We start from the raw sequence: 71,782 nt of genomic DNA, 5'->3' as shown, positions 1-71,782 counted from the left end.
TAGAGAGAGAGATAGGTAGAGAAAGAGGTAGATAGAGAGGGAGTTAGCAAGGTAGAGCGGGAGGGTGGAGGAAGAGAGGTATAGAGAGAGGGGGTGGAAAGAGAGGGTGGAGGAAACTGCAGCCTGCTTGCTACAGTCGCAATTGTTCCTCAGCCAAAGAAATGCAAACAGCAGATTATTGCAGCCTAAATTGTAGCCTGGCCGTCTGCGGGATTTTTCATTTTTTTTTGAAAAACCTTTATTGCAGCATTCTTAAAGTACAAGTATGGGCCTACAACCGCAGGGGCCGGCCACTAAACAGAAGTAAAACTCGATTTATCATGATACTACACAGCTCTTCAGCCGACAACCCTGAGGTCCGGCAGCGATTCAGGATGGATCTTGTATTAGAACGCATTGATAGATCACAGGATATAATAAAGGTCTTCTTTTTCATATTATTTAAAGGAGCGGATCAGGTGGAATACAATCTAACAATAGGATACGGGGGACAGGCCAAGAAAACAGGATATGCATGTAGAAACAGCCATTCGTGGAACTCTGGCGTTAATGCTTATAAATCAGAATAAAAAACAAGACAATATACATTTTCGTGAACGCCAGTTCTCAGGGCCCGCCCACCCAGAAGTTCGACTAACGTAAAAAACATGGGCACTAATTTCAGATCACAATGAAATCAAAATAAAGCACAGACCATACTGATCCTAAAGGAATATAGGGAAGGGAGAAAAAGGCCATAGAAAACAAAAAAGGCAAAAAAAAAAACCTCCAACCCCCCACCCTGCACCCCTGCTGATGGCTATAGCCTAACCCCACTAGCAGCGTGCCTGTCGCCCCATTAACCTACACCCTAAAGGAAGGAAGAAGAAGAAGAATGGAGGAGGGCATAGTCATACGAGGAGGGCATAGTCATACGATGTTCCCGGACCCTTGGCTCCCCCACCAAAAACAGACACCCTCTGCCGCAAAAGACGGATGTAAAGCTACTCTTTCAAAAGACAATAGGGGGCACCGTGATACACCGCCCAGCCTCTATAATTAAACAGTTACAGTTCAAGCGTCCATAACAATTGTTCCAAACCATCCCAATTCAATTGACTCAACCCTGACCCTTTCGAATCAGCACACGAACCCTCCCTAGCGAAATCCATGAGCACACAAACAAGTCATAGATGAGAGGGAAAGCATCAAAAGTCAATCCATTACCCCATGTAGCTAGTAACTCCACGAGAACTTCAAGCGCGGAAAGTTTCGCTCTCCTAGCTGGACTGTTTCCAGCTGGTGTTTCTTGCCCCGGGATCGTAAAATGTCCAGAAAAGGGGGATAAAACCACAAGATGAGAAACGAGTTTACAACAAAGGTTTCTGGGGGGGAACGCCATTCGATACCTCCAAAGTCAATGGTGATGAAAGGTACGGTGATACACTCATGGTCTCGGGGACATCATCTTCCAGGGCGCCATCCGTTGGTTTCGATATTAGCATCTATACTCGTTCCCCCACGGGGTCCTCGCACGAAGTCAAAATGGGCGCGGCTTGAGTGGCTATTGTTTGCTGGTTCAACCGTGGGGCAGTGTCCGGTACTCCGAACAGAATCCCAGTCAGACTTGCATCCATTTTAGTCATTAACACATCCACTTGCGAGTGAAACGCCCAAAGTTCTGCCAATATTGATCTCAGCATTATCCCAGACGCCGTTCGATCCATGGTATCAAGTTCGGTAGCAGTCATAATCAACTCCCCGGGTGAATTTTCGGGGAGAACGAACAGGATAATGAGAGGGCAAGTGTGGACGGCAACCCGTCGTTATCCACAGCCGGGAGAGCCCGGCACAGGACGGCAGTCCGGGGTCCCGACCCGCCGGACCTCGGCAGAAATCTATACCAGGTCCGCAGGACGGGGATCCCCACCCACAATCAGCAGCAGCAGGTCACCTCTCTCTCAACGCTGGGCAAGGAAAACAATCGCCACCAAATTCAGGCATAGCAAAGTCTCCACTACGATTGACCGGACCCTGCCAGGGTCTCTCAGCCGATGTTGTTGCACTGCAACCTGGACGTGCAGTTACTTGAGGCCCCGGCTTCACCGCTGGAAGAGGCCACGATCTTTAACACGGTGTAAGTTTGTGAAATCAACCGATAAAAATTTGGGGATTTCACCATCGGAATTAGGAACACTTCATCCAAGCAGAGGCTGGGCGTAAGATCAGGATATCGTGCAGGATCTTGTGGCGGAATATGGAGGTCAGCTGAGCCGGGAACCTAAGCAGCCATCTTGTTTGCCGTCGTAGCTCCTCCTCCCGTATGCGGGATTTGATGATGAAATGCAGAGAGGCGATCTGGCTGATGTGTTATTTCAGAGAGGGTTCAACTTTAATACTATTCAATTTCTGGAAGGCGTGTCACTCAAACCAACCCGCCATTTGCAAACAGAAACAATTGCCATGGTATTCCGGTCACGCTGCTATTCAGGGTTAAGTGGTACTGCGTCGTGGCCACAGATGATAGGTGCATAGCCTGTATATGTAGCAGCACAGAAATAACAGCATAGAAAGTCCAGGCAGGCTCTTCAACTCCCTCTAAATTTAAGGACAGGCAAAAAAAAGTAGGTCTGGGGAAAAGAACTTTGCTATAGGCAGAGTAGAATGAAGTGGATATTTGGCTAATTGCTTTGCCATATCTTATTGTACAAACATCATGCGAAAGAACTTAGAATGCCTAGTGATAGACTGGAGACGTCAGTGCGCAGACGTGAACAGCAATAGCATGGTAGTTGCAGCATCCTACACACAATCTATGATGAACGATACCATCTTGGGACTTTGAAGCTGCTGTCTACAATCAGGGTCGGTGTTACAGCCATGGCATAAAGCAGTAGTGACTATCATCGCCTTCTAACCTTCCTCTCTCGCCCCGCCCCCTCCCCGGCCTCTCACTTTTAGCTTGGTGTCAGTGAGGGTAATGCTTAGGTGATGTAGGCAAGGACGAATTATGATGTTCTCTAGAGGGGGTGAGCTGCTGAAAGCTTGAGCCAGGCTGGAGCCTGAAGCCAGGCTCTAACTGAGCTCAAAGTCCTGTTGGAACCGTGGCCAGCAAGATATGTTAACATTTTAATGTACATGTTCTCATTGTTGTAACCATCAGTGAGTCGTGGGACACCGTTGCTAAAACATACAGTAAAACTGATTAGATATTACACTGTCTGTACGTGCATATTTAAACACATCAGTTTATTGTTCTTGCCATGTTTTACCAGCCGTGGTGCGTAGCCCCACTAAGCCTGGTGGACGCACCTGCGGCTGCAGAGAGAGCACCTAATAAAAATGAAGCGCAGAGCTTCAATCGGAGGTTCCGTCAGGGAAAGACCCGAAGGAATAGGGAGTGCGCAGGGAGTGGGGCTGGGTTAGGTTTAGGTTACAAATAACATCAGTGTTTGCTCTGCTGCGCATGAGGAATTTCGGGCAGAAACTAGCCCGCGCATGCGCGTTCGCCGTCAAGTTGACGGAGACGGACCGAAGGGGCCAGTGTGTGCATCTTTAGCAGGGCCCCATCGTTTGAGAAGGTGCCAGGGCGAGTAGACTGTGTGCCCCTCAAGCCAATCCTGGCGCTTATGCAGCGCCAGGATTGGCTGGTCCACCACGCTGAAGATCACAGGCAATCCTATTGGATGCCGCGCGTGGGTGGGTGGCACACTGGGCTCAGGCTCAGCAGCACTTTCAGTCATGGCCAATCACTGTGACTTCAGCATGTGAAGTCATTCAGTGATTGGCCATGATTCGGGGATGTGCGCGCCGTGACGTTTCCTGAGGCAGCAGACCGTCACTTGACTTTCCTGCACTTGACTCACTCTGACTGCATGGGGGCTGCCCACCTTGGAGTTCAGCGATTCGTACTTGGACAGCCCGGACTTTCGGGACCGCCTGAAGTGTCACGAGAACGAGCTGGACCGAACCAACAAGTTCATCAAGGAGCTGATCAAGGACGGCAGCATGCTGATCGGGGCTCTGAGAAGTAAGGCGACCGGGCAGGGAGGGTGCTGGGGGAGGGGAGAGGAGAGGACGCCTGGACTCTCCAATGGGGGCTTGCTTGTGTGTTGGCTGGGGGCCTCTGCTCCATGAAATATGCAGCTTTGTTTGTTGCAGATTTTTTTAAACGCCGATATTGTGGAAACGTGTAATAATTGAAATATTGCTTGCAATAATTCAGCATGACTTTGTGGTTTTGGTATCTGGGTACACTGGACCGGTACATTGACTTCCCTGGTATCGACAGGGTAGCATTTAGCGAGGCCTGTTTTTTAAAATTCTTTATTAAGTACTGACTACTGAGGAACAAGTTGGCCATACCCACAATAGATCAAGTTAAACCTACAGTTACCCTCATGTTTGGTACTATTAGCTGAAAAAGTGACTTTATGGACTCGACTCTGGGGGTCATTTCCTGCCATGGAATAGTCGAGAGCCGTACCAAAGTTTTGAAGACATCACTGACTTCCCAAGCAGTAAAGACTTAGCTTGGAATTGTCAAAAGCACGTGCAATTAAACTGGGGCGATGGGGTTTTTGCTGGCTGCTTGTGGGGTGCACTAATTGCAAATATTGGCCACAGACACATGCCAATTTTTAGGGGTGGATGTGCCATGCAGGCCCCGCACAAAGTCCTACTTTGATGTGATGAGATCATGAAACAGCCCATAAATACACATGTAGGATCAGGCTTGGACGGGTCCCTGGGGTGAAAGTGAAAAGCAAAAAGGTTTAGAAAAAAAAGTGGAGAAATACCTCGAAAGGCAGATTAGCCGGCCCTTTGAGCAATGTAACCGGTTCCAGTTATTACAGCGTTGATCTCGGCCTTGCCTTGGTACTTTTTAGACAGTAGTGTGGGCGGCCTTCCTTTCAAGTGACAAGGCGATCATTTAAAAGGGGTCACCCTTCTTTACGCGTAATCTACTGCTGTTTGAAGCCCACATTGGTTTATTTAAGAAGCGCAATGAGTGTAAAATGATGCCGGAGGCTGTTTGCTTGGAATTTGATTTACTCGATCATGGTCTCAAAATTCCTGAATATTTCAAGCTCCTTCCCTGTTCGATCAATCATTAGCTCAGCCATAAGCTATTCATTCAATCACCCGCCAAAAGCATTCTTTCCCTTTTATTCCTATGGATGAATAAATGAATGAATATGTGTGTATTGCATGCTTCTGCGGACAGAGCTGCTTCCAGCATTGCCCAGAAATAAAGGATGGTCCTTTGTTTGGGATAATCTCACCAGTTGGCAACACAAGTCCAAGTGCATGCTTTATTTTTAATTTTCAAGCACTTTTTACATTCATATTTTATTATCCTCTTTCAAATTCTTACAGTGTTTTAATATTGAGTGCTACATATAAACAACTTATAAATCCAACGTGAGTGTGTAATGCTCTTTCCATTGTGCACAAATAGCTTTAGACCAGGGTTGTTTTAACATTGGTCTAAGAGGGCCTGATCCATGGCCGATTTGTAAGAGAATCACTAAATATGCAAATAATGGGATTTTAGAATTTTACAATGTTTACAGAAGTCAAGTACTGCAATTTTGCACATTCGTAGTTTCAAGTGGAACAATACAAATGAGTCAGTGGTAGAAAATTGGAGTTTATTTGTTGTAGAAAACCAGTGTTTGCTTTTAACATTCATGCCATGGTCCAGACTGACCAGTGCTGTGCAGAATTCCACATGCAGACGCATATTCCACAAGAAGGCCCTTCTACTCAATTCCTTTTGGCTGTACAATTACTGACAAGTGTTCAATAAATCCTATAAACCTATTGCATATTAGAGCTGGATAAGATGTTAAATGTGTTGTGAAGTACATTTTTACACCTTTGATTTTCAAATGATCTTTGCGCAAACATAGATAAGTGTATATAATCTCATTTTGGTGCCATTTCTCAGCAAACAACCTCAACCTTGGAGGACCCCAACCTCCTTTGCTGCTCTTTCACACCGGCTGAATAAGCAGCTACTTACGTTATGCCATCTATTAATGTAATAACTGCACTTTCACAATTGCTTTATTAACCTTCCTGCTTTCTCAAATTTGCTTGAAAATGCACGATTTTTCTTTTTTTCCCAAAATTTTCTTGGGGGTGGGGGGGCGGTAACCCCCCAAACACCCCCTTTGGGGTTCGGGCTCGCTCGCTACGGTGCTGAATGCAAATCACTTTGCGCCTCACCACTTTAAAGTCTCACCACCGCCCCTGTGTTTTACCAAACAATATAACACGAGGCGACATTTACTATCGGCCGACATTACTTTTTTATATATTCAGATGTGTCTATTTAGACTTGCATGTACACTCATGTATGAGAAGAAAAGGTTATTGTGTCTCTGTTTCAAGGATGGAGCTAACAATAACCAAACGCTCGCTGAATTGTATAGCAAAGATAACAGGAAAGAAAGATGCTAGATTTATGGTTACATACGGCACCATAAAGATGACCCTGGCTAACAAGGTTTTAAACGCCAGCGGGGAGATTGTGCAAATAGCTCAGAGCGATATTCAAATAAACAAGCAAGAAGTAAAAGTCAGATGTAACTTTTTATACATGATTTTAACTGTCTGGTACTGGGAGCGTTGCTATGCACACTAACCCTTCCCTGCCGGCAGGGGGGCAGCGTAAACAATTGTACGTTCCCATCTGAGATCCATTTACAACCATTCACTTGACACTTGAGGACATGCTGATGACCTAGGTGTGAAGATGCCCGTGTCACCTTAATTGCATGTGTATTTGAATGATGCAGGCTGTCCAACATAGATTCAGAAGAACCAGCTACATGCAGAGATTCCAGGATAACCAATGGCTGGAATTAGTAAAATGCGTAAATAAATTCAGTTTCGATTCTTTCCATGTACATGAAGCCCGTATCCTAAAACTAGGAAGGAGACATCCCTCTTGGGTAGGGCACTCCTGGACTAATGTAACCTGGCCAGATTCTACTTTGTTGCAAGCTTGTCAGCCCATATTTTGTAGCCCACTTCATAATTCTGTTCAGCATGGCTAAATTAGGGGAGACAAGCCTATGATGTGACCAGCCACATCATTTGTAGGTGAATGCACCATGCATTTGCAAGTATTTTATGTCCCTGTCCAACCCTGCTGTTCAGTATTGGCAGCTGCCTTCGCTCTAGACCTCTTTTTGGATCTTTTAACGTGTGTTTTCACCCCGTGAAGTCAGCCATGTGGGTGTAGTGTCCGATGTGACTAAATGATGAAAGGGTTTTAACGTGTGCTCTCACCTCGTGAAGTCAGCCATGTCAGTGTAGTGGCCGATGCGACTAAAGGATGAAAGGGTAGGGTAACGGCGATGCCCTCCTGACACTGAATTTCTTTACAAAGCAAACTGGACACGCGTGAAAGTAGCGCGGTGCAGCGGGGGGCGTTAAGGAAGCAATGAAGTGGATACGAAAAGTCTCTTGAAACAAGCATTTGCAATGCAATAGGTCTCGCATTAATTAAGTTTGAGCTATTGGCATTGCTAAAAATTGCAACACCAATTACAACAAAAGTCTAAATTGTAGGCCAAAAAAGAGAATCTATTTTTGTAGCAATGATGGCATGCTGCGCTTTAGATGAATATGTTTAAAAGTAAAGTGCGCCATACTGCGATTGCTACAATAGTTAATTGTGGATGTGTTAACAATTGATGTGTGCACTGATGGCTGGTGGTGTGTGTGCCTGTAGAAATTATGCACTGATGGATGGTGGTGTGTGTGCCTGGTGGAAGTGTGCACTGCCGGCTGGTGGTGTGTGTGCCTGGTGGAAGCATGCACCGACAGCTGGTGGTGTGTACCTGGAGAAAGCGTGCACTGATGGCTGGTGGTGCTTGCCTGGTGGAAGCGTGCACTGACTGCTGGTGGTGTTTGTGCCCTGTGAAAGCGTGTGCTGACTGATGGTGTCTGTGTCTGGTGAAAGTATGCACAGACAGTGTGGGTGTGTGTGGTTGTGTGGTTCCGTAGTTTGAGGGTCCGTGGTTAGTAGATTCTGAACCCGTTCAATAAAGGTCGTCGGATATAGACGATTTTGGTATCAGCAGACCGCAAATCACGAGTGCGGTGTGTACCAGTGTTTTTGTCATAATCGATCAATGAGAACACTATGTATTCAGGGATTTCGTTTGAACCCTCTGGTTCCATTTTGTGTGCGGCAGCCATTTTGTGTGGTTGCCCTCACATAGGCCGATGACTATGGCCGAACGAGTCCTTGGGACACGTACACCTTAGCTAACTCTTGTGTGACCTGGCCGAACTGACTCCCTTGCCCGAGGCTGACCTCGCTGACCCAGTTCCTTGTTAAGCAGCTGGTCAGATAAAGATCAAAGAGCAGGACATTGCTGAGTTTATGGTACACGCACCCACCCTTCTATCTTGCTTTTCATCTGTTTCTGTTCCTTCATTTATGGCTTAATCACTGATTTGGGTTGAGGTTTTATGATTTGTTAGTCCGGCCTGATCGAACAGGATATTGGAATGTGCTTGGTCATTTCTGGTGGGCTGGACAACGGAAAGTGGGATTGTCGTCATGCGCTATTTTTGAAATGTCATGTTTCCATTGGTCAGTTTGTACGTAATTGATGTTAGCCTGGAATGTGATTTTTGGCATAAAAGACCATGCTCCGCTCATTGAATTTGTGCAGTCTCTAGCGAACCACCCGTGTTGTGCTTCGTAGACCTCTGTTCCTGGTTGCAGCCAATAAACTTGGTCTTTGACGTCATCAAGAAGTGTCCAGTGTCTCTTTGCCGAGGCAGGGGAATCCGAAGACATCGGGCGTTATCCCTGGCGCCGCTGGGTTCTAAAACCTGGTTCTTCAGTTGTGTGGTTGTGTGCGGTTGTTTAAAGACTGATTTGCCCTTAGGGAGACCAGGCCAAACATCAGAGCCCCTACAGTCAAAGCATGGTTGCCCTGTGCTAGTCAAATAGCAAGTTTTTAAAGGGTTGCCATTCTCATTAAAGTTTAGTTCAGGTTTTGGACACACAAATGGATGGCTGTAATTACTTGCACAGAGAATTTGCACAAAAAAACAAGCACTTGCGTTGCCAATAGGTTTCGCAGTAGGAAAGTTGGAGCGATTACAATTGCAAATAACAATGCCTTTTATTTTTGTTTTCATTTTAAAAACATAAAGGGCTTTGTCATTTACAAAACAAATAGCTCCAACTTTCCTACTGCGAGACCTATTGGCAACGCGAGTGCTTGTCTGCATGTTCACTTTTTTTTATCTTTTCTAAAGGTTTTTATTTTCCATACAACAAAATACAATACCATTCTCCAACCAGCAATGACATTTCATCTTCCCTAATATGATTAATCAACCACTGAATTTTTTTTAACTCGAAGCTATCCTGTAATTTCTAACCTATCCATTACAAAAAATGATTAATTTCAATAACAAATCGTAAATGAAATGCATGACGTAGAAACTTTTTGAGTGCGCAAGACCTTCAACAGCAAGAGTCTTAGACTAAGGTAGGATTTGGATTATATCTGAAGAGTACAAACCAAAAGCTCATTAATCTTGAACTAGCCTCTAAATCTTGGTTGCTATAGATGCCTGCTACTCGTCAAAAAGCAATTCAATGCCTTGTGAGCGTTACTAAGTGCTAAATAAAACAATGGAAAACTGAACTAAATTTCAGACATCTCAGACAATATTGTTTACATGATTTGGCCTATACTCCTGAACATTTCTGTTTTGTTCTCATTCCTGGATTCATGTGTTTTTCACAACGAAGAAGACTTTTTGTCTTTGTGCAAACGCTACTGAAGAGCAACTGGTTCATGCAGTGCTGACATCAACTGTCTTCCACACAAAAGCTCTGCTTATAGCTTGCCAAGTTGGAAAACAAAGGAAACATTTTTATTGTTACCCAACTCAGTGATACTCATTTTACTGACTTTGGAAAGACTGACAGCCACCTGGATTTTATCCTGTGACCTGTAGGTAGAATGCAGATTCTTGAAGTATATGGATTAATCTACTTGGGTACCTGATTGGGAACAAGAAAGAGTGAGTGAAAATCTACTGTGAATTCATGTGTTTGTCTTACAGGTTACATGCAGCTGTTTTCAACAGGCACATAGGGATCTCTGAAACAAATACATTAGCACACAGGTCTAACTTACACAGACCTGTGGCCTGCAGGTTACACGCAATTTTCTATAACAGGCAAGTTAACCCACTGAGCTATTTCAGCATCGTGCAAACCTATGCCCTGAAATTACAGATATTTGTGGCAACTATATTACCCATGTGATACTATATGCAGACACGCGGTTATTTTGAGTAGATTAAAATGTGTTCTTAAATTCATAAAATGTGTCCCTAAATCCAGCTCCGACCGTCTTCTCTACATAGCAATTCACGTCTATCGTTCCATATTTGTGGGTCACATGAGCACGGAATTCTTTTTCAATTGCATGCACTATAAATCCCTGTTGGGTTGTTCCTCCTGGGTTCAAAGGAAACAACAGAGCTGTAGGCCTGTCTACTCGGCCCTCCGAGTCGCTGCCTGCAGTATTCCTGCGGTCAGTATGCAGCAGATAAAAGCAAGGTACTGGGAAAGCGATCGCGCATTGTAAAGCTTCAAGCAGGCGCTTCCGCACGAGCCACCTGGGGCCGGGAGATGAGGGGCGTTTTGCAAGCAGTTAATTTGACACTGTAGCTCGAAAGCTTCGGGGGAGGTTATCGGCGGCGTTTAATGTAAATAGGACTGCCATCGGTCACCCATTTACAAGGCTTCATCTGAAAACTGTTTCATACAAGTTACCTTAAAACCTAGAGCGTCACACTGCCACATTGGTGTTACCGCTCATTCAGCTCCCAGGAAATAATGTATAGAAACTCTGACCCAACTCAAACTTCTGCCCTTATATAGGAGAACCTTGTATAACACACATTAACTTGAGTTTATACTTTTAATTCTCCTCATAGGAATAACAGAATGAAAGCACTTCATAAAAGCATTCTGGGATTGAGATACTAAGAAGGCTACTGGAATTATGCGATTTCACAACGGCGTTTTTCCGTATAATTAAACATTCACCACTTAATCCATCATCTCCTGCATGATTTGCAGATCTCAACAAAAAATGTGTAACTCAAACGGATCAGAAGTTATTAAAAACAAGTCGAATAAGAGGTGTGCAGAGGCAAACACTTGACAAAGGAGGCAATCGATTTATTCTGGTGCTAAACTGGTACTAATTGTGTGAAACTTTTTCACAGACAGTAAAAATGTGTTAAAATGATGAAATAGTGAAATATTGCTGTCACAGAATGTGGCGCAGAATTTGCATTTTCTGGATGCACCATTTAGATAACCCTGCGACATAATTTGTTACCTAATAACTGCATAATCCCAGCACATCTGAATGTTGCCAGTACCATGGAGCACTATTAACTGCAAAGGGAAGAACCACATAATGGCTGATACGCTTCCAGATCCACCAGTTGAAGTCAATTGTTCTCCCTTTAAAGTTACCGGGTGCCACGCGCCTAAAGGTCATTTGGTTCTGGGTATGAGTGGCATACATCAACCAATCAAACAAGTTTCTGAATTTGGACTGTGTAAAGGGGCAACTACTGCAAGTCTCCCCAATGCACTTCACCGGCCCAGGGAGCCAGAATTGCATGACACCCCTCCACCACCCGCACTAATATATATAAGCAAACTGGGTCTTTTACGTTGATTGCCATTACCGCCCCCTCATCAACCTGTCCTACAGGTATCAAAAAGCCCAACAGTTCTGAAAAGGCAGCCACAGGGGCTTGAAAGCTTAAGGACTGCACATTTTATCCAGGAGTCCAACGTAATAAGTCAAAACCTGTATTTTTTCCAATCCTAAAAAGTGGAAAAGCCCAGAGAACTGAGGTTCCCACAAGTAGGATTCACTTTTTTTTTTTTAGTCAAAGCAACACACGCTCTTGGGTAAATGCAGGCACACCACCCAAGAGCATCTGACATCTGAGAAAATATGTAAGTACATTCATATTCTGTTCACAGTATGTTATGGTCAGGCATGTCTGAGGACATCTTAGGACCAGGCATATGAAAGAACATGCATATGTTAAGGTCATGCATACATCTGAGAGGGTTCAGAATAAAAGACAACCTGTCTTCACGATCTTGGGCCATCTACTGGGCACGTGACCTTCCTCATCGCCTCAACCCTCTGCATAGGGGCTAAATACAAACATCAGAATTAAGCAAGTTCATGTCATGTTCATATGGCGCATAAAAGGGATGTCACATGGAGTGGGGCCTTTAGGCTGTGGAGTAACTGCTCTCATAGAACCAACATGTGTGCACATATAATAATGGGCGTTTTCAGGGTGTGTCACAGAGGGGTCCCTCGAGGGCATGGTTCTAGGACCTCATACTTTCCACTATTTAATTAAAAAATGTAGGATCTCGAATTCACATGCACACAAATCGACACATTCCGCTTGCAGGGTGTTGAATTTGTGATAAATTAGGGGTCCCCCGCCCACTCACAAAGAAAGTGTCAAAAGCCTGGGAGTATGGCTAGATGATAAACTTTCCTTTTCCACCCAGCCAAAAAACTGTCCGCCACCTGCTTTGGCCTTCTCAGAATTTTGAGGAAAGTGCTCCCGTTACTTCCCCTAGAGGCAAAAAAGGTGGCAGTCCAAGGTCTGATTCAATCTCGCCTGGACTCTAATAATGCTTTATACCTAGGGGCCCCGGAGATGACCCTCAGGAAACTGCAAATTGTTCAGAACTGTGCAGCACGCACCTTGCTGAAAATTCCACGGACCCAGTCGGCCAGACCTGCTTTGAAGAGTATCCACTGGCTGCCAGTGAAGCAGAGAGTGTCCTTCAAGGCGCTATGCCTGGCACATCGCACCTTTTGGAAGACGGGACCTGCCATAAACACGGGCCTGGTCACCCCTTACCACCCTAAAAGGAACCTTTGGTCTTCAGAGGCTTTCCTGGCCGTTGTGCCTAGGGTGAAGCGAGCTAGATCTGGAGGCAGGATGTTTTCCTTGAACACCGCTAGGCTATGGAATGCTCTGCCCATCACACTTCGCTCCAACCCTGACCTACTTGCATTCCGGAAAAACTTAAAAACACTGTTGTTTGCCCAATCCTATATACCTTAAGCTCCCTCAGTCACTTCCCTCTATCCAGCGCTTGGACGCCTGCGGGCAGCAATCGCGCTCAATAAAAAAAAACTGCTACAATTGTGAGCGCATCCTGAGATGTATGACTTCTGCTTGAAATAAGATTACACACTGTCCTATTTTCACACAATGGTAGGCACTGGTTTTGGTTTGCTTCACTTTGATGAATGCCGACTTGAACGCAGTGATACCGAGCTAGTTGCCCAGGATCACACAACTGAGGCAGTTCCTCAGAAGACTGCCTCTGCAGCAAACCCCCTGACCGACACAGCGTAGATCTTGTTGCAGTGACAAACAGAGCTCTACAGACACGTCCCTGTATATCTGGCGCAGCGCAGTGCTGTGAATTAGATTACACAAAACGGAGGGGTGTACGCGTGATTGGGACAGTAAAAAATACAAGTGCTTTTAAATGACATTTACATGAAACATAAAATGAGTATCACTGCGGCGGGTAACAGTAAACCTCTGTTATTCAGCACCAAGAAGCTCCAGAGGTGAACGTGCACTTAGCAAACATGCATGTTACATTCACGTTTACATGCACAAGCAAATGAGGCGATCTGCCAAAAATGTAAAGATTTTTGTTGAACCTCGGTAGGCAGGAGTAAAACCCGCATCATCTCCCAGTCCCGCCACGTTCCTGCCCCTCAAGCAAACCTCTTGCTGTAGCAGTAGCGCCACTCCAAGAGACCTAAGAGCAATGCAGGCAGAATGACAGAAGACTGCCACATATCGGAAATGTAAGATTATAAAGGGACCGCGGAGCCGAATGGGAGATTTGACATGGCGTGCAAGCCATCTATTTCACTAGACAGCATTGTAAGCGCCTCTCTGTCATCTACAAACACCCCGCCCCCCAACAATCCCCTTTACAATCAAAGAAACCTAACCGTCTCTGTGAAGTCTGAGAGTGAGTCAGGGACGCATCACAGCATCACGGGCCATGAGAGACGGAACGCAGGGGTAAGATCTGCACGGAGCCGAGGCAGGGGTGACAGGGCAGCATGTGACGGATGAGGGGCCCGCTAGCAGGGTAAGGCAGATGGAAAAGGAGAGAGGGGTGGAATAAAAAGGAAAAGAAAAAATGAGAAAGAAAGAAGCAGAGATGAATAACAATTGAGAACTAAAATAGAAAGAAACAAAAAAGAAAAATAAAGGAATGTGAAGAAAGGAACAAAGAAGGAAGAAAATCGGTGATGTGGGGAGGAGAGGAAAGAAAAAATAATGAAAGGATAAAAGTGATAAGACGGAGGGAAGGCAAAGAAGGGGAGGGGGAGGAGAAATGCGACACCGTGTGAAGCAGCAGGGGCCTTTGAAGTGAAGCTAAGCTTCACTTCAAAGGTGTGGGAGGAGTGCTGCTACGGCCTGGGGGAAGCTGGCTGGGGAGGGGGAGGAGAAATGCAAGTTTATGGCCCAAAAGCGCGTGCCTGTGGCCACGTGAACTTAATGAAAACCGCAGCAAAAAGCCCGTGGTTTCACGAGGATTTTGAGCACTTGAATTCTCGCTCCCTCAATGCGCTTGCGCGCATTGTAGGTCACGAGACCTAAAAAATAGGTTCACCTTTGGGACCTTATAAGTGTTTAGCCATGAAACAGTTGATGTTGCACGAAGGATATTGTGAACACCTATAATGTCCCAAAGGCGAGACCTATTGGCTATGCCAATACTTGTTATTCAAAGTACGGATGCCGGCATCTGAACGCTTACCAAGCGAATCGAGGAATGTATTTGCTACGTATTGTATGTACTGGCAGGCGAGTCTCACAGATCACGTTCCCAGCTCCAGTGAGGTTGGCAACTGAAGCAGGTGTGCAGTTTGTGCCACGAGGTACTCTGCGCCAGTCTTTTGAGCACTGGCTGCATGAGGGAGTGTTGCGAGGCTGGGCTGCTCAGCCCCTCCCCTTCCTACACAGTACCACCCCGCATTCTGAAAGGGAAACAAGTTTTTGGAGCCAGCCGGCGGGGTGGGGTATGTTAATTAGAGGCTGTAAGTCGGGCTGCTTCTCCATGTGTGTTGTTGTCTTGTAGGTGGCAAATTGACATGCAATGTAACTATGGCAACCGGCAGCTCTCCCGGCCTGTGCTTTAAGCCCTGGACAAGAAAGGGCAGTTGTTGAAAAAGAGGTTTTCCCTGAGTGTTCGTGTTAAGATACCACTTTATATTGGTGGTGCATTCTCATTAAAAGAACAATTATACCAACATGCTTTAACACTGTCCAAGGGTATACAAGTCCAAATATACATTTATGAAGGTACCGGAAATGAAGACAAAAACCATGTCAGTGCACTGTACCAAGGACTATGAAAAATGCGTCCGCGCGTGTCCTACGCCGCCAAAAGGATGTGATTGAGTAGGCCCGAAAGAATACATTTGCGCAGTCATAGATACATTGATACTCCCCTAAGAGAAACTTATTCTGCTTCCTGCCTGTAGGTGTCAGTGTTGGGCTGTGTATGATAGAGGATCTCACAAAGCTTGGGAAATTCAGCTCTTGGTAGGTAATTCACACCCCCTTGCTAATAGGTGCCAACTTGCTCAGAGCTGGACTGTAAAATAATAAACTGCACGGGAAGGAGTCTGGACCGAATGTGTACGCCTTTTCATATGCATGTACACCAGTTTGTGTTTCTGAAATGGCATTGGCACGTGAATGTGCGCCCTTGTTTCTGCGAGTGTCTTGGTGTTTAGTTTGACAATGTTTCTAACTTGTTTAAGACTGTGGTCAGTTCATAAATAGCCCGTTATTGTAGATTTACAAAGTTTTTCCAATGTGGAACACTATCCAGTAAACCAAGCTCCGAAAAGCAAAAAACACTAAATATAAGTGTGTTCACAGCATCACAAGCTGTGTGTCAGAGTCCACTGCAGCTTTGCTAGTATGTGCGCCACAAACAAGCTGGATAGCCTTGAAGGACACAACAAATATAAAAGTGGAGAAAAAGGAGCAAAAGAGGAAAAACGCAAAAGGGGGTAAAAAAACAAAATGTCAAATGATGAAATTAAAGTGGAAAAGGCATGGGGTTCGGTAAAAAGTAATTAAGGAGACCGAATTTGTTTAACTCTGGAGGAAAAATAAGCCAGGCTAAAATAAATGCTAAACATTTCAGAAAAATACTAGACACTCAAGCCAACTGAGGTTGTGAGGAAGCACAATCTAGGTTTCAAGGTGATACTTTCAAAGTCACATCAGCCTCGGAGAAGGTAAAAAGTGATTACTGGACCAGAATGGGCATGTCATACATTATATCGGACAGCTAACGAATCCGTTGGGTGCAAATAAATAAAGTGACAGTGAGACCACGCTACAGAGAAGCATCAGTGATCCGATGCAGGATCTGCCATAATTTGCACGTGATTTCAGTGTCTATATGTGGACTGGTGACTCCTCTCACAGCTGAATCTCAGACCCCCATAGAAGTCTGCTCATGAAACAAATCAAGTATAGTGGTACCCACCTTAACACACATTGGCCACAAAGGTCAGACAATATTCAGCAATTTGTACAGCATCTTGAGATGGGTTATTCAAGTCCCCGTAAGATATCGGCATTTCTTGTAAATAACTTTATTGTTCCTTATTAAGGCAATATAAGGAACAGTGAGCAAGAACAGCACAAGCAAGGACAAACCATAAGTAAAAAAAAAGCGGCCGGGAAATGCTCTCGGCATTGCGTGTGGCTCACTGGTTAGAGCAGGCAGACCCTGAAGCAGAGGTCAGACCCGGGACCAGGGTTCAATTCCCGACGCGGCAGGGTCTTGAGCGCAAATGTCCACGGACTCGATAATTCTCGCTTCGGTGCCTGACCTAATCATGGGTTCACACTCTGCAACTCTGGGCATTAAGCTTGCTTAATCTCCACAACGGCCCCCTGCGGCGGGAGGCCTGTCTTTCACCTTGGGGATGCCCGTTAGGGGCCCTCTCACAGGGAAAAGCCAGGACGGGTTCCCATGGCAAGCGCCGAGATGCCTCCGGGTAGTCGAGCGCTATATAAGAACATACAAAAAAAAAAAACATTGCGGGGGAGCGGATCCCTTTGAAGTGAAGCTATCGGCATTGCTGTGGCGAGTCTGATGCAATGATGCGAGGCAGGCGGCTCGGAGAGCAAATGGAAAGCGTGTGCACGGGCACATGCACTCTGCTCAATTCGCCTGGTTTAGCTTCCGTGGATCCAACTCTATAAGTCTCGACATCTGCAATGCGCAAGCGCATTGGCAGAGGTCGAGAACTAAAAAGTGATGGCGGCTTCTGCGCAGGAAATATGCTACCGCCTTCCACAGCTTGCAGTGCATGTGCGTGAGCAGCAGTAATCGCGCCATTTGGCGCCTTTGCTCAAGCGCGCGCCCACGCCATGCACTGCAAACTGTAGCCGGCGGTAGCATTTTTTTAAGCCCTTCTTAAGGTCTGGCCACACCAGCACAAGGTCAGACGAGAGCTAAAAAGCCCACTACAACATTTTGTCAGCATAGACCGCGCATGCGCCAACAAAATGACATGGCCATTTTTCCCCCGTTTGCCAGTCTAACTCAGATAGCCAAATAAAAGGTAAAACTTGTGAAAATAACAAGCAGCGCAAGCAGCACAGGGGGACGGGAGCAAACAGTGAAGAGGGACAGCAATGTGGAGGACGGGGGAGAAAAGCAAGCTAGCAAGAAAACACAACGTGGAGCTTAGGGGGGGGGGGGAAGAGGCACACAGGAGAGAAAGCATTGTGGGCGGGGGAAGTACATGAGGGCAAGATCATGGAGGGACGGGGAGAACCACAGCAGAGGGGAAGATAAAACCACTAGGGAGAAATCTGGAAAACATGCACTCTTGTGGAGCACTTAAACAAAACAAAAAGTAGAGCCTGAAAATGAAGTGTAATAACACAGTAACATGCCTACCCCCTGGGAAGGAACAAACAAGAGGAGGAAAGTCTTGAGCGTGACAAAGAAGTCAACCAACGAGTGTTAAAAATCCATCTGTAAGCCGGTACGTCTCGCAAAAGACAGTAGTGCATTCTGCAGTCTAGTAGGCAAGACAGAATAACGGCGCAACAGTTAAGAGTAAATTATGAACAGAACTTAAGTACGAACAAGAAAGGAAGGACTGCAAAGAGTTCTCAAAAGATTTGATATCAAAGCAACCTCATCCCCATTACTTGAATGCCAGCTTACCCATACTGCTGAACTATGTTAATTAAGTCCCTGTTGCTTTGTTCTTTTAAAGAAGCAGTCATAATTGTCAGTAGGCATACCAATCCTTCTGATATTAAATAGTTTAACTTTTTTCGTTAACCACAGACTGTTGATTCACATTTTTTATGACTCAAGGTAAAATAAAGTGTTACTTTCCGCATTCCAAACAACATTTTGAAATTGTGACTGATGCTCTCCCTTCACATTCTTAAGGCAGTGCCTACCTCCCAAATTTCACACTAGGAAAAACAAAAACACAAAAGACACTCAAAAGTATATTAAAGAACTCTTTAATGAACAAATCAATTTACTCTGGCTTTTTGGAAGCTTCCTTTTGGAGTTTCTTTACTTCAGCCTTGATGATTTTGTTCCTCTGCAAAACAAATGGTTTGTCAAGTTATAATGTATCAGTGAACAATAAGACCACAAATAAAAACCAAATTTTGCAAGAAATATAACAATTAGTAAAGCCTTTTTTACCAACTAAAATACAACCGAGTGTATTATGGAATGTTAATAGAGAAACTTGTGGTATATAATCACTGCACACTTATTTCCTCGAGTATTAATATATGCTCACTCTTTAGGTCAACCATTAAGAAAAAACCTGGACAAATAAAATTCAAACTACAAGAGCAGAAGAGCAGTTTTTTTTTTTTAGAGTATGCGGTTCTGCAGAACATTGTCTCATATCTCCAATTAAGTTGAAAACAAAAAAATGTCATGTTGAATCTGTATTTTCTTTCTTTTTAGCTGTATTTGACAATCTTCTTCACATAACATGTTAAAAGATACAGCCTACGCGTTTCGTCCCACACAGGGGACTTCAGGGCAAAACAGATGTAAATTATTCAAATTTGATGAGAAATCGTGTCACTATCTCAAATCTGATTTACCCATTCTTGTTCAGCTCACATTCAAAACCACGCCGAGAAGATAATGTATATTTCTTAATGTGCTGTTATCGTTTACAATCTTAAACGTTCAACAAAATTGTTTTTCCGATTACAGTGGTCCTGAATACTGACAATTTACGAGAGCGGTCAGTCCATACGTATCTTCCAGTCTTTATTTAATTACTTGTGCGCCAATCAAATTATCCAGAATGGCTGAATTTCAGTCCATCCTAGCAGTAATCGTCATATGTAATGAACAGGGACATCCTGCACTTCAAATGGTCAGAGTATTTGGGACAACTTTAACCAGAAAAACAAATTTTGTTGAACATTTAAGATTGTAAACAAGAACAGCATATCAATATACATTATCTTCTCAGCGCGATTTTGAATGAGAGCTGAACAATAATGGATACAACTGTTTTGAGATAGTGACATTGTTCTCTCTGTGTTCTGGGAGATGAGACATTAAGGTTCTATGTAACTGAATACTGTGCTCCTCTACCCTTATAGTCTGAGTAATATGGGAACATGCCGCCAAACTAAAATCCTGTTGCATTTAATCCAACCCCGGGCGGCGAACACCGCTCCGCCAGTGGAGTTTTGCCAATCCCATGCTTTGTTGGGAACGCAAGTTCAGGTAAAACTAGCTGCTCTTTGGTGTCTCTGGGCTGTCCTCGATGTAATCCCCTACGCTTTACGTCTTGCATGGACTGCAAATGCGCAGGCCACGCAAGACGTAAAGTTTTGCGACTGGTGGCAAGGAGCGCAGAGATGCCGAGCAGGCAAGTATTTTCTCTTTTTTTTAAAGTGGGAGTGGAGCAGAGCTCCACTGAGTTTTTTATTTTATTTAACTCCACCCGCCCACCCTTAATTTAAACACAATGTTATGATGGTATGCCAAGTTAAAAAACCTCTGGTACCACGTGTCCGCGAATGCTGAATCCAGTAAAAAAACATGGCTGAAGTCAAGTGATTGTATGTCCTTGGATACAACCAGGCGCATGATGTACAAATTGATACCCCCACTATATGTGAGGGAGAGGGGAGGGGGGGGGGGGGTAGTATTGGTTTAAGAGGAAAGTGAATTTGCAAACTAATAAAGCGTTGCTGCTCTGAAGAGTATGTATTTTGTACCGACTAACATTGCACAGTGGCGGAAATGATAATTAGTGATTGTATAGCAGCACAATCTGCTTTAATTAAGCTTTGCAGTATCTTGGGTAATGGAGGTAGGACGGTAAACATTTTACTGCAAGTCTGATGCGTAGTCAGTAGGGTGATGTCAGTTTTACTGACCTGTGGTTAGATCATAGAACATTGCTTGCATATTTCCTCCGTTACTATGGATACTCAAGGTTTTGCAAACGTGTAGGTGTAGTGAGTAACTGATGGTAGGGAGTGCTGTAGGATGCACAATAGCCATTTACTTGCATAACTGGGCTGTGTTGGTTATATGCACAGATCACCTGGTTTATGGGTTACGCCTACTAAGAGAGACACTAGCCTGCTCATTCCCCAACTCTCCTACTTGTGGCTACAAGACAGGTGTGTTCACCTGGATTTCCAAAGGTTGGTCTCCTAGTGACAGACAATTCAACTCTCAGTAAGAATATACTATAATATTAAATAAACGGTCTCTGGCCATTAATAACATTAATTTAAAGAAACTACACTATAACAGTATTAGTGAAAGTGCAGGTTTGAATTTAAGTTTAGCAACATAAAGTTACTTACCATCCTCTTGGCCTTCATGACGCGATAGCGGTCAAAATCCGTCATCTTGGCTTTCTGATAAGAGAAAATTACACCTTTTACAAAAACTGGTAACCATTATCTGCATGTTGCCCCTAACATTTGGGAAAGGGCTTTTACAGCATATAATCCGATTTGGAGCAAAGCAAAATACCTCATATTTGGAAGTTAATACTCAACATCGAGGAGTCTTAAGCAGAAAAGTAATCTCAATCATGTTTCAAATCGGTTAACATATATAGATTCAATTAAAAGCAGGGGTCTTCTAATTTGAGAATATATATATTCTATACACACACAAACTGACCGATCTTCTGGCTCAAGCTTCAACCCACTGAAATTCACTTATAGTTAGCAACGCACACAATAACTTGTGTTACATGCCATGGCGCCGTGCTGTTCCAGACTTAGAATTTGTCTCTGTACATATGGCAATTGTGCATGCAGTGTGGCGCGAATGAGGTGCTAACCTTAACTGGTGAATTTCAGTGGTTTGACAAGTTTACTAGTCTTCTTACCCTCGCTCCCCACGGATTTGGTTTTGGTGATTTACTTTTTTTTCAACATGTGCCTTTGGTGGGGTACAACACGCCAGCCACCATGGTGCAGCAATGTCTTTCTCCCAACCTGTGGTTGCCGCCCACCCCATGTATGCCCTGCAGGGTGTTGGTTGCAGGACGGGGCCAGGCTTAGTGTTTAAACCACCATGGCCACAACCTGCCATGTATATATTCTGCGCAGTGTCTTCAGCCAGCCCTTGGTCTCAATCGTCTCTGGCTGTGAGCAGTGCAGGAGGAGGTTAGTTACAGGGCTTTCCTAGTCTTGTATGGTCTTATTTTGCTCGCTCCCACCCCTTAACGATCTATTCAAAACTTTGACATAACAGTAAGTTCCCCATCCCCATTTATGGATTGGAACATAACTGGACATACCAATTTAAGAACAAACTTTTTAAGTTTCTAACACATTTTGTGCAAATTTGAAAATGGCTTCTCTGCTGACAAGATATACAAAACAAATCCAGCCCTGCACTTTTTTTTTTAATGGGAAGACCTCTAAAACTACTAAACAAATATGCACCAAATCAAATAAAGCACCGTTTACACTAAAGAATGGTCAACTTAAATGCCAAGTTTGATATAACTGTATTCAGGGGGTTTTCACTCTTTCAAGTAAATCTGCTGTGTACTAAAATTATACACCCCCTGCCACACACACCTCCTCAACCGTTTCTTCTGGTGGACTGATCTTTACGAAACTTGGCATGTTGAAATTTCGCCTGAGCAGAAAAGTTCAGTGCAAATTCCAGCATGTGGTCAAAAGTGTACAACATTAAGAGGTCTTTTCAATAAAAAGCGTGGCTGAAGGAAAATAACTCCTAATATATATATATATATATATATATTATATATATATATATATATATATATATATATATATATATACACACACATACATATAAATACACACATGCAAGTATACATTTACCCAGGCATAAACATAGCTATATAAACTCACATGTGGCCTAATAAAGCGTTATCTGAAACTGGACTTCTTCAGCCGCCAATTGGACCAAGCAAAAAACAGGCCAAGAAAACTCTTCGAACTAATCAAAACCCAAACAAAGGCACAACCCCTACAATCAAGTAGCACAACAAGCGACACTCCACAATGTGAAGACTTCTCTGCTTTCTTTAAGCTAAAGACTGACAACATAAGAAATGACCTCATCATGGATGTAAGCCGATTCCCCAACCACACAAGAATGGCTAACACTCAACCTAAAAACATGGCTTCCTGGCAGTACTTCGATACCTACTCGGAAGAAACAATACACAAACTGCTCTGCACCTTGAAGCCCTCTAACCACCACACAGACCCTCTACCTGCTAATGCTGTAAAAGACTTCATCCCCTTGCTCCTCCCTCTCTGGACCAAAATCATCAACTGCTCCCTGCAACAAGGCCTCATTCCGGACTCCCTCAAGGTGAGGCAAGTCACTCCTATACTCAAGAAACCTACAGCTGATCAGACTGACCTAAACAATTACCGACCCATCACCAATATCCCCACCCTGGCCAAACTGCTGGAGAAATGTGTCCAACTCCAACTAACAAGACACATTGACCAATTTGACCTCCTCAACTCTCATCAATCAGGATTCCGAGCGAAACATAGCACGGAAACAGCTATGACACACATAATTGATGACGCCCTCCAAATTCTTGATCGCAATGAGTCCTGTCTCCTCATCCTTCTTGACCTCTCGTCAGCATTTGACACGGTCAAACATGAGAACCTGCTGGAACTGCTAAGCACTAGAATGGGTCTATCGGGAACGGTTCTCAAATGGTTTTCATCCTTCCTACACAACCGATCTCAGAAGTTCAAGATCGATAATGTGCTATCTTCACCTGTGCCTGCGGATCTAGGTGTTCCACAAGGATCCTCCCTCTCCCCCACTTTGTTCAACCTCGTCATGGAACCGCTCGCCACCTTGCTCCAAGCTTCTAATGTCCAATTCCATATGTACGCCGACGACACACAACTGTACCTAAAGCTTCAATCTTCGGAAGCTATCAAACATCTGAACTCCACGCTTATTAACACTCAATCTTGGCTAGCCGATAATCACCTCAAACTAAATGCTCTGAAAACTGAGTTCCTTCTCATCTCACCCCCGGCGAAAATTTCCACCACCCAAACATGGCTCAACAACCTAACAGCACTCAATGTCCAACCCACCATCGTGGACTCAGCGAAATCACTAGGCATCACACTGGACGCCAAGCTCAACATGCAGCAACACATCAGCAAAGCCACAAAAGCAGCTAATTTCCAAATAAACACACTGAGGAAAATCAAACCCTTCCTTCCGACTGAAGACTTCCGAACTGCTGTACAAGCGCTAGTCATCCCTCGAATCGACTACGGAATTGTGACCCTCAGTGGACTCCCGCTATCCACAACAGCACCCTTGAGAGCCTCCCTGAACGCTGCCGCAAGACTCATTACTGGCTCAAGAAAACATTCGCATATTTCCCCAGATTTAAAGTCCCTAAAATGGCTGCCGTTTGAAGCCAGAATACAACTAAAAATTGCAGTTATGACACACGCGGCTGTGCACCACAATGCACCCAACTACCTCGCTCAAAAATTGTCCATATCAGGGGGTTCGAGGTCCAATAGAAGCTCAAAAAATCTACTCCTGAAACCCCGTAGATTCAGGAAAGAGAAAACCTACAAGCGCTCCTCAGGAATGGCACCCAGGATCTGGAATGCGCTCCCACCTGAAACTAGGCGTATCTCCTCCGCTGCACTCTTCAAGAAAGAGGTGAAAACCATCCTTCTGGCCAAGATCTCCTGAACCATATAGGTAGTGGTTCAGAGACTCTACATTGCCTTGTATCAATGCTCAACTTGTCCTTTGGCATTATACCTCTACCTGATGGCGACACTACTACGCTTCTTTCTTCCTACCGACCAATATATGAGACACATTGGGTCACTGATTCACCCTCCCGATGCCCTCACTCAGTGCGCTCTCTATACTAAAACACTGTTATAAGCCTGCCACACACCCAAGGTGTACCTGAACACCTATGTAATGGGATCCATGACTTGTGCCGTTTTATTACCTGTTCACCTGACTGTATATTGATATGTTTTATGTATTTTGTTTTATTATTATCCTTTCATGTTAGTGACTACTACATTGCTCCCATTACCTCTGTTCTTTCCTACTGCCCCTACCCAGCCATTGTGAAGCGCTCTGATATCTGTAAGGATCTTGTTCGCGCTATATAAAACTTTGAATAAATAAATAAGTACAGTGCAACAGTATAAAAGAAGTAGGGTGTATCCAAATTGAGAAAACACCAATGCCTCAGATTTCATTTTACTACTGGTGAAATGCTCAAATCCTTCTTGCTACACAAAGACATGATGGACGGAATGCTGAATAAATCATACATTCACCCCCAGTCAAGAGATTGGGTTAAATCCACTGTTCTGCTCACCACGCCACCCCAGTTTAGACCGAGCCATATGCAAATCAGTTTTGACCCTGTGCCTCATGGAAACAGTCCAGACCCAACTGCCATGCCAGGTCCTCCCTGGACCAGAAACAAGCACCCTGTGACCGGTTTCAGAGGCAACACCCATTATCAGCCAGACTACCTTGAATCCAGTGGCAAAGTGAGCAAGCGACCACATCCGGGCATACCCTGCCAACTTAGGGCGAACAAAGCAATGATGGACGGAGCACTGAAACTTTTCAAACACTCACCCCCAGTCACAGTTCTGGGTTGAATCCATCACTCTTTAGCTCACTTTGCCACCCCAGTTCAGAGACAGCTATATGCAAATCAGTCTTGACCCTGTGCCTTTTTGCATTTGTTGCCCCGAGTGGGACAGGTATGCACAGACGTGGGTCCTGTGCTTTCCATACCACTGGAGTCAAGCTATCCTGCCTGAGGGGTGAAAAACACCAAGACTGGTCCTAAAGTGCTTGTTTCCAGTCCAGGGAGGACCTGGTCTGGCAGTTCGGGCTGGACTGTTCCCATTGGGTGCAGGGTCAAGACTGATTTGCATATGGCAGGGCCCAAACTGGAATTGCATGGTGAGCAAAAAAACAATGGATTTAGGCCCGGATCTCTGTACTGGGGTGAATGTATGACATTGTTCTGCATTCAGTCCCATCAATTGTTTTTTTACAACCTGACAATTGCCTCATGTTCAGTAGCACGAGTCTAATTTAATTCTCATTCAGAGTGACTGAAACACTAATCTGTACCGCTTGGAAGAGAGTAGAAAAGCACTTTACAAAAACCTATACATAAATTGCGTCAAGAGCATTTTAGAAAAAGATACCTTATCTCTGGCATCGATCTTCTTTGCCCATCTTGTTTGAGACCATTTTTCATTTACATTTTCTTTCTCCCAGGCACGTCTTACAAACTTCTGACGAGCGCTGCAACGAGAAAAGAGAAAAAAGAAAAAAGAGACCAGGCGTTATTTTAAATAAATTTTACTACACCCTTTATAAGAAATTTATTTAGCTGACAGCTCAAGACAATCCTGGAGAAACCTCAGAATATTAAATCTTTTAATTTACTGTGCGACAGAAAACAAGGTAAACCTCAGGCTAATTTGTGGGTGAAAATTTCCCACATAATCATATTAGAAACATGCTTGTTCAGTTTTCTAAATCTTTCTTCAAGTCGGTTCCTGCGTGTCTGCTACAAAACAAATTGGTCTTTATGCTCCTGCCAACTCTTGGCCTTTTAAGAATATATATTGGAAGTGGAGTATAAAAGAAGAGTTAATATCAACACGAAAGTCTTGGCTATGAATTCTCAAACTATAAAATAATCTGGAATAGGACCTTAAACTAAACATTCTTCCAACAAGGGCTTCAAGAGGAGGTTCAGCATGGCTATAAAGATGACATTCTTTTACAGAAGATTAGAAATGGTTCCTCGGTTTACTGGGAGCGACAAAGCATTCTGCTTTGAATGAGTGCGGTTTAGGATTGCTCCAATGCAGACAAGCAAAACATATCTGCTTCAGCAAGCATCCGTGAAAAGTGGTTATCCAGAAATGTGTTTAATAAGCTAACAATTACAAAAATCAAAACAGCCAAAGACTCAGTTATAGTTAGGGCTCCCAGTTTTATAGTATTTATATTTGTCATTTCCATCTGTATTTACCCATATTTATTTTTTCCTAATTTTACCTGTATTTATCATATTTCGTTTTGTGAAAAAATAAGGATGAAACTTTTATATTTCTGCATTTAACCAGTTAATGTGCACTTGTGCCTGTCACCTGACATGTTTCAATGATAAATAGACACAGACGGTAATATATGCACTTGAAATAAAATATGTAAATTTAGTATCGAGGTTGTGCAAATCTACTGCCGTTTCAGGCTCGCTACTAAAATCCCTATATTTTAATCCCCTTTATAATTAGGGTGAAAGCTCTAAAACAAAGACGTAAGCTCAGATTGCACTGCCGATAGTGGTTCCAGTATAAAAATGTGCGCACACGTTTTTTAAAATTTGCAATATGAGGCTATAATGCTCCCTAAATGCTCTCCGATTAAATGTAAATATTTGCAGAAGCTTGAAACAAAGTGAGGATTTTGTTTTCAAAATATTCACAAAAAAGTCGAGAGAAAATTGCTAGCCTACAGTTACATTTTAGGTACCATAAGCATCATTTAGTAAAATGTGTTGATGTATGCTTGTATTTCCCCAAAAACATTAATAATGAAAGATCATTGTAACCTTTTTCAATAAGATTATGGGAAACCTAAAATAAGCACACATCATCAAAACCAGTATGTCTGAAACTGGTCGTCAGCCTTTTGGTTGTGTCAATGTTGGACTTTAGCAAAACGAAAAAAAAAATTCTCGTTTTAAAAAGCACATATGAACAAAACTACAGTGTGCCGATCCGCTCCTTGTGAAAGAGCAGAATGTTGTCAGTGTCAGGGTTGGTGTCAGGAGGGATGGGAAAGAAAGAGGCAGAATTTCAATAAACACAAAAGGTCAGTTACCACCAGACTTAAGTAGGGACCTAGTTATTAAAGAACTAGCAGCCCGTCCCAACGTTGTCCGGAACAGAAAAGTAAATTGTGTAATGTTGTTAATGAATAAATATAGATTAATAGTAATATTTCGTGGTAAACAACATTTTTCGTTTCATGAAAGCAGTGGCTTTTTTCATTTACCTTATCTCCGTGTGACAATTTTGGAAGCTTTAGAACGCTGAGTCGCTCAAGCCCTGAAACGTGCGAAAGCTGTGCCTTTTTACATTTAGCTCATCTCATTGTGACAATTTTGGCTGCATCACAACGCAAGAACGCTGACTCGAAGTCCTGAAACGTTTGTGTAATGTGAAAGGCGTTATCTTCTGTGTGAAAGAGCCTCTTTTGATTGAGGTCATCCCCCTGTGACAAAGCGGGAGCTTGACTAATGGTGAAAAAGTTTTCAAAAGATTCCCCGCAAGCCCTGCATACGTTTGAAGAGTTATGTGGCGTGATTTGTCGGCTATGCAAGCCGCGCCCCTTTGTGTAAGCGAGGCCCAGAGCACGCGAATGTTGCTTGCAAGCCGCGCCCCATACATGATGTCAGCCTACCCCCCTTCATGCAACGGTAACGACCAGATGAATGTATCTGCAAATGCGTGGATGCGTGTTCGAGTGAATATTGAGCCTTTCAAATACGCTGTAATACTGCGAGTGTTAGCACCGTGAAGTGTATCTTACTTTTTACACTGTTAACGCCCACAACTCCTTGCAGCGCCGTGAAGTGTGTTGTACTTTTGTGGTGGCCCCTCTGTCAATGTTAACGCCCACATCTTGCCCCTCTGTCAATGTTAACGCCCACATCTTTTCACATGTTAACGCCCAACGCCCACAAGGGACTACTTTACCACTGAGAGTGCCCCCCCTTTTAATGTATATGGTGTCCATATATATAGCATATGTCCATCTCCTGGACCTCCCCTTTCCAAGGCTGTATTGGATGTTGTGATTGGTGGTGTACTTTGAGTTTACCCGCTTCAAAAGACACAGTTCTCTCTATATAATAGTATATATAGATATCTCAAAAGTGCGCCCATGGTTTATGTCCTTGCATTAAGGTAGATATACAGCCTTTGAGAATTTACAAGAATTAACAGAAATAGGCCAAGAAGTAGTACTCCTAGTAAATATCTGTGCACTGCATTTTAGCTGAGCAAATATGCATGTGTAGATTTGCTCCTACGAAAATCTTGAGTGTTTGCAAGTTCGCTATATCTCCAACCACTTTTTTTCCTAACCCTGGAAGATGTTTTACGTCTGTCATTGTCAGGGGTAAATTTCAAACCTCTTGCATTGTGGGAAAAGATTAGAGAAGAGTTGGTGAAAATCCTTAAAACATGCAATTTAGAAGGTTTGCACAACTGCAAAAGGGCATTCCAAATCTGGAATTATTGTGGATACGTGAGAACATAAGGAAATTTCTAGTATTCAAACCTTACTATGGTATAAGCCCTGGCATAATCTGTCGCTGCATTTCATGGTACAGAAGGGACAAGTGGGTTTTGTTACAGGACAAGTAGATTTATGACGCACCCTGCCCCATGGACAATAGATATTTTATTAAATTCCACACCGCTGTAATCTGTATTAATGACTTACCTGTGGGGGAACTTGAGCACAAAGTCAGTAAGCTGCATGCACTTGAAGGGCATAGCCTGCCTTTTGACGCCACTGCAAGGGCCATCCACCAGTGCCTGCAATAATAAACAAACGCTCAACTTTTCCTGCTAAATAATTTGGGCAAAATCTCAGTCACCAAGTTGTGTTGGGCAAAAACACTAAGGGGGTAAATAACATGTTTGACTTTAGAGCGCACCTCGATTCTCCTGGCGCTGAACAATTGTGGTTTGGGGAAAAGACCTACTAAGATCTGAACCTGAGCTCAAGGTCAAACATAGATCTCTTCAGTGGATACTAACGTTAATGTTTTACAGCTTTCCAGGGTCTCTTAGAAGGCTAACTACATCCATATGACATGAAAACGACTTCTGCTTTGCTAGCAATCGGGTGCAGAACTTCTTCTATGGGCTACTTAAAAAAATTACAGCCAGCTGGGTATATAACTTGTGGAATATGATGGCAATTCACGTACCCTGTTTTGGTCAATTACGTCAACAATTGCAACCAGCTTTCCTTCATGTGGGCCGAAGGAGATGAAGGCAACCCGGCCAATCTGTACATAACGCTTGAAAACCTGTGAAAACAGAAGTAAAAAAAAACTAATGAGTCATGAAAAAGAATGTGAGGTATGTTACACAAGTGCAGCTATAGATGTACTTATCAACAGTGAAAACACCATAAGTGCAAGTAATGGGTCACCGTTCACAGGACGAGGGTACAAAATCAATGCCTAACAAACCTAGATATTCCATAGGCTAAAAATGTGCTGGGTTACTGAGGGGGTTCACACAACCCATTTTGAAGCCTTAGCTGACTTGGGTGGTGGCGGTAATTATTTTGTATGCGCACCAAGTTATGACTTCACATTTTTTTCCAGTGGTCGCCCTCTCCTCACTCGTACTGGCACCAATAACCTGGCATCTACGACAACGGAAACTCTGCATAAATCCTATAGGATGTCAAAAATTACATTAAATGCCAAACACCATAAGAATAATTATTTTGGAACCTTAAGAGCCCAAAATTACCTTTTATACAATAGCAACCCAAAAGGCCGAATGTGCAAAGGTAATTAAATATTTAGTTCATCTTGGTCAATACCGCTATTTTCTTATTGCATAGGGTAGGTAGATAATTTCTCTTTTTAACGTGACTGCAAGTGACCTGAGCTGTTTTTTAGATGGAAAAAATGTGTCTGCTCTGATAACACGAAAAAAAAAATCAGGAAATTGAACAATCCCGTTGCCACAAATGTATTCGACCACTTCAAATGTCGCCGCTACCATAGATCCAGTTGTAGAGTGCATTGAAGAAACTATAAAAACTGTGTTGCAGAGGGAAGGACGCAGGCAATATCGCAGTTCATTATTTGCAGCAAAGGCGTACAGTTACGATTCTCAAGCACAATTTATAAAAGTTTGACATGATTTAAGTTAAAACCATACAACAGCACTATACGTGTGACGTCATTGCCCACCGAAAAATACCATAGGCTTGACTTTTTTTCTGGCAATATTTACATCATGCCCGTGGGCTCAGTTAACTAGCAGTCCTTTAAAGTGTTTCCTTAACTTGGGTAGGGGGGGCGTTAAATTAGCTGTAGATACATCCACTTGCCAGTGAACTCTGAGGGGAGGATATTACAACATTTCAAGATGAATCCACCTTCAGCTCTTCGTTAAAACATAATGAAATATTTGCATCACTTCATTGTAAAATTAATCAGAGGTACCGGGGTCAGAGGCCAAGGTTCAGAAGCCAAACTGCAGAGGTCAAGGTGTCGGATTTTAAACGATACATCATAACGATTAAGGGCGGGATTAAGGTGAGGTGTTTGATGTCAAAATGATTTAAACGTATTAAACCATTACACGTTGAAAAAAGTCACTTCAAAGTAATTCAGAGCACTAATTTCTTTGAATGTCTTGTATTGTGCATTCAAAGTACATTTACTTAAATGATCTTCACGTGCACGTTATTTATGTTTTGAAACCTTATGTGTGTGGCTGCGTCTTCAGTGAGACTTACTGCTGGCGGTTTGGCTGCGCATGTTGTGGGCTCCTTATTTTCCTACAAGCTTAATTACATTTTTCTAACTACATCTGCTTGTCCAGAATTTTTTCTTCAAATGATGTGGATATTACCACTAAAAGAACTCACTACAATGCGTGCACTTATCACAGTAGGCCAGCAGTGAAACTAGTTTTTCGCCGGCGCGTGGACGTCCACGGAGGCCAGCGCCGGGCTGCACGAAGCGGACATGTGGTTGTCCCGGTCATTCACCTATAGTACACAACTCTACCTCGCCTCAAAACACACGAGTTGCACCGCAAACGTTACCGCGACCCCCGTCTGTCTTCCAAGCCACCACCCTGTCCTCTTACGGCCACTTTTGCTCCAGAGCAGATCGCAGTTCGACTCACCATGGTGGCGGTCCACGAGCAGAAAGGAAAGCGTCACTTCCGTTCTGCGCCGATAGCTCTCCGCCGACTTCTATGCGCAGGCGCAGAATGAGTGTCAGCCGGAAGATCAGGGAACGACTAACCAGATTTCGTGATTTGAGCAGCCATCTTGGAATGGTGCGTCGTACCGTAATGCAATTGTGAATATGGCACATACAAAGTGTATAGACAAAGTTCGGTCTCTTTTGCTATATAAAGGTACTTTCCAAGTTTTGGGAAATATATTGTTTGTTCATTTCAAGCTAAAAAGTGATACGATTTAACAATATATTTATTTTTTATGATGCGTTTATGTGATGATTATTGTTATAAATGGTACGGAACAGAACAGGTGCGTTCATAAATGCGCGTTTTCTTGTCAGTAGAGGACACAGCCTGCTTGATGTTCGCTGCCTGCCTTAGAGACCCTTCTGTGCCCACTTCAGCAGAACCACCAAGTCGTTCCCAGCACAGGCTGGAAGGAAGCTCACCCGGTGAGTGACTGAGGACGCACAAACTCGTTTACTGTTGCAGATAGCGCTCATTTTCACTGGCAGGACCTTCTCAGGGGAGGTACACCTTTTCAGATATTATTTTGAATTTCCAACTTGGAGGCCCAGGGGAGGGGGCCCCCTTTCCCTGGGCCTCTAGGCACTAGAGCAAGATCCAGGTGTGGGCCCCCCCTCCTTGTGCCCTGTAGCCATTACTCCCTCTTTCCTTTCTTTGTCCCCCCACCAAAAAAAACATGCTTGCTGGAAAGGTTGTCTTTTTCTGACATTTTTCACTTTAAATGTGCTCCCTCGGGACGGACAGAAATAAAAGGTTAAAATTGAAAAATAACTAAAGCAAGACAGTGTGGATCGAAAAAAGTGGCAACATTGATTTTATTCAAACCCAAAGCACATTAGCGCCACTTTAAAGAGTTTGCCAGTGAAGCGCTACTTTTGTTTTTATGAGATGGGGCAGAGGCAGGGTGACAGAGGCAGGGTGACAGAGGCAGGGTGACAAAGACAGGGTGACAGACGGAGGGAGACAGACGGAGAGAGACAGAGGGAAGGAGAGAGATAAGGAGGGAGAGAGACAAGGAGGGAGAGAGACAAGGAGGGAGAGAGACAGGGAGGGAGGGAGATAGAGGGAGGGAGACAGAGGGAGGGAGACAGAGGAAGGGAAACAGGGAGAGAGAGAAAGATGTGGGTATGCTGGTCTGGTGGCTCAGTGGACAAAGGCATCTGCTGCTGGGACCTGTGTGAAACCTCATGGTCACAATTTCTTTTTGCTTTCCCCCTCTGACCCCGCCCCCACCGGTGCTGCCCTCAGCCAAAAACCACACTGTAAATTTGCCCCCCCCCCGAGAAAGTTTGTGAGTTCCCATGCCCTAGATGGTTAGTGACCCGGTCATTGAGGTCACAGGACCCTTGAGCAGGGAGGCTCTAGGGCTGTGGGACCGGTGACATCGCACTGAGCGCTCACTTCGGGTGGGGGCGTCATCTTTGCAAGTATATTATGTTTTTAAAAGCACTTGCTGCCTCCTTCCTGGCCTCCAGCAATTTTCGGCAACAATAAAAATGTCATGATAACTCCAGTGATATATGTTCCTACTTGAGAGAGATCGAAGTTTAGTCTAGTGGAAGTTTTGACTCGTGGAAAGGTAGAGCAGAGGATTAATGTGCCTGCTGCAAAGAACATGTACCATGCAGATCACAAAGTGCACATATTGTAAATAAGTCAGTTAAGTCAAATCCTAACATTGAACAGTGAGCTATTAACTGTCATCTAAAAGCTGCATGCAAACTTCAAGGTATAAATTGGAGGATTATGTTTTTTCCCCAGTCTTTGGTTATCTTAACCCCTTCCACGCTGATGACGAGCGGGGCTCGTCATGGCGTAGCCTCCTCGCACGCTGATGACGAGCCCAGCTCGTCACGTAACATGCGTTTTAAAAAATCTCAGCGCAGGAGCGGAATTCCGCTAGCGTGCATGAGGTTAATGTTGCAAAAAGGGTTCATTTGGATAGAATTAAATTCTGGCTATTAAAGAGAACCTCCAACCATGGTATTACGTTCTAAATTCAGAGTTTGTGTTTATCCAGACCAATCACTAACAAACTATAATGCCTAGTAACATGATTGTCTGATGACTCCTACACCTTGTAGTCCTTTGTCTTATGTAACATTTCCTATACAGTGATTTAGACATTTATGAGAGATTGTCTCTGTATAATGTGTGTGATATACATTTCTCTGACACCCTACACTGGTATCAGTAGCGCTGTAAATCAAATTAATTGCATCTCAGTGAGAATGTGGTTATGGAGACTCGAGGGGCACTGTTAAAGGGTGGTAGTGAGGGAATCCGTGGCAGAGGAAGTAATTAGGGGCACTAACAAACATTGTTGCATAGGGCTCCACCAGCGCTAAAGCCGGCCACTTGCATTTCTAACACCAAATCAAAAACGTTGATTTAAAAAAAAAAAACTTACATCTGCAGCATACCTTCAAGTCAATGTATGATTTAGTAGTGGTCTCGGTTGTTCTAGGTCTTTTTTTATTTATGTACAATCTTAATTTGTTCACAATGGTGTCTTGTAATTTTGTATTATATTTGTTGTGTTTTTTCACTCAACATAATTCTGGCAAGTAAAGAGTCCACACACAAAAAAGATTGTCCTATGACTCTTAGCATGTTCGTGTGGTATGCTGGTGAGAAGATTTACGTTAATAGAAATTACTTAGTATTAATGTCATCCTAAGGTGGCAGCATAATGACACAAAATGGTAAGGGAGACTTTTGAAATGTGCGAGGTTTGCTTTTGTGTAATTTTATATTTTGAATGATCCCGCCCCTCATTACCTCAACAGGATCTCCCCCCTTTATGAGACAGAACTGGAATTTCTATCAAGCACTCATCTGGAAACGATCAGTTAACATTGAGTGAAAAAACATCCACCTTTCTAAGACCTGGAACTAGCTTTTCCATCCAATGTGACAAATGTAATCCATTTAATACAGTTTGAAAATATATGGAGTTATTTCATTTGTATATTTACATTTATGTCATTGTTATTGATATCCACGTTAGGTCTCTTCAGTGATGCCAAATAAGATCAATAGTCCCGCAATGTCACTTTCTGTGGTCACTTCTTGTGATGTTACATGCAAATTAGAGGGGCCTCACATCTTCCCTTTCGCCCGGGGCCCCAAAAGTTCTAGGACCGGCCCTGATATAAAGGAGAGCAGATATTTCGAAGAGCATAGTGCTACACTAGCTTGAAGAAGGTTGTTTTCAGGTCTTGTGTTATGCAATGCCTAATATACTTAGTTGAAGGTTCTTTCAGCCACCTCTCTTTATCCGTTGGTCTGTTGTGTCATCCACTTTTTGCTTCTGCCCACTACAGGATACAGCAGGGTGCAATGGTCCAGGTTACTTAAGTCACTGGTTGACTTCACTTTGAGTGACTGCACATTCACATGGAACACATCTACACACTAACTAGTTTCCTTCAGTGCCAGTCTTTTTGTTGTTTGTTGTTTAGGTCGAAGCCCTCTAAACAGAACAGCTGTCTGGGTGCTAAATACTTCTGTGGGACATTCGGAAAGCTTTTTTGGGAATGCATTCCACCCATTACGTACACTTGGCCTTGTGGTGTCTACGAGCGTGTTTATTTTGGTCAGTGCACTTTACTAATAGCATAACTTAACTTGAAAAATCCTCTTCCTCAATTTCACATCCATACATTAGGCACTGGAAGGAGGGAGTGGGGGACGTTGAAGCACCCCCAAAATAACCATGCTGATTTTCAGAAGTAAATGAGCTATAAATAGGTGTTTACATTTTGTTTTTATCTTGTCATATTTGCTGTGCATTCTAAGATAGAAGTCATATGTTAGTCTCCGGCTTTCAGGGAGCTTGGTGTTTACTTCTTTTTCTCCATTACAAAGTGAGTGGATTTAAGTGATAGTCTTGTTGGGTACTGTATTGTAAAAAGGCTGTAGGTTGTTATATTTTTTCTAGCGGTCAAAAAAATTTAAATGCCTGTAAATGTACTGTACAGATATTTCAGTATATATCCGAATTAGGAAAGAATAAATGAAGCATATTGTTTTTGTATTTCTGAAGTGTGGTGGAAGCAAATATTTGAATAGGGTTAAAACATATCAATAAACTCGGTGATACTGATTTCTCCCCATTATCGTGTGTGCGCGGTATAGTTTTATTAGAAACACCGTTTGTTAGCGATGGGGTGTCTAGTTGGCAGTGGTTTGCACCTTGTCCAAGTAGGGACCCTCACTCTAGTCAGGGTGTCGCACAGGTAAGATAACCCCTCCTCACCCCCTTGGTAGCTTGGCACAAGCAGTCAGGTATCTCAAAGGCAATGTGTAAAGAGAACATACATGCAAATCCCCCCCAGGAGTCCACACTAGTTTAGAAAGATAGTCAATATGTAACTGTATGAAAGAAGACCAAAACAACAAAAATCCAAAATACACAAGTCAAGATACCACTTGTAAAATATTAGGTAAGTTTAGTCCTTAGAAATAAATGGATCCATTCATTTGTAGCACAAATTACTTTAGATGTGTCAAAAATCAAAGACGGTGTAAGGCGTGGGGGCATGAGGGGGCGGCACCGGAAAGCAAAGCGATGCGTCAGTCCTTAGTGGCATGGGAGGATGATCCGCCGGTTTCTTTCTGATATGAAGGGGAGATGATCTGTTGGTTCCTCACTTGCACGGGAGGTGATGATTTGCTTCCTTACTGGCAGGGGAGGTGATGCGCTGGTCATGCAGTACACTGGTCGTGTGCTCATGACGAGCTGAGCTCGCCATGAACAATGGGAATAAAGGATCTGCAGCACAGGAGGAAAATCTCCCTAGCAGCGATGGTGTTAAACTCTGCTTTTGTAATAATATTGGTGCGTGGTGAATTTGGTGTTGCGCTCAGCAAAAAACATAAACCAAATTGTAAACACTTGTAATAATAGACGCTCCTTATTATTCTGTACCTTCCGGCTATGTTCTATAAACTTTCATAAGTCTCTCACTTTACCTTGTGTTACACGTTGTAGGCCCCTGAGGGCATCTATTTCCATTAAGAACCCGTCTAGCAGAACAGACGTACATATTTCATATTATGTACGTTTTTATTGACGGGCATTTTCGATTTTAAGACCCCAGACCATAGAAAAGATGTAATAAGTTAAGGTTCTTAAGAAGCACTGCTGCTTTGAGAACCATGCCCGTGGTATAAACTTGAAATGCACTGCAAGTGTCACAAGAACACTCTTCTCAGATGTTTTAGTATGTGTTTGCAGCTGCCGACACAAATTCAACCCTCCCATTCTTTCATCGGGGTGTGGGGTCCTTGTAGTCTCTGGGCAAAAATGTCACCTATTTGGTTATATCCGTATGAAAGTTCACCAGTTTAATTGTCAGGTGCTGCTTTGTACCCCACGCAGAACCTGTTTCATTTTTGAAGCAGCCAGGCTTATTTTTTTGTTAATATGTGCTAACAGTGCAATAGTTGGGGAGTTTGAAGCAGATTAATGTTTACTTTTAAAAAGCGGCTATGTAATTAATTGTATATTTTCGATGTCCCTAGCCTTAGTCCACTGTGGACTGTGTAGCTGCAGCCGACTTTTAAGAGTTGTCCCCAACCTTCATTCAGTTAAGAGCCCAGTATGACAACAAAGTCATAAGAGACCTCTGATATGCCCCTCTCAATCTGTTCACTCAATCTGTTGACTGCCAAGCAACTCCTGCAGTCGCTGTGATTTCCTGGGTGCGTTTTGCTAATCTGCTGCACTTGTAATGTTTTATGTCAAAGTCAAGTCAAGTCAAATGATCTTTATTCGGATTGTAAAACATCCAAAAAAGTACACATGAAATCCAGCAGTAATAAAAACACAAATTCCATCCCACTTATTTACAAACTCATAGCGATATACAGTTTTATCATGTGCAAAAATACAATCCTTAGTGCAAAATATTCAGTGTGCAATAAGCAAATGTGCAAAGGTGTGCATAGTGCAAATATTTCAATCAATTAACAGAGAAGCACGTGATCGTACAGCTGCTTTAAAAAAGCAGCTCACTCTGAAGATGGCCTCATCCGTCTTTAACATTAATAAGTCTTTAAAAGCTCATTTAAAATCGATCAAAGCGTTTTTCCTACAGTACGGCATTAGAAAGTGCAAAGTGTGCATTCTATAAAAACCGCAGAAGAAAATAAAATGGAGCAGACTTTGTGTACCACCTAGATTACAGGGACATTTTAAGTTTTCCACACATTTATTGAAACCTAACGGAAAACAAAGTAAATTTATAATGCTTCCGTCCCTGAACTGAAATAGCAAACTCCTGTTCCATCTGCCTAGTTTTAAGCGGAGATAGCTCTGAGGCAGGGCAGATGGTTTCTCACTTGGCTCCATAAAGGAGGTGTATCTAATGGTGGTAGATTTTATCAAGTCACGCCTTAGCCTCTCCTTGCGGTAGCATTCATAGAGGGCCTTTTTAGGTTTTGACTGGCCATGCGCTTTGCGCATGTGCCAAAAAACCTCTTGAGTTGTATGTGTGGGTTTGGGTCGGCCCTCGTCATTCATTGGCTGGCTCCATAAATGGAGCCTAGCCATTGGACGAGAGGCCTGTCCGTCAATGCCGGACCAGACACGGGGGCGTTCCCGAGATTCTTTGGCTTTTGCCGACGTCACGCGACGCCGGGAACGCCCCCGAATCTGTCCCGGCATTGAGCCGGCACCCTTTCCTGCTTGCGTGAGTGCTTTGCCGTCCGTGTCCCCTCCCGCCCCCCGTAGAGTCCGTAGCTCCCTGCTCCGGCAGGCTCCCTCTCGGCGCTTCTCGCTCTGCGCGCTCCTCTGCCCTGTAACCTCCCACCTCCCTGCACTCTCACTCCCAGCTCGCCTCCATCCAGTCTCCCTCCTCCCTCCCGTCCCCAGCAGTCTCTCTCCGATCTACCCATTCCTCTCCAACCTGCTGCTCTCCACTCGCTCCCAGCTCTCCGCCCTCTCCCTCTCTCTGCCTTCCGTCTCCCCTCCCGTCCCCTGCAGTCTCCTCCTCCCCGCAGCGCCCCCCGCGCTCCCGTCAGCCGGATGGTTGTCTCCGGGGCCGGCGGAGGCGGGCCCGGCATGTTCCAGGGATGATGCTGGGCTCCGGGCAGGCTCCGGACAGCAGCAGGTTCCCGCTGCATCACCTGGTCTGGAGGAACCGACCCCTGGAGCTGGAGAAGGAGCTCAGCGCACGGCAGGTGGGTGAGCGCGAGGGGAGGGCGGGGCGCGGCCACAAGGCATGGGGGGGGGGGGGGAGGGGGGGGGGACTTGGGAGGGTGAGTGAAAGCAAAACTGGTGGGGGTAAAGGGATCAGAGGGTACAAGGAAAACTAGGGTGAGGGTTGAGGCGTGTGTGTGGAGAGCACAGGTGTACACGGCATGGGCAGGAGGAGGGCTGGGGGGCAGAGCCCGGAAAATAAAGTCAAGGGGTGAATACGCTGCCGGTGCTTCCGTGCCCATGGGTGGCGGTGAGGACGTGGGCAGCAAAGGCACGAACTGGGTGAGGCAGAGGCTGCAGCGGTTCCAAAGACATGTCTTGGTGCACATCCGGGCTGGGTACACGGGGAACTAGGTAGTCACCCAGAGCAGAGTGACTGGTGTTAGAGCTGTTCTGGATTAGGGGCTAGGTTCCCCGGGGCTGAGCGTCTGCTGTAGACCCGGCTAGATGAGAGACTGGGTTACCCAGGTGGGTGTGTCTGGCTAGATGAGAGACTGGGTTACCCGGGTGGGTGTGTCTGGCCAGATGAGAGACTAGGTTCATGGGTTCATGTGTGTCTGCTGTATATCTGGCTAAATGAGAGACAGGGTTCCCCGGGTGGATGTGTCTGGCTAGATGAGAGATTACGGTCATGGGTGCGTGTGTGTCTGCCGTGGCTCTGGCAAGATGAAAGACTAGGTTCCCTGGTAGCTGTGTGTCTGCTGTGGATGTGCCTAGGTGAAAGACTAGGTTCAGAGGTTGTATTCTGGGGGTCTGGCTAGATGAGAGATCAGGTCACGGTTGAGTTTGCTGTAGACCTGGCTAGACGGGAAACTAGTTTCACGGTTGAGTTTGCTGTAGACCTGGCTAGATGAGGCTTGATTCACGGGTGAGTGTGTTTGCTATCGATCTGGCTAGATGAAAGACTAGGTTTAGAGGTGGTCTTCTGTATATCTGGCTACATGAGAAACTAGGTTTATGGTTGGGTGTCTGCTGTAAATCTGGCTAAATAAGAGACTATTTTTACGGGTGGGTGTGTCTGCTATATATCTGGGTAGACAAATGACTAGGTTTAGAGGTGGTCTTCTGTAGATCTGGCTAGATGAAATAGTAGGTTCATGGTTGGGTGTCCGCTGTAGATCTGGCTAGATGAGAGACTGGGTTCACGGGTGGGTGGGGGTCTGCTGTAGGAATAGTCCATATGGGAAGCGGGGCGCACAGTGAGATGGGTCGTTTGCTGGTGTGCACAAGGCCCTGCGCGCGCTGCTGCTGTGGCGGGGTGTGGGCGTAGAGCAGGGGTGTCTGAGAGACTGTGCGCAGCGGGCTGGGTGGGCGCCTGCCGTGGAGCTGGCCTGTCTGAGCGGCTGAGACCAGTCCCAGGTGCGCTGCTGGAGGTCCGGATGGGTCTGGCATAGATGCGTGTGCGCACAGAGAGCCCTTCGGAGCGCACGTGCGCAGGGGGCGTAGTTCCGCCCGGTACTAAGCACCGGCCACACATCTAACCTAGGATAGGATTTGGTGTTTGAAGGTCTTTGTGTGAGGGCCTGACGGCCGAGCTGTGGTGTGTGGATGTAGACCGTGGAGCAGCTCACACGTGTGCGGCTCGGTGCCTCTGGTGGGTTTGTGCGGGTGTGGCACTGGCGGGGATGATGGCTCGATGCAAAGCAGTGGTGCGCGGGTGTCTGATGACTGCTGGTGTCCGCGGCTCCGCGCATCTTGGGAGGCACTTGCCTGGTTGGTACAGAGTTGGTCGGAGGGCCTGGGTGTGCAGCAGCAGTCTGTGAAGTGACTTACAGAGACGGGCAGTGGGGGTGCTGTGTGCAGACGTGTGTGTGTGTCCATGTGCAGCTGGCCTCGTGTGATCGACCAGCGCAGCCCTGCTCCGTGCGGCAGGGTGTGCGCTCCGCTGCTGTGTGTGTGGCAGGGGTGAGGTCTAGAGGTGCTCTGCATAGCTCAGGGAGTGGGGGTCAGATTGAGGCTTCTTTGTTTGGTGTCTGAGGCAGAGCCGCGCTGTGTTGGGACTCGGTGCACACCTGCTGCACGTGGGCGACAGGCTGCCTGGCACGCTGGTGCACAGCTGGGATGGTTGGGCGAATGGCGTCTGGTGAACAGCATGCTGCCTGCCACGCTGGTGCACAGCTGGGATGGATGGAAGGGTGGGTGTCTGACATAGAACAGTCTGGCACGCGGGGTGAACAGCTGGAGTGAGTGAGTGGGTGTCTGGTGTGGTGTACATCAGGCTGTTTGACTCACAGCTAACCCTGGGGTGGGTGTGTCCCCGGTGTAGAGCCGGCGAGAAGCCGGGTCCACAGCTGGGGTCGTGTGTGTCTAGCTTAGAGCAGTTTGAAAGAGAAGCCGGACGAACAGCTGGGAAGGGTGGGTCTCTAGTGTAGAACAGTTTGAAGGAGAGGTTGGGTGCACTCCTAGGGTGGGTGGGTGTCTGGTGTAGAGCGGGTTGTAAGAAAGGCTGGGTGCACAGTTGGGGTGGATGTCTGGTGTGGAACAGTTTGAAGGAGAGGTTGGGTGCACACCTAGGGTGGGTGGGTGTCTGGTGTAGAGCGGGTTGTAAGAAAGGCTGGGTGCACAGTTGGGGTGGATGTCTGGTGTGGAACAGTTTGAAGGAGAGGTTGGGTGCACACCTAGGGTGGGTGGGAGTCTGGTGTAGAGCGGGTTGTAAGAAAGGCTGGGTGCACAGTTGGGGGTGGATGTCTGGTGTGGAACAGTTTGAAGGAGAGGTTGGGTGCACACCTAGGGTGGGTGGGTGTCTGGGGTAGAGCGGGTTGTAAGAAAGGCTGGGTGCACAGTTGGGGAGGATGTCTGGCGTAGAACAGTTTGGAAGAGAGGTTGGGTGCAAAGATACGGTGGTTCGTGGTTGGGTGACTGGTGTAGAGCAGTCTTGTTTGACAGGTGTCTAGTGTAGGGCAAGATGGGTGCACAGCGGATGGGGGAGGTCTGTTGTAGTTCTGCCTGTATGAGAGGCTGGGTGCTCAGCACCCTTGCCGTGTAATGCCTTGTACTACATCTGTGTTAGCAGTCGCCTCAGGCTGTTGTTTTTTATGCAGGGGACGGGATTTGATCATGCCCATTACGCCGTATTGCTTTTCAAAGGCAACTGTTGCAGAGCCAAGTGGGCTGTTGAAAATTGTGTTTTCTCCACCTGCCCCTGTTGCCTGCTTGTGCCTCCGTTTTCGTGCCTCCGTTTTCGTGCCCCTGTTGCCTGCTTGTGTCCCTGTTGCCCGCTTGTGCCTCCTTGTGCCCCTGTTGTCTGCTTGTGCCTCCTTGTGCCCCTGTTGTCTGCTTGTGCCTCTGTGTGCCCCTGTTGCCTGCTTGTGCCTCTGTGTGCCCCTGTTGCTTGCTTGTGCCTCTGTGTGCCCCTGCATGTGCCTCTGTGTGCCCCTGTTGTCTGCTTGTGCCTCTGTGTGCCCCTGTTGCCTGCTTGTGCCTCTGTGTGCCCCTGCATGTGCCTCTGTGTGCCCCTGTTGTCTGCTTGTGCCTCTGTGTGCCCCTGTTGCCTGCTTGTGCCTCTGTGTGCCCCTGTTGCCTGCTTGTGCCTCTGTGTGCCCCTGCTTGTGCCTCTGTGTGCCCCTGTTGCCTGCTTGTGCCTCTGTGTGCCCCTGTTGCCTGCTTGTGCCTCTGTGTGCCCCTGTTGCCTGCTTGTGCCTCTGTGTGCCCCTGTTGCCTGCTTGTGCCTCTGTGTGCCCCTGTTGCCTGCTTGTGCCTCTGTGTGCCCCTGTTGCCTGCTTGTGCCTCTGTGTGCCCCTGTTGCCTGCTTGTGCCTCTGTGTGCCCCTGTTGCCTGCTTGTGCCTCTGTGTGCCCCTGTTGCCTGCTTGTGCCTCCGTCTGCCCCTGTTGCCTGCTTGTGCCTCCGTCTGCCCCTGTTGCCTGCTTGTGCTGTGTTGGTGTGTGTGGAGGGCTCTGTGTGGCTGTGTGTGTAGGAAGCTTTGTGTGGCTGTGTGTGTGGAGGGCTCTGTGTGGCTGTGTGTGTGGGGGGCTCTGTGTGGCTGTGTGTGCGGGGCTCTGTGTGGGGGTGTGTGTGGGGCGGCTCTGTGTGTGAGAGAGAGAGATTTGTTTAAATACCAGGATAATTGCCGGCAGCAGCACCCTTGCCGTGTAATGCCTTGTACTACATCTGTGTTAGCAGTCGCCTCAGGCTGTTGTTTTTTTTTATGCAGGGGACGGGATTTGATCATGCCCATTACGCCGTATTGCTTTTCAAAGGCAACTGTTGCAGAGCCAAGTGGGCTGTTGAAAATTGTGTTTTCTCCACCTGCCCCTGTTGCCTGCTTGTGCCTCCGTTTTCGTGCCCCTGTTGCCTGCTTGTGCCCCTGTTGCCCGCTTGTGCCTCCTTGTGCCCCTGTTGCCCGCTTGTGCCTCTGTGTGCCCCTGTTGTCTGCTTGTGCCTCTGTGTGCCCCTGTTGTCTGCTTGTGCCTCTGTGTGCCCCTGTTGCCTGCTTGTGCCTCTGTGGGCCCCTGTTGCCTGCTTGTGCCTCTGTGTGCCCCTGTTGCCTGCTTGTGCCTCCGTCTGCCCCTGTTGCCTGCTTGTGCCTCCGTCTGCCCCTGTTGCCTGCTTGTGCTGTGTTGGTGTGTGTGGAGGGCTCTGTGTGGCTGTGTGTGTAGGAAGCTTTGTGTGGCTGTGTGTGTGGAGGGCTCTGTGTGGCTGTGTGTGTGGGGGGCTGTGTGTGCGGGGCTCTGTGTGGGGGTGTGTGTGGGGCGGCTCTGTGTGTGTTTGTGTGTGTCATTTGCGATAGATAAAGCTAGTGGCATTGTAAATGACAATGCCATTTATTTATGTTAAAAAAACATAAATAAAAATAATGTCAAGAGCAATGCCAATAGCTCTAACTTTAACAAAGGCAAAACCATTGCATTGTAAATGCTTGTTTGTTAAATTCTTATGCGTATGGTCAATCAGTTGTGGGGATGTAAAAAGATGACCCAGCCCCACACTTGATAAACTATTTTCCACAGCCTTAAACCAAGGTATACAGTTAGCCCTCTCACAATTTAGGCAGTCCATAATAATATCACTTGACAGGGAGGCAGCGGAATTACACCAGGTTTTTATCCAAAACAATGCGGGTCTGGATCTTATAAAATCTTCTATATAAAGGAGGTTTAGTTCCCTGTGGGAGATATAAGTTGGTGCACTAATAACCCCCCCTAAAATCTTCCGGCAAAATCTATTTTCTTCGGTCTGTTTTGTGTGCTGTTGGAATAACCCCATATCTCGGCACCGTAGGTGCCCACAGGTAGACATTGTGTCCTATAGATTTGTAAAAGTGACACAATCACGTCTGCTTGTTTGGGTTGGCGAAGGGAGGTTAAAGAATTTATGGCCTTACTCATTTTATTCCTTCCCAGGGCAACATGGGGTTGCCAGGAGCCAGTGTTGGAAAATAACAGATCAAGATAAGGGAAAGTGCAAGTGCTTTTTAAAATATCATCCCCTGATTGAATGTGGCTTATTTTGTAACTTTTAGGGCCGCAAGACATTATAAATGACTTTTTGAAGTTAGTTCAAAGGCCCAGGTCTGCCATAAATTTAACAAAACCCGAAATTAAAATTCGCAAGGCGTTAGGTGTGCGGCCCATAAGGACCGCATCATCCGCATAGAGTAATGCAGGAACAGAATTGCCGTTGACTTGCGGGACATCACTAGTTAATTTGCTCAAACAAACACTCAGATAATTTATATATAAAATAAAAAGCAGGGGGGGCAGAACACAGCCCTGTCTGACCCCCCTGCCAATTAGAATATCATTAGAAACTTCTCCGTCATTATTTATACGAACACGAGCTTTCAAATCGCTATGGAGGTGTGCCAGAAAATAAACTAAAGATTCATCTAAACCATAATTTAACAGGACTGACCATAGGCGGGAACGGTTAACAAAATCAAAGGCAGAACTTAAATCCATAAAACCAAAATATATGGGTGATTTATTGGCGATCATATATTTGGCCATAAGTAGGTTTAAGTTCAGGCACTGCTCCACCGTGCCCACTTTACTTCTGAAGCCTAGCTGGCAGGGATGTAAGATGGTGTTTTCTTCCGCCCAAGTGCTAATTCTATTAAAAAGGACCCTGCCTAAGACTTTTAGAGTATTGTCAATTAGTGATATTGGGCGATAACAGCCAGGATCAAGTCTATTGCCTTTTTTAAATATGGGTACAATGGTGCTACAAGACCATGTTTCTGGGAGAGCGGTGAAGGATAAATTATTAAAGACATTACATAACAAAGGTGCCCAAAAGTCAGGTTCAGATTTAATTTGATCGATGGATAAGCCATCTGGACCAGGGGCTTTGTTACCTGCACTTTCAGTAATAGCATCCTCAACCTCAGACAACAAAATATTTAGAGGCTTTATAACTGGGATAGTTTTAATTGGGTTGCCAGTTGCAGAAGCGTCATAGATCTTAGAAAAATGGTCAACCCACGCATCCCCTGTTATATAACAGTTGATGGGGCAGAAGTTAGAACCCAGTGATCTTAGATTCTTAACAACCCTCCAGAACCCTCCAACGTCTCGTAAGGCTGCAGTGCGGACAAGAGAATCCCAGTGGTCTTTTAATAGTTCGTCAGATCTAGTTTTTAGACAATGTTTATATCTGAGTCTCAAAGCCCTTACCAGAGACGGGTCTTGCGGTGCAGCAGTAAGGGCAGCCCTAAGTTCCCGGTTAGCTTTGGAACATGAGGTGTCGAACCACCTGGGGTTGCTATTAATAAGGGCTGGGGCGGGTTTGGAGATTTCCCCTTTTATTACCTTGCATAACTCACAAAATGAGTTAACAATGTCAAGCCCCGGGCTGGAGGTTGATAGACATACTGAGACTAGAGTAGGATGTTTTTTGATGACTCTAGCCAAGACACCTTGGTTGTCTATCCCCCTCCAAGCCACCCTTAACCTATCTGTCGATGCCATTACATTTTTAGCCCCGATTTCTATTCCATTCCTCAGTGTTTTAATTGATTTGAGGCAAATTAAAATTGGATAGTGGTCGCTATACGGGGACGGGATAACCTCAGATTTCAATAAGAGATCCTCAAGGAGAGATGAAACGAATACATAATCAATGGTGGTAGAACTCCCATGCCCGATGTAGGTGGGGGCGGGTACATTGTTCACGCCCATATCCAATTTCTCCATTGCATCAACTAAGTCACGTGTTGCTAACAGGTCTGATAGTTCTTCACCTCTCCTACAAGGCAGGGTACTAGGGTGAATGTGTGCGTTGAAATCGCCTCCCAAGCAAATGCCATCGAAGCTGCCATATTTTTGACCGTCCACTACTTCGTCAATAAATGTAAACAATTCCAGAAAGTTGATGTTGGGATGGGTTATAAAGTCATTGTTATAAAAATTAATAAAGCATAACTTTAACCGACCTGCATATTTTAGCGCCATAAGATTTTTGTTGGTGGTTGGCAATAGTTCAGTTTTAGCACCAGCTGTAATTTTGACCCAAATTGATAAACCCCCACTGGGGCGACCAGTGGGAGGAGATGGAACAATCAAATTATGGCAGCTGTAACCCTCAAGGAGTAAAGATCTTGGGCACCAGGTTTCCTGCAGCATTAGAACATCAAAGCTGGTTACCCAATCAGTCCAAGACTTTATATTCATTTTAGCGTTGAGGGCAGCAATGTTCCAACTCAGAATGGATAATTCATCAGAGGCTATGGTAGAAGTTTGGCCCAAAACGCCTTTTGTGGGGTCAGATGACAGCCTACACCTGTCTGGGGAGTTCAACAATGTTGCACTAGGACAGATAGGTAAGTTGCCAACAGAAGCCTCATTACTGGCATAATCATTAGCTGAGGTATAAAAGGGAGTATCTAATGGTCAGTCCAAACTCCATGTATCTGCTAATGCGGTAAATCTATTAAAAAGTGGGAAAGGCGATGGCGCTGGAAAAGGTTGGAAGGAAGGTGGGGCTGAAAAGAGTTGCCTAGGTGGGGGCCTATAAAAATAACCCAAGGGCAAGAGAGTGACAACAGTAGAAGGTCCTGGGTTAGTGCTATTATGGTTAAGTATGTATTTAGCAGTACCAGGGTGCCTAAAGTTTAGAACAATACAGTCCCCATTAAAATCTTTACGTAAGGGGCCAATCCAACTCACACGACGGGCAGACAGAATTTCATTCCTAATGTCATAACCTACCCCCTTGTGTTTGGTCAGCCAATCAATACACTTATTGTTCAATTGAACCCAGGATTCCCCCTGTCCCTCCTTAAGAGGTGGGACGCCTGCTAATACTAAAACATAAGGGCAGGCGTCAGGTGGTAAATGAAGGGTAGGTTCTTGGGATTTTCTGGGTCTGCTGGCTATTGGTTGGGCATTCCTGGCGTTATTACTACTTTGCGCCGCGGAATTTACAGTAGTGATGGTTGTGTTATGGCCCTCCTGTCGTGTACTGTTGGGAGTAATAGTAGGGTTAGAAGAACCTGCGGCTACGAGAGGGGCTGACTTGGCTTTAGTGACAGGTTTAGTTTGCCCTGTATTAGTGAGCCTGGGTGTATTATTGGCTATTGGGGTACTGCTGGCAGGTTTAGGAGCGTCCTTCGTGCTGCTGCTGCTGGGCGCACCGCACAGAATAACCTTACTGACAGACTCCAGGTCCTTCAAAAGGCGGTCACCCCTAAGCTGATCAAGGCTAATCACCCCTTTCCTTTTAACCTCTTCCTTTTTAACTAAATTTTCTAATTTATCTAACCTTTTAAAAACAATATTAAATTGCTGGGTCATTAGACATTCCAATTGTTTAAAAACATTATCTACAATTGTCTCTATAAAATTCCCATTGGGCTTGGGTTGAATAGTACTGTCAGTCAGAAACTCAGTCTGTGTGCCCAAGGAATTGTAATCATCAGTGGAGATGGTTATGGGCGGGGCCAGTTCATCAATTTGCGGCGTATCAATGTTGTCAGTTTGACCCCCAGTTTGTTGTTGTTTCCCTCTAGTCCACATGCTCTGCGGGGTTGGTTGGTTCTTATTACGGACAGGTTGCTTCCTTTTATTAACGATTGATTTCAAAGGATCCCTTTTCCTTTTACCCTCACCGACTTTATTGTTCGTGGGCGGGGATGAGGTAATAAGCTGTACAGCACAGTCAGTGCTGTGAGTCAATGGTTATGACCGGACTGCTATCCCCAGGCTGTATTTCCGATGATATTAATGTGGTAGAGAGTTTCATGATGGTAATTACAGGAGATAGCGGGAGGTTGTTGGAAGGGCTTGCTTGGGATGAATGTAAGTCAATAGTGTTACAACCCAGTGACATCCTCCTTTCTGTATTAGCTATTTCCTCCTGGACCAATATTAGAGCATTTTCGAGTAAACATTCAAAGGAGGGGGGTGGGGTGGGAGGAACACGCGGGGGCAGGCACTGTAGGCGTGTTATTTCGCTTCCCCATGTTAAATTATCCCCAGCTCACCTCTTGTGGCAGATGTTAGGGCTATGGCCCAGCCCGGCCTCCTCCGGCCTCTGAGGGCCACAGAGGGCCCGCCCTTTGCCCGGGCTTCGCCCGGCGCGGCCCGCGCGCGTCCTCGCAGGACGAGGAAGTAGTTGTTGCTTTATGCGCCTCCTGGCGCTGCGTGCTGACGATGGGGGAGGTGACCTGGCCACAGGGCTGCTGGGGGCTGTAGTGTCGGGAGCTCCCGACCGACGGAGCCAAGCCCGGCCAGCCGGAAGTGCAGGCTGGTACGCTGCAGCGGCGGAGCAAAGCCCGGCCGCCCCTCGGTCCTGGGGGGCAAGCAGCACGCCTCAGAGGAGCCTCGACAGACTGGAGGTAGGGCTCCACCGGCGTGACACACACAGGAACTTTATGTGCTATCAAGGTTTGTGGTTGGTTCTGCACTTCTAATCATTTGTCTTGCCCAGAGCTGCATTACGTCAGGTGCTGAGTTTCATCTGCTGACTTCACCCGCAGAAAATAATATTTTTTTCAAATCTTGTACTTTCATTAATATGACCACCAAAGGCCCCGATTTTAAATAAAAAACAGACCTTTGGACTATTCCATTTCCCGCTGAAAGGCAATATTTCTCTCCATGTCTTCCCGTTCCTAGCGTGTCATGCAGTCTGGTGCTTACTTTCCCTCCATGTTAAAGAACAGTAGATGTTTCAACACCCAGCCTAATGTGCTGCATAGCTAAATACATATAAGGTCCCAAAGGCGAGACCGATTGCATTGCAAATGCTTTTTTCATTTTGCCTTTTTTCTTTCTTTTTTGTCATCTTTCTTTCTGTCCTTCTTTCTTTCTCGCTTTTTTTTTTTTTACCATTTACCCTTCTTTCCTTCTTGTTTACTTTTTTGCCTTTTAGCACATATTTTCCTTTTTCCTTCTGTCATTTTTCGTTCTTTCTTCTTGCTTTCTCTTTCCTTCTTTCTTTTTTTCCTTTTGTTTTCTTTCCTTTTACTTTCTTTCTTTCCTTCTGTCTCTTTCTTTTTTGCCGTCTTTCCCTCTTTCTTTTTTCTTTCCTAATTTTCATTTTTTAACTTCCTTTTTTTCTTCCCTTCTTTTTTGTCTTTTTCTTTCTTCCCTTCTTTCTCAAAGGCAAACGGCAGCCAGACCAATTGTTTTTTTTAGGTCTATGTCATCCAAGACCTTTTGATTATACAAAAAGTATGTATAACATAGTTATTTACAGGGGTTCTCTATCCGTCTTCATCCATTTGTCTGTAAATGTGCAATTCACCTTTTTTCTCCAGCATGCATCAATGGACAATGTGCCAGCCCACTTCAGCCATTGACATACTTCACTATGAGTTATAGCATACTGCCCTTTTACCAGGATCACATCCACACACAAAGTTGTGTGAGGGAATACTATGGTAATGTGTTCTTATTGAGACCAAAAATATTTTTGTCTTTAGCCAATGCCTTTTTTTTGTTGGTTTGAGAAGGACTCACATTTTAAGACTCCATTTATACTCAAAACACAAAATAAATATGGAAACATACCAATAAGATGTCAGGAAAAGAAATATGGATAAATACAGACAGAAATGTTAACATAAATACCATAAAACCGTGAGCCCTATTTCTGGTGACAAAGTAAACAGTCATAACTTGCCCAGTCAGGTCTTACCTTCAGCTACCATTTTTTTTATTTGGTTCTTTTTATGTAACGCTACTCAACCCATACTAGGGTGTCGGAGTGCTTCACATTACAAGCATTGGCAAAGACCGTAGGTCTCACCGTTATGAGATTTCCAAGATTCTGGCTGTGCCAATGCTTGTTTATAAAGATTTGATTAAAAACATTGGAAGGAACAAACCATACTGGAGGAAAGGCAAACACATATTTTAAGGTATCTCAAAACTGTACACTGAATTCAGTAGTTTGTCTTTATACATAGTATAGTTTATGTTTCAAATACTTTTAAAATAATAAGGAAGTTGAAAGGAAAACACTTGCCAAGGCCTCTTTACTTTCCACATGACTCAAAATTGAAACAAGCTCCAGCAGTTTTGCAGTAGCTCAGGGTGCAGATTCATGGGCCTACAGAAGAAGAGACATTTCCTTTGCAGTCATGCTAGTTACCTCTTCTGCCTAAAACACCAGCTGAATGAGTGCAGCAGCCACTCCTCCTCAGCGCCATAAAAGCTTTTGTGTGCCAAGACCAGAATTTTGAAGCAGTATGTGGAATACAGGAGATAACTCTTAAAGTCAGCTCTGTAGTAAAAACCATTTGGAAAATATTGCTGGGATTTTACAGTCAAGCTGGGACGGGCAGAAGGACAAAACACAGGACTGGGATGCATCACTTGAGGAAGAGAGCAAGAAAACACATGCACTCTCATGGAGTGCTGAATGAAAAAGAAAACAAGCATTGGCATAGTCAATAGGTCTTGCCTTTTGGACCTTATAAGTATTTAGTTATGCAGCACACTATCCTTGGTGCAATAACATCAAGTGTTGCATGGCTGAACACTTATATGGTCCCAAAGGCGAGACATATTGGCTATGCCAATGCTTGTTTATTATGTGTTCTGTCTGTAGGAGAGTGAAGGAGTTGAACATTGGGATGAATCCCATAACTCGTAATAGTTCTTGAAGCTGCGGTTTAATAAACGTACAGGATATGAGACAGATTCCTTCCTTTTAATTTTATCACAAGATCGTAAAGAAATTCATGACCTGCAATAAACTACTGCTTGCATCAAGCACCAGAGCCAAGTAATGCAATATACTCCTGTTACAAATGCATATTAAGTCTTCAATTGGTACAACTAAATAGTAAGTGTGGTTTGATTTTCACCCAGAGTCTCCAGGGGCTCTGCCGGATGTGTTAAAACCAATGTCGACGATATAGAGAGATTATTGTTAAAGATAGTCAGAGGAAATGTAGACTTTCATTTGATAAAGCACCTGTTGGACAGCAAAATATGCTTATTTTTACTCTGGTTTGCGTCACACAAATTTCCTTTGAACCCAGAAGGGGAAGGGAGAGCACGATACAGTACCATCATTCTATTTAGACCCTGGTCATAGGTTTCTGTGTTTATTCTAGAGTGATCGAACCACAAAAGGCAGGCACAGCACAACACAGCAAACTTAAATGAAAGGCTAAATTATTCTTACTGTCAACAGAATGGCGAGAAGTAAAATGCAGCATAATATTGTGTTTGATGCGCCTGAAGCATAACAAAGAAAAATACATTAACGGGGTGCCTTGGCAGCGGTTATTTAAGAGTTTATTCCTAATACATCATCATATCATGACCAGAGTACTGATAGCATTCAGAATGTCAGTTACAATGCAAAGTATTAGTAAATGTTGGGAAGGAGAACTTGCGGCTCTGGAGCGCATTCGCCTTTGTCTGTTGTGGTGTTATCGTGAAATCTTTATTCACTGTGTCCTTCGAAATAAATCTGCAAAGAACAAAGTTATCTTTGTACATCCCTTCATCTGAAAAGCAGCGGACTCGATAGTGTAGGGCTATGCAAAATATTCCATCCAAAATTGAAAACTGTTTTTCTGGTTGCTTCTAGCATAGGGATTTCTCAATTAAACATTGAAGCCTAAATACAGATGGTATATTTTTAATTAGCCGCTACACATTTTTAAACTTGCAAAAAACATTTAAAATTGTAATGATCGAGTCGATAGAGAGAGCAGAAGCAGACAAGCGCACGCACCTTGTGCTGCAGCGGGAGAGAGAGGCGGAGTGGTGCACCCACGAGTGGAGCACGCGCGCTGGGGAGAGCAGAGGGGTGCACCCGCGAGTGAAGCGCTCGCCCTGGAAAGAGCAGTCTCCTCTTTTTCAAAGCACATACTCGTGTTTGTGGCGCACCGCTGCGCACTCCTGCAAGGCTTATTCCGCCACAAGCACGAGTATGTGCTTGGAAAAAGAGCTGCACGACGGCTAAAGGTCTCCTATGTATTGCATGTGCACTGTGTAGGCGAGACCTAAAATGCTGTACGCTTAACCCCTCGGTTGCGCCGCCGATTTTGCGAAAGTGCAGCACTTCCGCAAAACGGGCGGGGCCGCGTCGGCCATTGGCCGACGGCAGCACCAGCGAGGTAGTGCAGCCGTCGGCCAATGGCCGACGGCAGCATGGAAGGGGTTAATGTGAGCAGAGGAAGGATACAAATTAACCAATCAAATTGATAAAAGAAACTATACTTCAGGAGAGGGACAGACGCAAGAAGAAGAAGGCAAGCCATTAACCCCTTGCATGCTTTTGATGGCCGGGAGCCGTCTTGCGTCATTATGCAGCATGCAAGGGGTTAAATAAAGAAAGCAAACAAGACTGACAATAAAGCCAACCAATGGTAAGCAGTGGTGGTCTCTAAGCCACTGTAACATTTTGGCATGCTCTAATAGAGGCTTTCGCCCAGAGGCAGCTAAATGCTGACCACAGGCAAGACCTAAAAGTAAGATACAGTATAGAGAGGCTTATAAATAGGGCTCCCTGTTTTGTTTCATTTATTTTTTGGGCATTTCCGTCTGTATTTATCCATATTTATTATTTGCTAATTTTATTTGTATTAATCTATATTTATTTGGGTTTTGTGAATAAAAGTTGAAATTAGTTCCACATTTATTTAAGCAATAAATGGGCACTCATGGTTGAATGCCTGACATGATTCAATGTTATGAACACCAACAGATGATAAATCAGTGCACTTATATGAAAGTATGCAAATGTTAATATCAATCTTGTGCATACTTACTTCTGTTTAGGCCTCTTTACTAGAATTCCTTTCTTTTTTAATCCCCCTTACCTGTAAATCTATACAGCTACTGACCTGACAATCATGACAGAAAGCATTTAGAATCACTTAACCCCTTGTATGCTCATGACGGAGCCGCTCCGTCATGAGCAGCGGTTGCGCTGTGCTCATGACGGAGCGGTTCCGTCATGGCCCTGCCACCGCGCCTGCGCCGCGTGTTCTATTAAGCGGGCGGGGCCATGACGGAACCGCTCCGTCATGAGCACAGCGCAACCGCGGCTCGTGACGGAGCGGCTCCGTCACGAGCATGCGAGTGCCGCTCGGCCCCCCCCTAGCGCTGCGGCGGAATTGCCGCCGCAGCGAAGGGGTTAAAAAACACCCCAATTTCAGATTTTATCCATATTTCAAAATAAAAACAGAAAGGAAATGAAGTGTATCTGCCTGTATTTCTCCATAAAAAAACACTAACAATGGAAAACAGGGAACCATATAAAGTAACAGCACACAGTTATACATTATGTTCAATGTCAAAACATGCAGGTAATATGAAATTCACATTTGTCCATGTGAGACTCTTGGTGAGAGAGATGGAAATTGCCAGCATCACAACAAATGCTAGTTTTACCCAAAAAGAGAACATCATATGAAAACATAAGGCCAAGGGAACCACAGTTTTTAAGAAGCGGGGATAGGATGACCAGATTTTCAAAGCCAGAAACTTTTCCACCAAGAACTGAAATTACAACATTCGTCACCATAAAAAAGAATATGTAATAAAACTACAACGTCCCAATATATGCATTCTTCCGGTAGTATCTTTTTTTTTGTTTGAATATTTTTTATTAGTTTTCAGCACTTATTGTCCATGTACAGCGATGCAGCAAGCAAAGAATAACGAGCACATATCCTCTCCAATGCTTTACAAGGATAATCCAACATAATGATATGACACAATGAAAAATGGAACATACATTGCGTAGCTCTCGGCCAAACGGATAATAGAAGGGGGAAGGAGAAAGTAGAAAAATTGGGAAAAGAAGAGGGGAAAGCCCTCCATTTGCTAGAGCTCGATAAATGAACAATATTGAATGCTTTTCTGTGCGACAATGAGCTCGTGATGTCTAAAAACAACATATGATGCAGTACAACTACATAGTGATCTCCGAGGTATAAATGAAACAATCTGCAATAGCGTGCATTATGAGTAAAATATAAAAAAATGGAGGCTTTAGAGAGCGTGAGGTCATGTGTTGCTGATAGCAGCGCAATCTGAAGTTCAGGGATGAGATGTGAGGTGGCATGTTCTTACAGTTGCGCTCCTTCCTCAGGTCCCACCCAACAGCTAGTATGTGGTGTACCATCCATTTGAAGGTCGTAATCGAGGTGCTGTGTGTTGGATGGTTATTGGCAACTAATACAATATTCCTAACTTTTTTGGAACAATCGTGTCAAATGGGAAACTCCCATGACACCAGAACGTAACCAACCAGGGAGAAGTGAGATGGAACTAAATGAAGAAAACAAATTCCAACATAAGAGGATGGGAGGGGGGGAGCTGAAGAAGAAACAAAGCGTGGAAAAAGGGGGAGGAGATGATCAATGGAGTGAGAAGAGTGTCAATGTGTGTCTGCAGAAGTAGATGTCCGGCTCCATGGCTGGGGGCGTGGGGCGGCTGGGGTCCAGTGGAGTGCGGGTACCCCCCAAGAGGGTGAGAGAGCCGCTCTGCAGTGACTAGCAGACACCGGGGTACTCGCGTCAAGAGGGGGAGGGAGGTGGGGAAGGCCCGAAGCGGCCAGTGCCTACAATGTCGCAGCAGCACCTCACCGCGTGTGCATAATTGCGTCTCTCACATGTCCGAGATGAAGTGGGTGTCTATGGGGGCATGGAACTCTCCAACCCACCCATGTCCCAGGCCCAGTCCAATAAGGGGGACCATCTAGGTGATTCCCTGTTCCAAACCCGCCTGTTGGAAGGACTTCAAGGTGTCATCACAGAGCTGCGCAACGGGGAACTTTTTCAGTCCCGCCGTCTCTTCTCTGTGCAGTGTGGTGCTTTCTGCTCTCGCAATTTACGAAAGAGGCGTACCAGTGCCTGGCGTGTGGGGGTTCGCCGCTTTTCCAGCGCTTGGTGATCAGTCTCTTGGCCGTGACGAGTCCTTGATCCCAGAACCTAGCTGGTACCTTGTTAAGTTTGGTTCTCTTGTACAGACCCAGCAGACAGGCCTCCCATGTGTGCGAAAGGTCTTCGCCGGCGCTCTGTTTCAGCATGGTTGTCACCATGCTCCAATACCCCTGTATATTGGGACAGACCCAGAGCATATGTAAGAGGCCTGCGTCTAACAAAGAGCATCTCGGACATGCAGTAGTGGTGACCGAGAAGTATCTGTTGATCATGTCTGGCGATAGGTATGCTCGGTGTACTATATAGAATTGTATGATCTTGAAACAGGAGTTGCGTGGAACATTAACGGGGCTGGCCAGTACCATTGCCCATTCTTTATCCGTCCATGCCCCTCTCGCCGCCCATGTGTCTCGCAACCGTTGGGTGGAGCATTGTGTGTGCATCAGGAGAGCCTGCGCTAGCCAATGGACCACGTGGGAGCCATTACCCATGACATGCAGATATTGTAAAAAGTGGTGCGTCTGCAGCTCATCAGTTATATCCCCCCAGTCCTGCGAAAGCATATGTAATGGATGCATGAAGGAGAAACTGCCCAGCCGGAAGGCCTGCGTCTCTGACTAAAGCCTCGAAGGGAAGCAGGGCGCCGTCCGCGTACAGGTCGCCTATCGTGTCCACTCCGGCCTATACCCACGGCTTCAACATGGCCTCCGTCACCACTCCACCGTCCCAAGGAGCCCCCAACAGTGGGAGCGCCGGGGCATATGGTTTCACCTCTCGAGTGTGTTTCAAGCTACGCTGAAAACCCCTGCGTGCCACTGCAAGGTGCAGCTGCGACGGGCAGGGTGTCTTGGTCTGGGGGTGAAACAGCGTATGGATCTGCGTATGTGTCCAGATAGTGGCGTCTGTGGCAGGGTCACATAGGTTCCGTCCGCGCTGCCAGATAATAAAGTTCCAGATTGGGAACTACAAGGCCTCCCGCATCTGCGGGCGCATAAAGCTTCGCCAACGCTACGCGAGGTCTCCCGGTGTTCCAAATAAGGTTCCGGATCGAGGTTTCCAGGTCTCGAAACACCCGAGTTGGAACATACACTGGGATATTGGCATAATAATATAATAGCCTCGGTAGGACTATCACTTCGTCAGTGTTACACGACTGGGCACATTAAGTGGGAGAGTCTTCCAAAAGGCCATCTGTGCTCGTAGTGAGGAAATAGCTCGCATTAGGTTTCCCTCCAATACGTCGGGCAGGGTTCTGTAGATGTGTATTCCAAGATACCGGAATGTGGTGGGGTACCAGGCGAGTCTCCCGTCATTGATGTGGATGTCGCATTCCTGCGCAATTGGGCTAAAGGAGTACATTCCAGATTTGGCCCAGTTGAATTTGAGTCCCGATATGGCCTTAAAGGTTCGAAAAGTGTCAGACAGGGATGGTGGCAGGCAGGTCAGGTCCTTGATGTATAGGAGCAAATCATTGGCATACAATGAGACCGCATGTCAGCCATCCACCAGTGGGATTCCCCATTCCTCGCCCTGCCCTCTCAATAGTGCTGCGAGAGGCTCCATGGCTAGCGAGAAGAGTAACGGGGACAGGTGGCAACCCTGTCTTGTTCCCCTCCCAACCTGGATGGCTTCAGATAGCAGTCTACCAGTGCATACTCGAACTGTAAGTTTCTGGTATAATAATCCAACCATATCAATATAGTCGTCACGAGTTCGTATTTCTCCAGCGTTGCCCTAAGATAGGGACACTCCACGGAGTCGAAGGCCTTCTCGAGGTCCAATACGAGGCACCCCGATCAAGGCCATTGTTGCGTGGCATAAGGTTGCACTTTAAATAGTCTGCGGGTGTTGTAGGAGGTACTTCATGTAGCCACAAAACCATTCTGGTCGTGTTGCACAAGGGTTGGGACCAGAGGGGCCAGACGCTGAGCCAAAGTAGAGGCAAGTATCTTGTAATCGGTGTTCAACAAGGCCAGCGGTTGGTACGAGCATAAGCACGTGCCGTCTCTGCCAGGTTTCACGAGGGAGATGTGAGTGGCCTCGTTCAGCGTGGGGGGGAGAGAGGAGTCCTCAGCGGCTGCCGCGTACATCCTCAGCAGCTCTGGGATCAAAATATCCGAGCATAGCTTGAAAAATTTGGCAGGCAGCCCGTCCTGGCCGGGAGACTTGCCATTAGATAGGGCAAAAATGGCCGTGCGTAGCTCGTCAGATGTGAGCGGTGCACCCAAGTCGCCCTGCTGCGCAGCGGTTAATCTCGGCAGCTGTATGTCCGAGAGATAGTTGGTGATGTCTGTCTCTGGGACCCGCAATGGGAAGCGATATAGAACCCGATAGAGATCTACGAAGGCCTGTGTGTACACCATCTCGCCCTGGCCAGTGCATATCGCGGTCACAGGCGCAGTGCGATCTTCCTGTTTCATCAGCCAGACCAACAATTCCCAGGTTTGTCACCGAGATGATGCGTACGCGCCGAGTGGGCCGCATAATTAATGTGACATAGCAGTTCCAGTAAGCGTGTGTGCTCTGTGCGTGCCGAGTGTAGAGATCCATCATCGCCCTCCGCCGCCTCCTGTTCCTTTTGGAGCAGGTCAATTTCAATTTGTGTCACTTCCCCCTCTAGCTGTTTCTGCAGGTTCGCCTGTGTGCCCAGGCAGTGTCCCCTGACTACAACTTTAAAGGTGTCCCACTCGACTTGGGGGGAGGACGCTGTGCCAGTGTTGTCCTTGAAGTATTGTGCTGTTTGTGCTGAAAGAGAGTCACGAAAGGGAGTGTCAAGAAGCAAAGCTGGTTGTAAACTCCAGGTGGGAATGGGTGGATGCGGGCGCTCCCATGCTATTTCTAGTATGTGTGGATTGTGATCGGAATGGGTGCGGCCCATGTAGTATGAATCTGTGACAAGGGGGAGAAGTTCACTGGACACCAAATATCCATCTAACCGTATGTGTAATGTGTGAGCGCCCGAGTAATAGGAATATACCCTAACTTTGGGGTTGCGAGAGCGCCAACCATCATGCAGGTCCCATTGCGCTGCCCAGGTGGTGAGTGCTTTCATGGCTCCATGCGCTGGTGTGCCGGCGTGGGGCTGGAAAGAGCGGTCTAGTGTGGCATCCAGGATGCAGTTATAATCGCCTCCCAGCACCCATGGGACACCGTGCCAAAGCGCCAGGTTCACGGAGAGCTGTGTGAGGAAACCCCCTTGGTCCGTGTTAGGGGTGTATAAGGAAGCCAAAACCACCGGCTGCCCATCCAATCTGCCTTGAACAACTACATACCTGCCCTCTGGGTTCGTGTGAGAGTGTGTTGCAGTGAAAGGAGTCCCGGGCCTCACCCATAACAACGCCCCTCAGGCATAGGAAGAGTTGCCTGCGCCATCTACGGCGTAACGTTTGCGTTTCCGCCCTGTTTAAATGTGTCTCCTATAGGAGCGCGATATGGACATGATGACGTTTACGGTAGGAGTAAATCTGATACCTGCGTGATGGTGTGTGCATACCTCTTATATTCCAGGTGCATATTTTGATCGTAGTAATTTTTCAACATTAAGTAGCCCCCGCCACCCCCGCAACAAGATCCTGCCCCTGCAGCCCCCAAGCACACCCACCGCAAACCATTAAAGACACCTCCATTGACAATAGGGATAAATTATCAGAAAAACAAAAGAATCATAAATTAAAGAATATAACAGACCACAAAAGTCCAAACCAATGTAGAATACCAAAAGGTCAGCTGCTGAAAATGCCGCCGTCCAAACTCTCTATCGAGCTAATTAACATTTCAGTTCAGGGGGTCGCTGTATGCTAGGCATAGCTGCGGTATCGCAACAGTATGGCCGTCAAAGGAGGCTTCGCCCCTCCCCAGGCCTCGTGAAGCAGGCAGTGTCAGACAGGCAGCATGATGAGCGATCAGTGCATGGCTCTCAGTGCATATGTTAATTAGGGTAAACCATAATCAGGCAGTTCAGACAGGCCCCGTCGCCACCCATGCGACCAGGTCGCCAACGGCCGAACCGTACCAAGCGGGGGCAGTAGAGGGTCGCCACCAGCCTCGCGTCATGTCAATGATTTGGTACCGGTGGTAGTACTCCCTGCGTCCCGCATCGTTGGCCATGTGTCCAGATGGGGGCTCTGCCCCAGGCACCCACCGGCTCATGACACCGCCGGGGCACACGCAGCCACCGTGACCAGGATAGTTCAGACCAGGGGTTCTTCGTCATGGTTCGGTGTTGCTCCTCAAGCAATCAGGTCCGCTGTTTGTGGCGTGACATCTGGTGGCTCCACGGACATCTGGGAGTCAGGTAGCCCATAAATAGCCTCATCGTCGCTGGGGAAGGCCCGGGAGCTGTTGTCCGGGGCAGGGTCCGATGTTGGGGAACCACTGAGTTCCGCCACTCTGAGGAGGGCATCCTACTGCTCAAGGAGGACAAGTTCTGTAGGTGGGGTAAGGTCCACTGTCACCTGCGACTGGCGGGCCGCCGGTGATTTATGCCTGCGGCATCGCCGCGGCCCACGACTGCGTGGCGCCGCAGAGGGCCCCGGCATCCGTCGGGGTGCCGTATCCACGCCGCCATCCAGCCAGGTCTCAACCTCTTCTGAGCTGGTGAAGAAATGTGTTTTGTCCTGCGCCACCACCCTCAATCTGGCAGGGAAAAGAAGGGAATATTTAAGGCCAAGGTGATGCAGCCTTTGTTTCACAGCGAGGAAGGAGTGCCGCTGGCGCTGCACCAGGACTGTGTAGTCGGGGGAAAAACATTATCTTGGCGTTGTCGATTTGGACATCCTTGAGCCTCCGGGTTTCGCGTAGAATGGAATCGCAATTACGATAATTCAGGATCCGGAGGAGCAGCGGTCTGGGATTCGACCCCGTGGGGAGAGGCCTCGTCGGCACTCGGTTTAGCCCGCTCCACCACGAAGTGTGGCGACAGAGTGCCCTCTAGCAGCAGGGTCCTCAACCCGCCTTCCACGTGTATCGTAGGTTCCTTTCCTTCCCATTTTTCCGGCACACCCACAATTCTGATATGGTTTCTTCGTGCCCGCCCTTCCGCATCCTCCGCACGATCTTCCAAAAATTCAACCCTGTTCAGGAGATATCGTACCTACTTATCAGTCTGGGTGACCCGGGGTTCAAGATCCGCCATTGTGCCTTCCAAAGACGACGTGCGTTCCGCCAGTTTCTCATGGTCTGCGAGGAGATGGGTAAGGTCAATGGCGACGCTGTCTATTTTGGTCTCCAGAGTGGTACAGGTGAGTTAGAGCGATTCTTCCAGCCATTCCATGGCGGCTAACATGGTGTCAAGCTTCGTCGCCACGTGGTCGCCGTCCGTCGGTTTCGGAAACTTATCCATCTTCCCCCTCGGTGGCGCGCCTCCGGTGCCAGTTCGTGTTTTTACACCCCCAGACACGGGCAGAGCGACAGATGAAGGAGCCTGTGCTCTCTGCGACAACCACCAAAAGCAGGAAACGTCCCGTCTGATGAACCAAGCAGCGTCGGCCCAGAGGCGCAGCAGCACAGGAGGGCCTCGGGGAGAGGCGGCGTCTCTGATGCAGCTGCTTCACCTCCCCTCTAGCGTAGAAGTGTCATTATCGCTGTGTCCAGGCCCGGCCGTGACCTCAGGCGCCGTCCACAGCAGCTGAGGCGCGTCTCAGGTCAGAGGCAATCATCCGGCGCAGCCACCGATCAGGCAGGTGGTTATCGCGTCATGCAGGGCTCCCACAGGCACAACTCGGCGCAGGGCCCACCATTCAGTAGCCCCTCCCTGTTACTGCCAACAGGGTATATGTCAGGGCAGTGCCTTATACAAAGTCATAGTCTTCGTAAGCTGCTGGGGTTTTCTTGCGGGCAGGGACAGAGGGGGGCAGCCCACTCCGGGGTCCAGGGCCAGAGGCAGGCCCCACCACATCCTGACTTGCCATCCGGCACACTATCCTGAGCCCCGTCCCTACCATCTGGTGGGGGACCCGCTCCTGAGCCACTGGGCGAAAATCCGAACGATTTGGGCGCTCGGCCGACTTAAATTCATTGTCTGGAACTTTTGGGGCCTATTGGGTGCGCCCCCGGGACCCAGCGAGTGGCACTGCCCGCTTTGAAGTTCAACAACAACAACAGCGAGAGGGACCGAAAGTGTGCGGTGACACCCGTCCCGTGGAAGTCGCGTCCCACTTGAGTGGCTCTCGGACCCCCATCTCAAGCCTATTGACTCTGCACACCTACGCCACTACGGAACAACCTGTGGCTGCGCCGATTGCCCTTGCGAAATAAGGGTTTATCCGGCTGGCGGAGTTGGTGGTCGCACAGAAGCTGAAAATGGAGGCGAGGGGGGATCCCGAGAAGCTACCTCCAAAAACGCTGAGGAACACCAAACCGGTCCAGTCCAATAGATTGGAAAAGTACAGTTTCTCCAAAGGGTCCCCGGTGGACGAGTAACGCACGCAAGTGAGTAGCCATGATGATGGCCCGTCTGGGGCAGACCCGACATTGAAAGATGTGATGGCGGCGATCACCGGGATTCAGTCATCCCTTGGTAAGATGGACACCAAGTTGGACACTGTCCACATGAAGGTGGGCCTAATCCGAGCGGGCCTGACTAAAACCTCGTAAAAAGTCAAATCGCTCGAGATTAAAACATCGAGTCTCACGGACGATGTGTCGGACCTCCAGCGAGAGGTGAGGGAGTTGAAGGAGTCTCTGACCCAATTTGCTCGCAAGCTGGACGAGTATGAAGGACGGGCGAGGCGCAACAACGTCCGTATCCTTGGCATACCGGAGAGATCAGAGGGGCAGGCTTCAGATCTATTCTTGGAAGATCTCATCCTGAACCATCTAAAACCCAAGGGTCTCAGCAACTTTTTTACCATGGAGATGGCCCACAGAGTACCTGGCGGCCACCCTAAGACAGGGGCGCCCCCTCGCCCTATGATTGTCCGCATTTTGAACTTTCGGGACAGAGACACTATTCTACAGACTGCGAGATCCACTGGTCCCCTGGCTTATGAAAACGCGTCCCACCTTTTTTTCCCTGACTTCACCCAGGCAGTTCAGAAACAAAGGCAGGGTTTCATAAACGTCAAAAGAAGGCTGCGGGCCTCGGAACTCAAATACTCTATGTTGTTCCCTGCCCGCCTTCGAATAGAACGCGACGGCAAAGCCTAGTTTTTTGATCATCCAGACGCGGCATCGGACTGGTTGGACCGTATCCAGGGGCCTGGTACTGAAGGAGACACCCCGATGGACAACGAGGAACAATGATCTCGTGTTGGTCGTTGCAGTTGAACAGGGTGGCAAGGGAGCTGGTTTGATGGGGGAGATCTCTTAATCCCCGCTGACTTTGTTAATATTCTGGGTTTTTTTTTATTGGCACTGATGGGTGTTCGTATGTGGGTTGGGATGGGGTGGGATGGTGGTCTGTTATAAGGTCCTCCTCCGTTTTCTAGGTTTAGATATTGTAGTTAGTTATGGGGCGACAGGCACACTGCTCTTTGGGGATGTGCACACGTTGCGTGCAGGTTGGGTGGTTGGGTTGTGGGGACTTTTGTTCGTTGATTTGTGTTTTGTTTATGAAATATGCTTGCAATGGATGTCGCGTAATGCTTTAGAATTTTCCGGAGACGAATATGGCGTCAGTTAGACGGGGTTTGGGTGTGTCGGTCCTCAGTTGGAATGTGAACGGCCTGGGAGATAAGATCAAACGTGAAATGGTTGGACAGGTGATCAGGCGCCGGTTGCCAGATGTAGTCTTACTCCAAGAGACTCATCTCATGGGAAAGAGATGTATGGCGCTACACAGAGGTGGGTATAAATTGGTTACCCACGCCGGTTACACCTCAGGCTCTAGAGGGGTGGGGATACTGGTTAAGAATTTATTTCCGCTCACCATACGGGCTACCTGGTCTGATAATCGCGGCCGGTATGTCGGTGTCTCTGGGCTGTGGGAGGGCAGAACAATCACGTTCCTTTCAGTTTATGTACCCCCCACATTGCAGACAGACCCTTTTCGTGACCTGAGTAGGATGTTCTTGTCGTTACCCATTGGCATCATGGTGATTGGGGGAGATTTTAATGCAGTCATGGACGGTGAACTAGATAGATACCCCTCCCGTGTGTTACCCCCCTCTAGTAGGTGGTTGTCGGAGTTTGTTACTGGTACGGGCATGGTGGATGGGATGGAGGCTTCGGCACCCTGTGGACTTGGAATACACGCACACATCCGCGGCACACCACTCTTTCTCTAGGATTGACTATCTTCTGTTGCTACGTCGCAGGCGTCATTTGTCCAGGAAGTGCGACATCTGGCCAGGGGAGTGTCTGATCACTCTCCGATATGGTTGCAGTTGAAAGTCGAACCTGACAATGTTGCTAGGGTTGCACCAATTAGTGCTTGGCGGTTGAGAGATCCCGCCACCAAAAAAGAGCTGGTACGTGTCACAGATAGCTACTTTAGCGAGAACTCGGGGACAGTCGAATCTGACTGCACTCTCTGGGAGGCCTACAAAACAGTGGTCAGGGGGGGAGGCCCTCTCCTTATTCTCTGGGCAGAAGAAGAAGAGCAGGGCGGAAATTGACAGGGTCGAGGCGGAGCTACTGGCAACGGAAAAGGAGGTCTCCACCACGGGGGACCCGGGCGGTGAACATCGCCTCAGTCTCCTTCGGGACGAGTTTAAACACCTAGCGCGAGAAGGGGCGAGGGAACAACACGCTAACACACAAAGCAGAATCTACGAAAATGGAGATAAGGCGGGGAAACTAATAGCGTGGCTAGAGAGGGGAGACTGGGGGTTGCGTCTGGTCCCGGAGCTGCAGGTTGCGGGCTCCGGGATCACGGCGGATCCGCAGCTCATAGTGGACGAGTTTGCCAGTTATTATGAGGAGTTTTACACCTCAGCGGGGCTGCACACGGTGGAAGAGAACGCGGAGGTCATCCAGGATATCCGAATGCCTGTTTTATCGGCCGAGGATCGAGAGTTTCTGGATTCCGATATCACAAACGACGAGGTCGCGATGGCCATCTGTGGGGTACGCTCCGGGAAAGCCTCGGGCCCAAATGGTATTCCTGTTGAACTCTATAAACTTCATGCTGACCGCATTGCTCCTTTCATAAAGGCCATGTATCTTGAGAGCAGGGAAAATGGCATGCTTCCCTATGACCAGCGTATAGCAAACATTGTTGTTATATATAAGGATGGTAAGCCGCGTCTGGAATGCTCCTCCTATCGCCCAATCTCTCTCCTAAATGCGGAGCCTAAAATTCTGGCCAAACTGCTCGCGAATCGGCTAGTGAAAATTAGAACTGCACTGGTACACCCGGATCAGTCCGGTTTTATGCCGCGCCGCAATACCGCCCTTAATCTTGGTAGACTCCATGGGGTGGTGGTAGGTTCGGCTCGCATTCATGAGCCAGCAGCGCTTTTGTCGTTGGACACCACTATGGCGTTTGACAGAGTGGAATGGTCTTATTTATTTGCGGTGTTGGAGAAATTCGGGTTCGGCCCGGAATTCATACGATGGATCTGTCTCCTGTATTCAGCGCCACTGGCTCGGGTAGTGGTCAGCAACCACAAGTCCCGTGACTTTCAGCTTGGGAGGGGCACAAGGCAAGGATGTCCCCTCTCGCCATTACTATTTGCTCTGGCTCTGGAGACGCTTGCGGCCTGGGTACGTTGGGATAGATCGATCAAAGGGTTACGCTGGACTTCGGAGTGGGAGGACAAAATTTCGTTATACGCGGACGATATCTTGATGTATTTGACCTCCCCCGACAGTCCCTCATTGTCTTCATGGATATCTTGGCGATATACAGTAGATATTCGGGGTTCGCCATCAATTGGAGGAAGTCGGTCCTATTTGTGTTGAGCGGCGACCCCCCTAGAGTGCCAGAAACCTGCCCGGTAAGGGTGGAGCAGGTGGGCTTTCGCTATCTTGGTATCTACATCTCCCGGGACCCTAAACAGCGTTTTAATGCTAACCTGGTTCCTGCCTTGGCCAGACTCCGCCGAGATATCGCAAAATGGAAGGAACTGCCACTCTCCCTACTGGGTCGTGCGGTTCTGTTTAAAATGATGGCGCTACTGCGGTTCTTATACGCTTTACAGAATTTCTTTGATCCCGTGCCTTCCTCTTATTTTAATGAAATAGAATCGCTACAGCGTCAGCTTCTTTGGGCCGGGAGGCCGCGGATTGCGTTATCTAAACTAATGTTACCCTGGTATGACGGTGGGATTGGACTACCCAGCATCAGGAAATACTACTGGGCTTCCCAACTGGCTCCCATCAATCACGCGATCTATGGCTCCCCGGCCGACCCCGGGTTTGCAATGGATCGAGCCCAGTTGCCAGGGGGCGAGTACACCCGGATACTGTATGCCAAGCGAGGTAGGTTCCCTTTGATGGGTCCCGTGTCGGCTTCGGCACGGGCGTCGCATGATGCCAACCGTGCTCTCTAATGGGAGGGTAGGATAACTATGGCCACCCCACTATGGAACTCCGAAGCCCTGGGCAGCCTGTGGAAGTCGAAGGGTTTCGATCGTTGGGACCTAATCGTATCTCCCAGAATAAAGAAATATGGGGCAAGAAGGAGATATTGACCTTCGAGGAATTGCAGGCCAGACACCATCTGAATGAGAGTGAGCGATTCCGATATCTGCAAATTAAACATGTCCTAGTGGCAACTGTCCCTCGCGATGTGACACCGCCGGAGGCCTCCCCGCTGGAAGATCGAATCCTGGATGGGTATCTCCCCACCAGAGGTTTACAAAAAGTTGGTCAACCATGCAGAAGATCCCCTGGTGAGAGTCCGTGAGCAATGGCTGGTGGATGGTTTGATTTTGGACGATGAGAATTGGGTGGAGGCTGTGTCCTCCTCTCGAAGTGGCGATCTCAATGAGACTTGGGTTGGTCCAACTTAAGATTCTCCACCGGTCCTACACCACTGGCCCGGGTTTGTGCCGAATGGGGCTCGCCACAGATGCAAACTGTCGACGGGGTTGTGGTATGTTGGGTACCTTCATGCACATACTGTGGGAGTGCCCAGATATCCGCAAATACTGGACCAAGATTCACGAGAAAATGAGCGAGGTGTGGGGTGTGCAGGTTGCATTGGAGGCACGCCGCTGTCTGCTGAATGTATGGGAGCCTTCCGACCTTTCGATTCATGGCAGGCTTTGGGTAACACTTGCCTGTATGATTGCCAAGCGAAACATCGCTCAACTATGGCGGGCCGGTCGAGCACCCCGGGTTCGGAAATGGATGGATGACCTTGACTGGTGTATGTTTCGGGAGAGAGCTGTGTATGTGGCCAGGGGGCGACCCCGCAAATGGGGAAAGATATGGGATGCCTGGAATGCATACCGAGGAGATATTTGCACACCGCCAGAACCCGATTCAGTAAATGAGGACACTGAGGCACCATGAACCCAATTGTGATACTCCTACATGATTCTGAATTGCTGGAACTCTGATTTGACGAAACTGTATTGCAGATGTCCGTTGCACGATGGTCTTGTTTGTTGTAATTGTCTATTATTTTCAATAAAAACAATAATAAAAAAATAAAAAACAATACACCTATATTTCTTTATCTGGTTTCAGTAAAGGGCAGTGTCTGCTGTTAACATGGTGTCTTTCCTCTGACAAATGTTTGATTCAGTAACATACTTTTTAGATTCTATAATATTGCCTCTATCTTGTTGATTGAAGCCAGTTTTGAATCATTACAGGATTAGGAATCTCAAGGCTTTTTATTAACTCTCTATTCGCCTGACACCATTATTAAGTAGAGTTATTAATTTATGTACTGGGTGGGAAGGTAAAGGGGACGCTTCTAAATGTTGTGGTGACCGAGGGCAAAAGGTTTCTCCATGGACAAAAAAATGTTTGTTTGCTAAGCGGACTGCCTTTCCACACTCGTGGACGCAACAGCCACTAAACGTATCGCGATTCACTAAGGAGTTTGCCTGTAATGCCCAAATTTGTGCAGCTTTCCAGCCGCACAATGGCAGAGTTTTGAGAATAGACGAAAATCGTGAATCTGTGCTTGTGAGGACTATTACTTATATGAGTGCAGATTTACTATCCCGGTGGTCCCAAAATGTACATTCCTTGTACCTGTTATTTCTGCACTCTGATTTCCTATTATCCGCACCACTTTGTGTAATTGCCGAGTTGTCAAAATTATTTTGATTATTGATTACGTGTATGTAAGTGACCATGTTCTAAAAGTTTGCTCTGTTGTTTTAAGTGCAGCTCCTGATTTTTTCTTGGCACTATGGACAGTGAGGTGCTGCGAGATGGGAGGATTGTGGACCTGATCGATGACGCTTGGCGGGAGGATAAACTTCCCTACGAGGATGTTGCCATTCCGGTGAATGAACTGCCAGAGCCAGAACAGGACAGTGATGGCACCACTGAGTCTGTCAAGGAACAGGAGACCAAGTGGACAGATCTAGCATTGCAGTACCTGCACGAAAATATCCCACCGGCAGGGAGCTAGTGATAACACACATGCTTGTCTTTACTGTAAATACTGCAACCTTAGTGGCATCAGCCTGTGATACTGGGAGAAATTGGTAGAAACCCAATATAAAATGGTCTCATGTGATGGGGCAAGTTTGATAAAGTGTTAAGACTACTTTAGCCTTTTTTCTGTCATTTATCTTTTTTTCATTATAAGTTTTTGTTACCTACCATGTGGCAGTTGCCGAATTGAGTTGTGTTCTCACTCTAGTGTGAATGCTTGGATTTCTGATTCAATATACAAGTCAGACTTTGTTTTACGTAGTTGAGTTCCACAACCCTAGATATACATGATGCGAATGATGGTCTTCATGGAGGTTAGTCTTCAGCATGTATGTTAATTAAAGTTTCCTCATACTTTAATTATATAAAGGGGTAGCTCACAATGCACAGTCGAAATGATGCTATCTGAGCAGATAACAGAGCAAGAGATATAAATGTGTCTTTCAGTGAGGAGGCCAAAGGTGCCAGAGAGAGGCTGACCTGCCTATAATCTGTATGTTCTGCCAATGTCTTTCTAGTTATACATCATCATTCACTAGGATGATGATGGTAGGGTGTTGTTTTGCATCCTTCTCCTCTCTGCGCCGGTCTTCTTGGAGAAGAAGCTACATACTTTAATATCTGATGGATTTTTGAACAGCAATTTTCCCAACTAACAGGTGCCTGCTCAGCAGCCCCTATTATGAATTTCTTGGGCAGTGTAGTGTGTACCACAGACCCACCTTGGAATGGCAGCCATTTTAGCGGGTTTACTGTACTATTCCACATACCAATTGCCATTTTAAAATGGTAAGTAAAAAAAACATCTTGGGTGTTGCCTACAGTAGTTTTTGTCACCATTCCACATATACATACAGATACATAGAAAAAAAGTTTTTTTTGGGCAGCCCTGTTTAGTCATTGGCTTTGTGCATGCTTTTTAACCCATTGATTAAGGCTACAGTGGACTGGTGCAGGGGTGTATCTGACTCCATAGACCCCTCCCTGGCTGCTGCTGCTTTCTTCATTGTTTCACTGAAGGAAAACGTTGACCAGAAAAGTGACGAGAGGCCTCATTTAAAGTCTTACGGGCAGTCCGCGGGCCTGCCATCACAGTGAGACTATGGCCTCTGCTTTCCTAGCAGAAGACCGCCTGAAGATTCAGAGCTCCTCACCTGTCTGGCCGGGATCTCTGCTCCTTCACTGGAGTTGCTGCTCCACTTAAAGCACTGCCTTTGCTAAGCAGGTGCCCACCAGCAAAATATTTCTGCAAGAGCAAATTCCCAAAAGCCGGAGTTTGGTCTTGCAGGGCAAAATGACAGTGGTCCGACATGCTTGGAGCTTTCTCCCTACTTGGGACTACCATGTGAGATATGATGGTCCTGGGTAGGTAAAACAAGTGATAGTTTCCCTGCCTAAATAGGTGCTATGTATTGCACATGATAAATTATGAACCCCGCAGAGTCAGATTTCAGTGGATGAAATAAATAGCATCTATTTCCCCAACCAACATATACTCAGGGCCTAAGTCTCTTTTGGCTATAACCAGTCTTTGCTCACCAGGTCCGGCCACATGGCAAAGTTTGATTGGCTAAAGGAAAGATCTTGTTCTGGGGAGTGTGACAACTTTGACATATGTTGATGAAGGGGCTTTTTATGTTAATGAACAAGCACTAGTAAAGCTAAAAAAAAATGTGGTTAGATCAAAGTATTTGATAATAGTTTGAGAATTTTCTGTGTGTTGCCCTGCCTTTTCTAGAAAGAAAATACCACAATGAAGCAAGTTATTGTACTACAGCAATATGAAAGCATGGCGTTTTGATTCTCAGCCGGACAAACTGCATTAGCATAGTGCCTCAAAGGAGAGTGTTATAAAAAGGAGTCACAAGCTTAGATTTACATTGTAAGTTTTGAATTTAAAAAGGCTTTCATAGCAAACTATCTTAGTAATTTTGACTAAGGACTATTAGTTTTGTTACAACCTTAAGGAAGCCTATGTTTGTATATGTCTTTACTTTTTAAACAAAGAAATCTGCAGCAAAATGAAAAAAATGAATGTGCAAAGGGACATAGGCATGGATGCATCAAGCTAAAAACCAGTCGCAGACGGGCAGATTCTCATAATCTGCCCCTTTGCGACCGGTATTTTTGCATTTGGGATGCATCATCCCAAATGCAAAAATCGCAATTTAAGAAATCGCAAAATTGTGATTGCATTTAAGGAATCTCAAATTGAGATTCCTTAAATGCAATGCATTAAAGTAAAAAAAATAGCGATTTCGCTAATAGAGGGAGCAAATTACCATGAAGTTGAACTTTATGGTAATTTGCAAAAACTTTGAATAATGCATTAAAGTGCATTTTTCAAAGCTTCATTTTACACACAAACATGCCCTTAGGGCATGTGTGTGTGCAATATGTACCCATAGGCAGATTTCAGGGGTGCAACAGGGTGTCCTTTTGACACCTTGGCACCCTTGAAATTGCAATCTCAATTTGCGATTCTCTAATTGAGAATCGCACATTGAGAAAGTCTTCCCATTCATTCCTATGGGCCTCGAGGCCCATAGGAATGAATGGGGAGGTATTCCTTAATTGCGACTCGCAATTAAGGAATTTTAAGAAATCGCAATTTTTTTAGCGAGTTCTTCATGCATAGCCTTTTGCTATTCCTTATTAGCGAATCCTTATTTTTCGCGAATAAGGAATCGCAAAATGGATGCTTGATGAATCTATAGGTTAGTGAATAGCTCAGTGTGTTTATAACAGGCTAAGGCTCCCAAACAGCAAGCACTTCCTAAACAAAAGAGACATAAATCAGTTATTAAAATGTCATTGTGTCAGTAAAATAAGTTAAAAGGAGAACACACGCTCAATCATTAATCATCTGATGTCTCATAAAAAGAATACATGATTCTCGATCACCAAAACTAATCCTAGTGGGAAAACAAACGGGATAATATAACCAGCCACAAAATGCCACAGCAATGATGAAAGGCCAGTCCAAACAAAGCAAGAAACATGAAGCCAGTAACTTAAGGGGGCTGACACCCAAAGCCACTCTCCATGCTACTTCTAATTTTACGTTCTTTTGAAGAACTGGTGACATGAAGTCTTTCTTATACAAGGACTTCAAAAGCTGTAACCAAAAAAAATAGAAAAGCGCCATGACAACACTCCCAGTACCTGGAGTTCATGTGAACGTTGAGCTACAAAGGCAGACTCTTAAGTGGTTAAGTTTTCAAGAAATTTGTCACCACGACTCCCTCCTCGGTTCAAGATAGGAGAAGAGCATGGCCAATACTGTCAGATTCCATCAAGAGATCCAGCGACATGAACATTTCTGCTTAGCTCTCATATAAAACATCCAGTATGATGAGCTGAATATGAAATAGAAAACGTCAAATACCTTAACCACATCGCTGTGGCGGCTATTCCGCCGCAGCGCTAAAAGGGCGGGGCGGCCGCACGGCGGTGACAGAACCGCTCCGTCACCAGCCGCGGTTGGGCTGTGCTCGTGACGGAGTGGTTCCGTCATGGCCCCGCCCGCCTAATAGAACGCGCTGCGCAGGTGCGGCGGCCGGGCCATGACGGAACCGCTCCGTCATCAGCACAGCCCAACCGCAGCTGATGACGGAGCGGTTCCGTCATCAGCATCGAAGTAGTTAACAAATCCTTTCATCATGACATAGCAATAAGGGATGGGTTTCCCAAGGGTGGGGGGGGGCACTAGGGGTATAAGTATAAAACCTCCTCATTTGTCGATACTCCATTGCGATTTTATCTGTTTCGACTTCCGTTGGGAGATAATGCAGAAGCTGTTTGTCGCCCACAAAAGCAGGTTAAAATCAGATTGGGCCTCGCCGGTGGGATGGCATTAAAGGTTGCAACGAAAAATCCATCATGGCTTTAATACAATTTCTGTCCTGGAATGTCATTGGCCTACGCACGAAGAACAGAGGAGCTCGAATTTTACAGTATTTAAAATATTCTCCGGCGCAGGTCATTGCCATCCAGGAATCACATCTATTAAAGGCAGAGTTATCTGAAATCTTAA

General features: G+C 46.2%; 2 protein-coding genes across 5 annotated transcripts; one reads left to right on the top strand and one right to left on the bottom strand.

Annotated features, from left to right (window-relative positions):
- Positions 1-18,641: 18,641 nt before the first annotated feature.
- Positions 18,642-31,749, bottom strand: LOC147689276 (large ribosomal subunit protein eL14-like). The gene is made up of 6 exons (XM_086942083.1): positions 31,657-31,749; positions 29,706-29,807; positions 29,213-29,307; positions 25,891-25,990; positions 21,001-21,054; positions 18,642-18,740 (listed from the first exon to the last, which is right to left on the bottom strand). The coding sequence occupies exons 1-6, from the start codon at positions 31,657-31,659 to the stop codon at positions 18,675-18,677; spliced, it is 420 nt and encodes a 139-aa protein (XP_086798209.1). The 5' UTR covers positions 31,660-31,749; the 3' UTR covers positions 18,642-18,674.
- A 302-nt stretch (positions 31,750-32,051) lies between these two features.
- ANAPC13 (anaphase promoting complex subunit 13) lies at positions 32,052-67,858 on the top strand. Of its 4 annotated transcripts, none has more exons than XM_086940062.1 (2): positions 32,052-32,168; positions 67,474-67,858. In XM_086940062.1, exon 2 carries the CDS (start codon positions 67,496-67,498, stop codon positions 67,718-67,720), a length of 225 nt encoding a protein of 74 aa, XP_086796188.1. In that variant the 5' UTR covers positions 32,052-32,168; positions 67,474-67,495; the 3' UTR covers positions 67,721-67,858. The 4 variants fall into 4 exon arrangements, with proteins under 4 accessions (XP_086796188.1, XP_086796190.1, XP_086796189.1 ...); XM_086940064.1 differs by having other exon boundaries at positions 67,469-67,858; XM_086940063.1 differs by having other exon boundaries at positions 32,108-32,247.
- The last annotated feature ends 3,924 nt before the right edge of the window (positions 67,859-71,782 follow it).

Source organism: Lissotriton vulgaris, chromosome 10 (genome assembly GCF_964263255.1).
Source record: "Lissotriton vulgaris chromosome 10, aLisVul1.2, whole genome shotgun sequence".
Lineage (NCBI taxonomy): Eukaryota > Metazoa > Chordata > Amphibia > Caudata > Salamandridae > Lissotriton > Lissotriton vulgaris.
Note: the sequence above shows the minus strand (reverse complement) of the source record. Positions and strands in the feature narration are given on the sequence as shown.

What these genes read in the sequence shown, in the direction of transcription:
- LOC147689276 (XM_086942083.1), bottom strand. An exon ending in GTGCTCAAGTTCCCCCACAG is followed by an intron (nt 25,991 to 29,212) that starts GTAAGTCATTAA and finishes TTCTCGTTGCAG; the next exon opens with CGCTCGTCAGAAGTTTGTAA. An exon ending in AGATCGATGCCAGAGATAAG is followed by an intron (nt 21,055 to 25,890) that starts GTATCTTTTTCT and finishes TTCTCTTATCAG; the next exon opens with AAAGCCAAGATGACGGATTT.
- ANAPC13 (XM_086940062.1), top strand. Translation starts at nt 67,496, where the DNA reads ATGGACAGTGAGGTGCTGCGAGATGGGAGGATTGTGGACCTGATCGAT.